This window comes from Mesocricetus auratus, unplaced genomic scaffold, assembly GCF_017639785.1.
Source record: "Mesocricetus auratus isolate SY011 unplaced genomic scaffold, BCM_Maur_2.0 Super-Scaffold_100020, whole genome shotgun sequence".
Classification (NCBI taxonomy): Eukaryota; Metazoa; Chordata; class Mammalia; order Rodentia; family Cricetidae; genus Mesocricetus; species Mesocricetus auratus.
In genome coordinates, this window is record NW_024429201.1 from 7,031,407 (window position 1) to 7,103,495 (window position 72,089).

At 40.9% G+C, this 72,089-nt stretch overlaps 1 protein-coding gene across 1 annotated transcript; it reads right to left on the bottom strand.

Annotated features, from left to right (window-relative positions):
• Positions 1-5,212: 5,212 nt before the first annotated feature.
• Positions 5,213-46,736, bottom strand: Il6st (interleukin 6 cytokine family signal transducer). The gene is made up of 17 exons (XM_040729008.1): positions 46,574-46,736; positions 37,857-37,939; positions 34,779-34,857; positions 29,083-29,388; positions 27,939-28,059; positions 24,921-25,081; positions 24,151-24,296; positions 21,267-21,426; positions 19,758-19,840; positions 18,627-18,837; positions 17,949-18,131; positions 16,089-16,190; positions 15,764-15,910; positions 15,107-15,247; positions 12,145-12,241; positions 11,507-11,588; positions 5,213-10,598 (listed from the first exon to the last, which is right to left on the bottom strand). The coding sequence occupies exons 3-17, from the start codon at positions 34,840-34,842 to the stop codon at positions 9,861-9,863; spliced, it is 2,742 nt and encodes a 913-aa protein (XP_040584942.1). The 5' UTR covers positions 34,843-34,857; positions 37,857-37,939; positions 46,574-46,736; the 3' UTR covers positions 5,213-9,860.
• Between the last annotated feature and the right edge of the window lie 25,353 nt (positions 46,737-72,089).

Here is a 72,089-nt window from a genome sequence, read left to right on the forward strand (position 1 = left end):
GTGGTAACAGACCCACTGCTACATAGCAGTGTGGATGCTTAAGGTTCACAGATGGCACTGTCCCCATAAAAGTGGAACAGTAGGTGAGAGGAGACTTGGTTAGCTTGATGTGTGGGAAGAAAGGCGGGGGGGGCAGAAGATCCTACATATCTATGCATAGTTATGGCGTGCGAGTTGGGTCCAGGCCTCAGAATGGGACGGAGGGGAGGAAGTGAGAGTTGGTAGAGCCCTGAGGACATTTACACACTTTGGTCATTACAATCACAGGCCACACCATCATTAAATTATGGGCTCAGTGACAAAGAATTATCGGACTCATTTTCTGCCTGCAACACTCTATATAATGTAAATAACACAGCCTTCCTCTGCAACCCCCACCTCCGCTCCCATGGCCAACCTCTGTCTCTCCTGTCATCGTGGTGGCTGGACCTCCCGAGGGTGGTCATCAGGCATAGGCTAGCTAAAGGCTGGGAGCAGCTGCCACCTCACACCCAGCTGATGTAGGTGTAAATATGTGGCTATGGAATTGGGGAGGGGGTCAACGAGAGGGGACAGAATTGAGCTGCACTGTGACGTCACACCTTCTCGTATGCCCTGATGACTCCTCTGCTCCACACAACAGTCGCTGTACCCACAGCCAAGTTAATAGCTGATCTCAGAACTGGGGTGGGGCTTTGAGGCGTTGGCTGAGTCCCATGGTGGTTCATGATCTTTACAAGTGTTGGAGGGTCTGGAGTGACCTAGACTAGTACTCAAACATCAAGTTTAGAAAGTACTTTGCAGCAGTTCTCAACCTGTGGGTCATGACCCTTTCACAGGAAAGATATCCTGCATATCTGACATTTATTTACATTATGATTTACAACAGAAGTAAAATTATAGTTCTGTAGTAACAATGAAAATAATTTATGGTTAGGGGTCACCACAACATGAGGACCTGTATTAAAGGGTTACAGCACTAGGGTGGTTGAGAACCACTGTGCTAAATCCACCAAGGGGAAATAAAACAAGATTATGCAGAAGCCTGTCAGGGTCACTCAGGCATATATGACAAGATTTGTGTCAAGCTGGAGTTCCTAGGGCAAAAAAAATGATGAAAGTGTTTTTGAGTTCCTGGAGGTTTTCCAGCTACAACTACACAGTCCATCAAAGGGTGGAAGGGGTTCAGGAGATCTCACTGCACCCACTATTTTGGAGGGAGGGAAACCTCATGGGTTTGGGATGGTTCTAGCAGCTTCCCTCCCTAGGGGATGGCCAAGGCGGCCTACAGGTGAAGCAGGGTGACTGATGACCTCACATTGCATTGTGAACTTGTTGGTCTCTTACAAGGTACAGAGTATTTGGACTTGGTTGGACCTGGGGTCAAGTATGCTTTGGCTCCTGGAAAATCAGTAACAGTGGGCATCTGTGAATGGATGTGAAGATAGATGGTATAAAGGACTAAGTGTGGGCAAGTATGTTCATGTCTCACATAAAAGAGGTAGAGACTGTTCATTCTGCTTGGGGCCCTTGTATCAGCTAGGCCTGTGGAGCCAATGGAGTCAGGCCTGTGGCATCAGCCCAGAATCTTTCTGAAATACCCCCCCCAGTGTAGTGACAAAAGATGATATGCAGACTTATGGAAGGCAATGGCTGAGGTAAAGCATGTTACTCTATCAGTATGCCAGGCAAAATGTGCCCATAGATGTAATTGTGGCTTGACTATTAGGGGTGCAACCAATTACTTTCAGATTAAATTTAAGGCCTGCTCTGCAAGAGGTACCACATGTGATATTGTCAGCCTAGGTAAAACCCTTGTCTGGGGAAATGACAGCCCCAGAGGGCAGGAACAGTTAGAGTATGTCCTCTTGAAATCAGAGCGTGGGGTCGCCCACACGAGACACAACTGCTGGGAAGAGGGGGAAACCATGATATCACTGTGCCTATATGTGAGTCGACTGTTTCTAGATCACTCCTCACTACGCTGTGGTAAATCACAAGCTCATCACACTGGACTTGGGTGGAATTGTTTCTTAGGTCTCTCGTTGCCTTCTCTATTTGGGGTGACTATAAGTAGACTCCCTAGGAAAACTCTTGAAACATGTAGTCATGTCAGAGAGAGTCAACCTCAGACATAGCCTTCCTTGCCTTCCTCACGGCAGCATCAGACTGCCTCACTGTGTGACTGTCGCCTGCTTTAACTTGTTCTTCCTGGGCAGCCAGGGAAGCCAGGGGCCCAGGTTGGAGGTTCGCTCTGTCTCATGTCCTAGGTGACTTTTCTCCTTAGGGACACAGCAGCACAAGAAAGCCACTCTCCAGGATGTGCAGCCCACAGTGTTTACTGTTGGTCTCTTTTGAGTGCTGCAGTCTTCCCAGGTCCGCGCCAACAGCTCTTATAGAACCTACTGGAGAGTGCAGTGAATTCTGACTGGCTGCTGGCTTGTCCATAAGGATTTTGGGTGATTGAGCTATAGCTTGCTGATTAGTGAAAGTGGGTGGATCTGGCTTAGCAAGTTTTAAAGACGGGTCCTCTGAGAGCTGTTCTGTGCCCCAGAGTTCCACCTCCTATCAAAAACACTGAGTTAACTAGGCATGGTGACACCCGCCTTTAATCCTAGGAGGCAGAGGCAGGCGGATCTCTGTGAGTTTGAGGACAGCCTAGTCTACTGAGTGAGTTCCAGGACAATCAGGGTTCTGTAGAGAGAACATGTCTCAAAAAACAAAACAAAACACTTAACTCATTTTATATTAACTATTTATCTTTTGACTATAGCTTTTTAAAAATTTGTCAATGAAAAAATGTATTAGTAAAAAGAGCAAATACATGTGTTATATTTTAAAATCAGGATCATCTCATAAAATTACTGAGATCAATTTTTCATTTTAATTTCATTTCTTTATGAGCTTTGGTTTTTAATGTAAATAAAATTCATAGTGACAATTCAACTATTTAAACTGTTTGTAAGAAATTGTTCCAACTTGTAATATTCTCAGAATAACTCTAGTGTGAGTTTAAAAAGATTAAAAATGTATTATATCTTCCAATGTCATAACAAGGACCATCCAAGTTATAATTGAGAAAGACAGACATTTTAAAGGTTTTAATGTGTTGTTTTTGGAAGTATTGGGTGGGTCGCTAACTAGGAAGGGTTTAAAGTATTTATGACTTCTTAGGAATCACTCACTTGTTAATGCCTTTTTGGAGACAGTCATGCTGCTAAACTCGCCGTGAACTTGGTATCCTCTGCTGTTTGTGCCACACCTCCTGTGACTACAGGTATATAGCACCAAACCAGCTCAGGACCCCTGTCAATTAACAAAACAGCCATCAAGTCTAATCACATTTGCAAATGTTTTACAAATGAATAACATCTTTATAAATTCCAAGAGGATGATGCTGACATTATGTTTTATTACACATTTAATGAGACATTCTTTTATTTCAGTTTTATAATTTTTTTTCTTGGCTTGCTGACAAGAACTCTTTTACTTGGGTTAAGTATATTTTTTGTAGGTCCCTGAAGAAATCAGTAGCCTTGGATCTGGCCTCTCGTGCAGATGTACAGGTGGGTGCTGAGTGTTAAAATGGACATATCCAATGAACATTTAACCTGGAATCACTTTGGTGACCACCATCTCTTAGATATGGTCCATGAAACAAAAGGGGGGATTGCTATTCCCTTGGGAGCAGCTGGCGTCAGGTGGAAGGCATGGGTCAGGGTTCAGCTGTGTGAGGTGTAGAAGCAGGAAGGGAGCTTCTAGGCTCACAGGATCCTGGCCAGTTTTCCAAATGGAGCCAGTGGCCAGCTGGGTGTTAAATGTGACACATAAACAGGCAACCCCAGGAGCCCTGAAATTTGGTGAACTGGGGTCCATTGAGTCTTGTCACTTTGGATGATTCCACAACTAACCATCACCTGATCACTATCACTCCACAGGACTGTCACAAATCAGAATGCTGCTTTTGTACAGAAGTAGGGGCAGGGATGGTATCTTAAGTTCTCCAGAGACAAATGCAAGTTCAGTGACTTAAAGACCCACCCCCAGGTGAAACTGGTAAGGGAGCCAGAGAAGCTGGGTTAGGATGGAGAGACCCCTGAAGAGGGACAGCTCCTGCCTGATCCATGGGAGACCCTAAAGTAAGTGATGTGCTCCTCCAAGCATGCCCACCCTAGGCAATGGGCTGGACGTCCACACTGCTCAGCCATTGCTTGAGCCGGCCCCCATGGGATAGTAAGCCTGACCAGCTTCTCTGCGCTGGCGATGCTGAGCAAGAGCACTGGCAGGCGGGCCAGGCTCACCTGAGTGCATCACAGCGCCTTTTCAGAGATTGTTTTACCATCCTTGTCCCAGATCTGGGTGGGTGCTCCCCTGTGTTAATACAGAACATAGTTGCTTGAGCAAATGTTGAGTTTTCACCCATACTTGAGCCTCAGATTTGCACCTACTCACCTCTGGCTTGATAATTTCCTAACCCCGGGCTTTAATCTCTGAAGTGGTGCAAGAGCAGCACACTCTGTGACTGGGAGATTAAACTAGTGTGACAGTACTGTGCTGGCTTTGGGATGCAGCAGGTGCTCTGGGAACAATGGAGGTGTTTTCTGTTGCCATCTCAAGGAAGAGTGTTTAAGAGGCTGCACCAAGTCTTCCAAAGTGCCGCTCTTTCGAAGCATGGCTTTGCACTGTTTTTAACTTTGGGATGGGTGTTGCAATTTCCCTGAAAGTCCCTTGCCATCAGTGTTGAGTGAAGACACCCTGACCAGGGTGCGCACTGGCTCCACCCTCTTGAGCTCTTATGGACAGCCTGACACCCAGACCTCCCTGGGTACTACCCTTGGGAGGAGGAAGCTGGGTTTACTGGACCCAGAGATTGGGCCTCCCTACTTGATGGTGGGAGAGCGGTTTAGATGTGTTCACAGCCTCAGAAATGGGGCTCACCTCTTTTGGCCCTCCCCAGTTGGTCTGTCACTCGTCTGCCTGATGTCTTTGTGGTTCCACTTGTCTGTTACTCTCGGCCACTTCAGACTTCTCCCAGATCAAAGACACGTTCCCCAAAGGCTCCCAATTTCCGACATTATCATCTTATTCGATCTCCCCCCTCAAATGCTAGAATGCCCTTTTCAGAGTCAATAACTTGGAGAACCTAGAATACCCCCACTCTCCTGTTATGAAAGTCCAACCAAAATGCCTACACCCATACTGAGCCCTCTGTATGAAAGAGCACACATGTAGCTTGTGAAAGGATTTTCATATATTCTTCTAAGAAAAATCAGACCAATAGGAAGGTAAGCAACTCTCAGTAAGATAAGGAAGGATTTCCCTCTAGGGAAACAATGGTCCTTCTGAAAGCAGGAAGAACTTTTTACCCACACACAGTACATCAGAAGGGAGGCTGTTCCTCTAGGACATGTAGTAAATATGGAATTTAAATAAATATTCCAAAGTGAAGGTTTGTATAAATTTCAATATAGATTTGCAGGAGTGAAGTTTACTGCTTGGCTAGTTTGTAGGTTTTGACCCAAGTAGTTGGGACCTTTGCTGACTTAGCTTCACGTGAGAGGGAAATATGGAGACTGCAGCAGCACAGACGAGCCACAAGGTGGCGCAGCATGGCTATATTTGGGCCCTGAGTAAATTCATAGGGTAACATCCACTGGGAGGGACGATGCTGGAATTGCATAATTTATAGAGTAAATCTGAAAACTGTAACTGAATGTAATGTCTTCTGTTACTGAGGCCAATGTGGCGTATCAGTTTATTCTAACTCCCATTCCATTATGCCAAAATAGCATTTAAAAAGTCATAGATCCCTCATAAAACATCTACACCAAGACATGTATTAACTAACACCAGTACTGATAAATACCAAATCATTATGCATGGCAGTCAGACAGTGGTGACCACACACAAAAAAGACAATTTCTTTCTTAAATTTACTTAAAGGATTAGAGCTGATATAGTAAGACATTGATGGTAAAGTCAACATCAAAAGGATAGCTTTGGCTATACTCAGCACATGCAACTCACTACAGAGGTAATACATGCACAAGCTTTCCAAATGGAGCTACATGGGTGGTGGGGGTGTTAAAACAGCGGGCAAACTTGAAAAACACTGTGCGCACATGAGATTCAGCTAAGCGCAAAGACATAAAAAGGAGCCATACCTAATGCCTACTGCCATGCTGGGCCAGCGAAGTGCGCTTGCTTTTGGAGTATATTACACACAAACATCGAGGCTAGTTTTCAAATGCTCACCTCTGTACATCTCCGGTTCTGACACATCACACTTCACTATTCATGAACACCATTTGCAGCCTCTATTCGCCTGATCATGCTGGTTAAAAACAGAACTAACAGTCTCTGTGGAACCAGCCTAGTGCATTTTCATCCAGATCCATCAACAGTATCAACAACTGGTTAATAAGAAACTAACCAGTTGGTGGGGCTTACAAGTGGTAAAAGGCCCCGAAAAAGTACAGAACGAATGAGTAACACTCGAGCGCTCAAACCTGGAGCTGTTTCCTTTTCTTCTCTGATGCAGTGGGCAGATGCTAATCTATGTGTGACAGGAAAATAAAACATGAACCCTAGAGATAGTACATCTGGCTTGAGAAAATTTTGTCTTGACATGGATTGCTCATAAATAACCTGAAAAGAAAATGGTACCTGGGCCCCAGAGTGGGTCTGCTAGTTTAAACCGTTGAGGTCTGCAGTGAGTGCCCCTCTTTATGCTAGCCCTAAACAGTTTGCCATTTAATGGCTGTGTTTTCTAATTTATAGGAAGGCACATTTTTTTTTTTTTTAAAGGAATCTTACCCGGGCAAAATAACCCAACAGTAATACCTGCAATAAAAAGCTAGCCTAAGAGGTTATTTTTAATAACTGATCTTTACATTTTTTGCAGCTTAATTCTACTCATCTCCCTAAAAATCTTTACACTACACAGATGAGTTAAGAACTTGCTTTTAAAAACAAACTCAGTAACATGGAACAGAAGAACGAACATAACAGGACAGTCTCCTGGCTTGTTCCTTCGCTAATATATGTCTGTAGCATACACTGAGGAATCTCATGATTATTAGGTCTAAATTTATGGCATAGTTTTCCTAATTATGTGGGTAGGAAAAAAGACTTAAAAATGGGATTTAACGTCTGAAGGTACTTGAGCTGTCCTGCTTTAAACATGAGCTTTCACAGTATTTCCATAAGCACTTCTGCTTCATTAACCTTTAGCTTGACTGTAAGAACTACGGTCCCTGGATGAGCTGATAAGCACACATCCAGGAACTCTGCAGACACTGAACCAAGGAGACACAAGAACTGGGAGGGGTTCACTCTTCCCTTGTCTCTGCTTGCTTGTGTTCCTGAATACTGACTCAGACTTTTAAGAGGATTAAGCCTTTTTGTTTGAGTGGGTAAGGTTGAAATTCTATAGTTTTGCAATAGTGATTCGGAATTAAACCTTTATGAGACGATGGTAGGATGTGTAACTTATGTTGACTTTGTTTTTCTCTGAATCCTGAGGCAACTACATTAAATGCAGTGAATTAATTTTGACCACAAGAGAGGCCGTTTTCTGATGCGCCTTAAACTACACTTTTATACACAAAAGAATTAAAGAGTGACTACACAACTAGCTTTATTACACTGGTTTTACATAAAGAAGCCAGATTTAGTTTCTTTGCCTACCTAAAACACATGCATCCAGATTATTCTAAAACATGCTGTAGAAAAGTCTATAAGATGAGTTTTATGACTGGCTTTCTCTCTCAGGACAAAACTGATCCATTATATACTCCTTGAATGAGTTTTCATGTGGTATCCATACAACCATCTCTATTGGTAGGGGCACTGGCTCACTGGGACATTGTCTGAATGGGGTTCAACATGCAAACTTGCTTTACTGAGGTTCTTCCATAATCTCTCATGCTCATTCATGAACTCACACTGGATAATTATCCCTACCCCCAGAGTGGATTTCACACTACAAAGTTCACAGCACCACTATTTGATAGGAGGAAGGTTACAGCTAAACATGAACACAGTAACATGACTAGACTACTTCTGTGAGAAAATGAAAAACTTAGTAAGCGTTAATCTCCTGACATACATACATAGAAATTCAGTCCTGAGCGGACTGGCTTTGATGTCCAGCTGAAGGGTGGTGATGCCATTGCATGTAGTGTGACTTCTGGTCTGTGACTGCACCTGACCTCTTCAAGGCTGACTTTCAATTCTGCCATTTTCCCAGTGTCAGGTTGTTTTTGCCAGGTGGGCAACCAAGTATGAGAGGACAAAAATGTTTACTGTCTCACAAGGATTATACATGTGAAAAAACTCAGAAAGTATTAGCTATTATAAAAATATAAATGATAATATGTATCAGCAAGTGTAATATAACCCCATTCTGAGAGTAAAAAGTAAAAACTGCATCCACCCCAATGAGTATCGCTCCTTCTTTGCCGTCTGTTTGGTAACTCTAGGAAGTGTTAAGTGTGCCCAAGCTCTGGGACTGCAGAGCTTTCCCTGTGAGCACACTCAGTGGGTCAGCCACTAACGGAGAGTCACTTCTACCTTTAGCCCCTGCCTCCATGTCACCCTGGGAAGTTAGGCACAGATACGTTAACGGCTTTAGTGCTAAACCCTGCATATCTAGATTGCTCATTAACAGAGCAACCAGGACTAGGTTTAAGATACTCCCAAGTCACATGTAAAACTACCTCAGAAATGGCAGATACTAAAAATACCATCTTTTGTTGGGTGTGACAGCACATACCCAAAGTCCCAGATCCTCATGGAGCTGGGAGAGGAGGATCACTTGAGCCTACACAACAGAATGAGATGCGTGGGTGGGTAGCTCAGCGGTAGAGTGAATGTCTAGCATGTACAAGGCCATGGGCTCAATCCCCACCCAGTAAATTTTACAAAACCCTACGGCTTCTTCAGCTCTGTACAACATGGCCCTCCATCATGTGGCGGTTATTGAGATCAGTGTGTGTTTGGGTGCTGCTTGTGCCTGTGGCGGATGCTGCCCTTCAATAAACACCTCCTTACTATTCTTGAAAATAAAAAGGTGGAATCAATTAAAACAATTTTAAGCTAAAGACATACTGTATTAAAGTGCTTCTACAACCAACCTTTGGGATCACCTGTCCTGGTGTCTGTCTATGTTCAGAAAACACAGCTTACACAGCAATTTTTAAATGCTTGACACCGTTTCATGGGCTGGCCTCGTCAGCGCCCTCTACAGGGTTGGTGAAACTGACTTTGAAAGAGGTTATCAACAATGACCAGAATTTTGTGAGGTTTCGGGTAATATTAAGAAAATGGGAATGTCTACATTGCTCATTTTTCAAGTTCATCCCTTTCTTCAGTAACAACTAGCAACGTTGATAAAAACAGTAGGGAGCAAACCAATATTCTCTAGCTAGTAGAACTAGAAATGAACCTGTCCTCACTATTTCTTTTGCCAGATGACAAAATCTGGACAGTCTGCCCTGTGGCACTTTTAAATGATGCTGTTGGCTGAGGAGGGGCTAGAACTTTGCACTAGATGGCTAGTCTCATTAAAACCAGCACAGCTGTACTACGCCACAGCTCATTTGAATTCCCTTTTCTATGCAGCAAAACAAAAAGCTTTGTATATCTCAGACACACGTTTTCTTCAGTGCAAACATCCAAGCAGCACAGAGGACAATCAGTTCATGTAGTGCTTGAAGGAAGATCCCAGATACTCTGGAACGGAGATGGCCCAGCTGTGACTTTGTCCTTAAGGGCAATGGCTATCTTCAGGGAGTGAAGATGATTTTCCATCTGAAGTCACACACAAGTGTTTTAGCTTTCCTTTACAGGTCCCACGAAAGCTCTGCAGGAGCCAGAATTCACTGCGGCATGTAGCCACCTTGTCTTACAGTCTGTGGCAAGTAACTTTTAGGAATTTCTTCATCCAGTACAGTCCCCATTCCAACGGATTCAAACTGCTCTACTTGTCCATCAGTCCCTGCGCCAAGAGCACCTGTGGCAGGACCTTCCTGAAACAGCCTATGCTGCTCAGATCCACAGGGCTTTGAGATGGGATCTGAAACCTGCTGCTTCAGTCTGACAAAATCCTCCTCACTGCCCGATGACACTTGGTTTGACCTTTCAAAATGTGGAATATCTGGACTGGCTTCAGGTTGCCTACAGTTCTGTTTGAAATACTGTTGCCTGGGCAAAATCTCATCCCTGCTGTCTACAGCATCTGCTAACTGCAGATCCTCTGGCCGCTCCTCGGAGTCTAACAGGGGCTGGGTGGACTCGGATCTCGAGAAGACTTGGACTGAGGGGACCTGGTGCCTGTAGCCACTGTGCACCACAGTGGAGTACTGGACAGTGCTTGCGGTGTTCTGGGCAGACTCATTCTCCTCATTGCTGGAGATGCTGGGCCTGGAAGATGACATGCACGAAGACCCTCCAATGCCACTGCTGTGACCTTCTGTACTTATTTTTTCCTTCTTGAACAGGTCCAGTGATTTCAGGTCATCTGGACAAGGCTTTTTGTTGTTTGCTTCTATTTCCACAACACTCACATCAGTGAAATTGCCATCTGAGTACATTTGATCTTTGGAGTTAAAATTATGCTAGAAAAGAAGAAAATGAATGATTATTTTGTGCATATTCCAACTTTGTTACCCACTGAGCCATCTCTCCGGGCCCTCTATTGTTCTAAGAGTTGGTGCATCTTTGAAACTTTCAGTGACTTTGGGGTGGAACCATCCCTCCCAGCAAGTCTCTCTAACCAGCTGAACACGTCCGAATCAGTCTGTATGTACAGTTTCCAAATTAATATTGTTGTAAGCTATAAATAGGTTATAAATAGTACTGAGTGTTTAATACTTATAGTAGGCCTAGAATTAAATACGACAAAATAAAAGCACTTTGGAAACATTAAAAACTCAAATTTGAATAACTGAGGTTTTGTAAACTATAAAATTTTACAGGTATAGTTTGTTAAAATTAAGTTCAAGGATTACTAGGGGATAACAGGAAGGACTACCCTGTAGGTTGTATGCTAAGTATGAAGTCTAGTACAGTTCCCAGAACTCAGAACATTAGCCAGCACTTAATATCCAGTCCCAGATCCCTGTGTAACAGGTTCTCTGTTTCCATTTTCAACAAAGTATTTGTTGTGCTTACTGAACAGTGTGAGGACTGCTGGCACAAACACTATGCTAAATGCTGTGCTAGGATGAACAGCGATTACTCATGACTTTGACAATTGCTATTTAAGAACTAATTTTTAGCAAGTATGAATATCTTTTAGTTAAACTTTATTTATTTTTTTGGTTTTTACGAGACAGGGTTTCTCTGTATTGTTTTGGAGGCTGTTGGTCCAGCCCGACCTCGAACTCACAGAGATCCGCCTGCCTCTGCCTCTCAAGTGCTGGGATTAAAGGCGTGCGCCACCACCGCCCGGCTTGGTTAAACTCTATAAACATCCTAGTAAATAAGCCTGCATCCTAGAAACAATAAGAAGATAGTCTCTTACCCTTGGGGGAGTGTGAGGTGACCACTGAGCAATATGACTCTTTGAAGGATCTGGAACATTAGGCCAGATGTGTTTTTTAATTCTGAAGAGAAAAGAAGCAAGGCATATGTAAAATCACATGTAACAATGAGAAGCTTTTTTCTGTCAACCAACAAAAATAATCTGTTATCCTAAAGTCAAAAAAGATACTGCTAAAAACACATACAGATTGTCTGCATTCCTAATGGAAAATGGTTATCAAGACTAATTATCAGTATTCAATTAAAAAAACTCTGATCAAATCCTCTAATAAAATCAATTAAGAACTTCAGGTCCTAACAGGAGCATTGAGGAGAAAAACTAACATAACAGCATGAATGAGCTCACAATTAGTTACATGTGAGACTTACAAAAGATTGCAAGCCACCTGATTCCATGCACATAAAATTCCAGCGAAGGCAAAGCTACAACTGGGAACAGATTAGTCTGTGTGGGGCAGTGACTGAGAGGACAGGCTAGGAATGATCGAGGAAGCTCGGTAGGAGTGGGGATGCATGGAGGTGAAGCATCTGTGCACCATCAATTCAACTGTAGACTTCAAACAGTTAAATGCTATTATGTAAATAAACTGCAGCTCAAATGTGAGAAATGGTACTTACAGGTCTCGTTTATTAAAGCAGAACAAGACTCCCAGAAGAGTTGTCAAGAGGAATGCTAAGCACACAGGCACCACTATGGCTTCTATTTCTCCTTGAGCTAAAAACCAAAGAGTAAATAAGAAGTAACTGTTAACACATACAAAAGAGGAAAAAAATATAATGTCCTCACTGGATACTGCTTGATTTTCTGTTTATGGAGACAGTGTCTCACAATGGATCCAGACTGACGCAAGCTCTCCTGTCTGTCTTCCAAGTGCCTGCACTGCAGATTATTGACAAAATATACACTCCTGTACCCTGCCCTGTTGGTTTTCAGGTTTTGAGGTAGCCTTTCTTCCTCTCTGTGTCCGTGGTTAATCCCAGCCATTCGTCCTTACATTGCAAACCTGGTTATATAGTAAGCATAAAATACACACTGGCTGGGAGAATGAGTTCAGTTTACTGGGTGATAATTATCAACATGATAAACATCTGCTATAGGTCCAAGAATTTAAGGACGGATGCTCACGAGGCATGAGGGAGGCACAAGTAGACAATTCTTCTAATGAGCAGCAAAGCTGAGTGGGCATAGTGGTACTTGCCTGTAGTCTTAAGTATGCAGGAGGTGGAGACAGAGAGGATTGGGAGTTTGAGGCCAGACTAGTGACTGGGCTTTTGAGACACTCTCAAAAACAAATATTTAAAGATACAAACAAATCTGAAATTCCTATATACCACACAAGTCTCCATATGCTTTTAAAAGAGGACTTCAACAAATGAGTCATTGATGGTAAAATGTTGGGAGACATTTTAATTGATTTTCCCTTGTGGTAGGTTCCTGGTTAACTCCTCCAGTTATCTCCATCTGCCCTTTATCCTGGTGCTGAGAACTGAACTTGACCTGCTATATGCTATGCTTGTACTCCGTCATAGAGCTAATGCCTTTTCATTACTCTTTTATAGGAAAAAAATAAGGAATACAGTTTACTTAGTTTTATTTTCCTATCACACATATCCCCTTGTAAGTAACTCTACATCCCATGAAGTCTAGTATTTAAAAAAAAAAATCAGACCAACACTGGGAATAAACTATTGGCTTCCTTTTTTGTCTCCATATGCAGCCCAGGATGACCTTAACTGGTGATCCTCCTGTCTCACCCCCTCCCCCAGTACTGTTGAACATACATCATCCATCATAGTCACTCAAATGTGAATGCTTGAGTGCTAAGGATCTCATGTGCAGATTGACTACTGCTAAGCCAAGTTCTGTGTCTCATGTGCCTGTCCTGGGCCCTGTGCATGCTGTTCTCAAGATGCCTGCTTCGTCCTATTTTCCACATCAAATCTACAGCTTTGTCTTCTCCAAAAACCTTCTTTAAAGGTGAAACACCCTCTGCTGATGGCTTTAGACTTGTATTGCTTATGAGTTAAATTGCCCAAATAGCTCTGTTTTAACTACTTTCGGTGGTATCTCTTCAATTAAGCTAAATTCTTTTGGGACAAGACTCCCATGCCATTTGAGGAAGCTGTAATAGAAACTGCAGATAGGTAACCACCACCAGAACAACATCAAATAATAGTTTTAGTATTACTGATCCATTTAAAAATGTAAATGGAGAAGAGACAATTTGAGAATGGAATTTGGGTAAATTCTTATTCCCTTTTATAATATACTATAAAAATTTCCTATAGTGAATATGACTTTTGCAACTAGGGAAATACTTTCAAAGTTTTACTATTTTTTTCAGTGTTTGTTTCAAATATTAAGTGTTATGGATTTATTAACATGTCATCACATGGGATCTCATTCCAGAAATTACATTAGTTTTTCCCTTGTAGAAAAGATCAGGATTTTATGTAGTCACACTCATACATTATCTTTACATTCAACCCATAATGAACATAGACATTACTATAGACCATTCCCCTGGTGGCATCTGGGGAATTACAAATACAGTTTCAATAAAATAAAAGAAAGTCTATAATGATTCAAAAAAGAACATATTGTAAGTCTTCAGGAAGGCTACAGAACAGCCAAACATAAGGGTAAGGATGTAAACAAGGACAGTTCACTTAGATAGGATGGAGGTCAAGACAATAATGAACCTCTAGTCAAAGGGGCGAGCTGATTCCAACAGGAACAAAGCACAAGCAACACAACTTTCTTCGATTATGCGAGGGAAAAATGGTTTTCACAAATAGTTGGGTGGCTGTGTCAGGAAGAAGGTAGTTAAAGCTATGTAGGGGTGTCTAAGAGGGCACATAAGGAAACTGGACCAGTAGCAGAGCTCTGCAGAATATAGAACTTGTAAAAATGCAGTGCAAGCAGGAAAACAAAAGCATGGCTAAAAGAACCAGGGACAGCAGAGAGCTAAAGCATGGAAAGGCCAACGTATTCCAGGCTGAAGACTAGAAAATAAGGTGAAGTTAAAAGTCAGCACTGGATAGGACTTGGGTCCTTGATGGGTGACACAGGCAGCCTCCCCAGGAGTGGTAGGGCTGGAAACTGACTTCAGCAGGACAGTCAATGTGCCAGACTAGTTTCTCAAGCAATCTGTCTGTAAGCAGAAGGACCAAGTATAGAAAAGATGGAGAGTTGACACAAACCACCTTGTGAATAAGAGAACCCACAGAGAAAGGTCAGTAGGCTCCTGAGATTTACAGTACAGGTGGCTCAGCCACCACAGTTAAGCAGGCTCCAAAGCAGGAGGAATCCTATAAAGCATCCACCTAAACCAGATGAATAGCATAAGCGTCCTAATGTCTACACTCCATTCTATGAATCTCACCCCTACACACACACACACACACACACACACACACACACACACACACAGAGCCAGGGCTTTGACGCTGTTAAGCACTCTACCACTGGACTGCGCCTCCATCCTCCAATGGTGCACTTTTAAACAATATTTTAGCATAGTAAATCCACTTCTAGTCTAATTAAACTTAAAATAGATAAAACGTCATGGCTTCTTACCAAACTTTGGTGTTGTAAACGTGAACTCTGGACCATCTTTTCCACCTTCATCTGTGTATGCTGCCATTCGCACCATGTACAACGTATCACTACTCAAAGGGGACAGTGTATATTCTGTGTGGGAAGAATCCACGTTCACAACTGGAAGAAAAAAATGATCTTTTATCCAGTATTTCTGACTTATCTGTCATACATTTGGCATTGTGAAGTATTCAAAAGGAATAAAAAACTTTCCCAGCAAGCATTTGTAACTAAAAACTCTTTAAGGATAAAACAGTATATATGCAAAGTTTAAAATTGCAAAATCAATTATTTACTCTGTATGTGTATGTGTGTGGGGGGGCTGTGTGTGAAGATCAGAGAACAACTTCTGAGAATCAATTCTCAATTTGCTCCCCTCACCCTCCACCAGTGAGGCCTGGGAGTTGAACTGATGTCATTGGGCTTGGTGGCACGTGCCTTTACCTGCTGAGCCATACTATCAGCCCACAATACAGTATTTAAAAGAATAGAATCATAAACACACCTGTAAGAGACATTTGCAAATGTCTGCTAAGGATGCTATATACTATGACACATTATATGAGAAACTAGTATTTAAAAGCTTAAGAAAAAGTTTTAGTAGCATATTCTTAGTAATTGCTACAATTTTATTACCAATTTCATTTCCAACAATGGTTCTATAAGATATAGAGTAGTTTCTAATAAATCCATTCTGGTCATCAACAGGAAGTTGGTCCCATTCTAAGACAGCTTCATTTTTCCCCACTTTCTTTGTCCGAACTGTAGGTCCTCTAGAAGGTGCTGTAAGACAGTAAATGCATCTGGTAACTGAAAAGCATTACAGTTTAGGAAATAACACACGTTAGTAAAGAGTCTATTAATAAAATTATGTGAGCATAATAAGAATTCTTACTTAAAGTGATCAAGTGTTTTTGTCAATGTTAAAAGCATTTTTCAAAGCAAGTAAGGGTAGACTCACCGGCTTGTTTGAGGTAGGCCTTTACCGACTCAGAGCTCCCAGGCCCACTGGTAAACACAGGTGTCACAGTGATCAAATAGCATTTGCTCTCCAGGAGGCTTCCTGCAAGAACAGAGAAAGTAATTCCTCTCCCCAATAAGAGATTTAAATTCCATGGTTTTTACCTTATAATTCATGACTACTTAATTTCCCTTTCTTCTAAAAACTGCAGTTTTATATATAAAATTGTCTTTTGCAAACTTTGTTTAATGCAAACTTACTATAGTAAAATGTGGTCTGTGTAAGCCTAGCATTCAGATGGCTGAGGTGGGAGGAGGATAATGAGCTGGAGCTATTCTGGGCTAAACTGTGAGTTCAAGGCTATGATGAGCTATCTGGGTGATAAACAACAAAACTAAAAGGCTACTTTTATTGTCAATACCATGAACCAAAAAGTGTAAAAAGTACTTATGCTGTTAATACAAGTAGACTGCCTTTATGTTCAGGACGAGTAAAACACTTCAAATTATTCTGTGACAGCTTAGGAGTTCTAGCTGATTTTGAGACCTGTTAAGGTGTCAATAGTAAGACCCTAATACCGTGGGACGAGCACTAATACACAGCTGTGTGTGGCCAGGGATGTCAGGAAAACAACAGTTAAGGATGCTTCTTGAATACAGTACTTTGTTTATTTCTAATCCTTCCATGTGATCACAGTAGTTTTAGCAGGCAACTAAAGTATGGTTTAGCGGGCAACACTTAAAATGGCCTTTTATAAAACATGTCTCAAACATCCCAGAAAATAAGATGGTTATTAGACTTTATACCTTCAACATGAATTTCTGTTTCCCTCATTAACATCCATAAAATTATACAAATCTTTGTCTTCCTAAAAAGAGCAACTTTACCTTTTTTTGATACCCATTACCAAAAAGTGATTTTTGCTGTAATGACACTTCCAGGGTACTGGGCCTTGAATCCTTGTCTCTAGGAGATGACCCTATGCTCTTTTTTGTTTGTTTGTTTTTTGAGACAGAGTTTCTCTGTGTAGCTTTGGAGCCTGTCCTGGAACTAGCTCTTGTAGACCAGGTTGGTCTTGAACTCACAGAGATCTGCCTGCCTCTGTTTCTCAAGAGTTGGGATTAAAGACATGTGCTACCACTGCCTGGCTGACCCTATGTTCTTTAAGCTCCATGGTTTTTACATTGTAAGGCTGACAAAGGATATACCCAAGCTTGTTAACACTGAACAGCAGGGTGGTAAGAGCCAAACATGCCACTTTACAAGTGTAGGTGGTTTACAGCAGCCACCCCTGCTTAGGGTAACTCTAATGGTCACCCTTCTTTATGAGTAAAAGGACACACATGGAGTGATTTTTCCTTAAAGCTATTATATGACTTCACAACCACATAGTAGTAGGTAGCAGCTACAATCACACAGAAAAGTGCTTTTTGAACCCTGCAATATCATTACTACTGTATGGTAGAAATGGGAAGCAAAGGGAAGCCTGTGTTCTGGTACATGATGGCCCTACGAAGTTAAAGTAGGCAACAATTTTATATCTGGAGGATTAGGAGCTAGCTGAGTTGAGCATGGGTAACAACCAACCAATAGGCAGTGAAGGCTGAACTTGATTCTCTACTAGTTTTGTGAGTGTCCAGAAATGCATTAGTCCTTTTCTCTACACAGAGACCCTACAGTTCAGAGGCAAAGTGCTGAGTGTAACTCACCAAGAGTCACACATCTAGTCTCTACTGCAGCTCTAAGTCTTTTCAGTGGCTCACGACACCTACAAACCAAAAGCCAGAACAAAAGCATGCAAAGGCAACCGTCTCCAGCGTTAGACAAAAGCTGTCTACTTAAACAGTGAGGGAGGTATACCTCTTAAGTAGGCTCGCGTCACACTGCCACCTTCTTGCTGCCAATCTGGGACACAGGGTGAGTTATCTGACAGCACACACCACTCGATAATGTATTTCTTCACAGTTTTACGTGGAGCAGTCCATTCTACCCAGAGTTTATTATCTTTTGGGAATGCTTTAAGATCCACTACAGGGTGAGAAGCTTTAAAACAAAGTTTAATGTGGATAAAATCAGTTAATACTCAAAGATCTGATATTTCAATATTTTACTGTCATATCTAAAGCATGTAGCTTATAAACCTCCAAAATAAAAAACACACATAGGTAGTCAATTTATTTTTAAACTCAAATTCTTTCCCCAAATCTCCAAAAGTTTTATGTATTTAAGTTTATAACTGTGTCTTTGTCCTTAACAGCCAGAAGGAAACAATATATTTATGTCATATGCAAAGACAGCTCTGAGAACCTTGAGATGTATTTCAAACATCAAATCATCAGGAAGCATAAGGAACCCACAAAGTTGAAGCAGGCCGCACAGGGTTGGCCCGTACTTCTAAATCCTGATGGACGGAGCCTGTTAATCTCAACCTGTGGCCACTGCCACCGAGCGTAGAGAGCAGCCTCTCTATGATGCTTTCTGGGATCCTGTCCACACTTAACCCTGACACCCACAAATGAGGCTCCCCCTTACACATACCTTTGAAGTGGGAGCTGGGGATGGCGAGGACAGCTGCATCTGATTTGCCAACCATATTTCTTGCTGTTAGAGATGCTATATAGTGATTATTTGTGAGATTTACTATCAATTCTGTACCATTAGTGGTGTAATTTTGTGAAAATGATTTCCACTGTGTAAGAATCACTTCATAATCCAAAATTTTTCCATTGGCTTCAGAAAGAGGTAATTCCTGTAATAAAAATGTTACCAAAAATTATTTTATGAATCCCAAATAATCATTTTTTTCACATCCACAAATTCTGCCAGTATGTCAAACCTGTAAATATTTAGTTGAAAGGAAAAGACAAACTCATTTTTAAAAAAAGATTTATTTATGTTTATGTATATTAATGTTTTACCTTCATGTCTGTACATGCACTGTATGCATGCCTGGTGTCCGTGGAGGCCAGGAAAGTGCTACATCCCCTGACCTGGAGTTATAGACACTTGTGAACCATGTGGGCACTAGGAACCAAACCTGGATCCTCTAGAAGAGCAGTGCTCATAACTGCTGAGCTGTCTCTTCAGCCTGAGCTCACTTTGAATTTAGTACTACTCACTAAGAAAGAATATAAACAAACAAACAAACAAATAGGAAAAAACAAAACTTTAACTGAACCGGGACTGTAGCATGGTTGAGCCCCTGGTTCTGTACTGTTCTGCACAGCTGAGGTGTTGGTCTATGCTATTTATGCTTCAGCATTTTTTCCCTCTACCTTTTAAAGTATGATGTGTTCAATCAGCACATGCATGGCCTTATCAGCCCACATTCTGCTGTTTCCAAGCCTCACTCAGTTTCTTTCAAGGAGGCTCCCCCAGTGAGTTCAGAGAAGTTCAGAACATAGGCCTTGTTCTTACAGAGGTTACCCTTTTTATAAACTGTACTGAACTCCCAAATGAGGGATCAGCTAAGTTCGTAAACTTGGTTGGCTTCTTCATTAGCTGTATAAGGCTTTGTGTTTCTATACAGTAACAATATTAAGATGCATGGAGGAAACTAAGATGCATAGAACAAAAATTTAAGTGTTAAAAAACTTAACATTCAAATGCATTTATAATGGATAAGAGTATAAGTCTTTTTTTTTTGTTGTTGTTGTTTAAGTTTTTTACCTTCCATATGAGCCGTGCAGATCTAGATTCCTGGGTATAGGATGGATTTATCTTAAACCAGAAACTTGGTGGTTTGGAGGGTCCTAAAGAAAACACACACTTCATAAAATAAAATGCTTTTATCTTAACAATACAGTAAAATTCTGAAGTGATTCTTTTTGTTCTTAATGATCTTGTCCTTCAACCACAGTATTTCTCTTTCCAGCAGCAGGTCCGCTGTAGTACAACGTACTTGGGTCTTTCATTAGGCAGGTGACAGCTGGTAATTTAGATCATCACCATCTTTCTATTTCTTTATTTGAGTTGGGGTTTTGCAATGCTGCCCAAGGCTGGTCAGAACTTCTAGGCTCAAATGATTCTCCTACCTCAGCTTCCTGCATAGCTGTGCCATGGTGCTTGGCAGTGGATTACAACGGAATTCTTTTCTAATCTTAATGCTATAGAGATAAAAGTATATCCTAATAAATAGAGAAAGCATCACTATTTGTTTCTTTGTTTGCCTGCTTCCTTCTGCATGGGTGTTTCACTGTATTCAGACACACACCTTCACACTTTGCTTCTTGGTGGCTACACAGGAGATCAATAACGCTAGCAGCTCTGTGAAGATGGAGTTTCTGTCCGACTCTCTATGGTTAGCTGGTGGCAAGTTCCATTCTCTGACCTTCAGACAGCCTTTATTTGTACAAGCAAGATATCACCACAGTCTTATTTCTTCAGATGTATTTGTTTCAATTTCATGAGTGTTTTACCTACATGTATGTCTAGGCATTATAGTATGCAGTGCCCATGGAGACCAGAAGAGAGTGTGGGATCCTTTGTACTGGAGTTACAGATTATGAGCTGCCATATGGGTGTTGGAAATTGAACTCCAGGTCTCTAAAAAAGTGACAAGTGCTCTTACTCACTAAGCCATCTCACCAGATCCAGAGAGACCCTTTTTTAGACTCTTACAACTTTTTGTGCTTTTGTACTCTGTAGAGCATATGTAATTCTAATGTAATCAATGATGAAAAAAGGGAAATTAAAGCAAACCAACCAAACCCCAAATCGGTCCTTTTCTAAGGTCTTATCAAATGCTGGTAGGGAGAATAAAAATGTATAACATATTTTTGACATTTTGTTTTTGAGACAGTATCTCACTGTGTATCTCTGACTAGCTTGGAACTCAAACTCACAGAGATCTTCCACCTTTGCCTCACCAATGCTGTGATTAAAGGCATGTACCACCACACCCAGTTGTGGCAGTGTGATTTTTAATGAGCTAGGAAACAACTCTATAGTCAGGGGTGTCTTGGAGCCACCTTCTTTGAACAAAGTGAATGGTTTTTTAATGATAATTAAAATACCCTTTCATAATAATGTATCCTAATTAGGGATCAAATAGATTTATACTATCAACAATATATATCAAGTTTTATTTTGTGATGTCCTTACAAATGAAAGAATGAAACACCACAGTGTTTATTACTAAAAGGGTTGTATCTAAGCATCAGGAGGTTTTTTACTTACTGTCTTCATATGTTACTCCACTTGCTTCCTCACTCCAGTCACTCCAGTAGCCTTTGCCATCCTCCTTGATGGTGCGGATCCTGAACACATACTCTGTAAAAGGTTTAAGGTCCTGGATAGTGAAGGATGTGCGGGAAGATGCTGTATCTTCAAGAGGGACCTGAAAAGGAAGCACACTGAGTAACAATATCATCAATATCCCAATGTATAAGGTTTCCTACGCTGAATACATTTGAGAAATCAATAAATTCAACCTCTGGAGAGAAAGAAATGAAGGTAAAAATATGACAATCTACAGCTTACATACATCTGTTCTTTCTTTTCTCTATGAGACCTGTATGTAATACGGATACCTGCTTGTAATATCAAGCAGTAGGATTGCACTAGTGAAGATAGGATTTAAGTGAGATCCTGTCCCAAAGAACCAAACCAGCAAGCAAAGGAACCAAATAAACAAGCTTATGTAAAAAACAAAAAAACAAACAAATGAACAAACAAGAACAAAACAATTCAAGAAGGCACAAGATTATATATATTGGAGGAGACATAGTTCATCCTGGTGGGGAAGGCTGTGTCTCCTCCAAATGTCAGCAGAAATAAACCTTCTTTCTTTAAAATACTTTTGTTAGGTATTTTGTCAAAGGAATGAGAATATTTCATATAATTCAAATGGCAACTAGTGTTTGAATGCCACTGCTTCTCAAAGTAAAATGAATTTCCATATCCTTTGCAATGTAGCAAACGCTTGAAGCAAAATAATAGTAATTTAAGTGACCTTAATGCTATAAGACAGCTTAAATTTTGTTAGAAAAGTCTATTTCCTTGAATTTTATTTAATCTGTTAACCCACATAGTTCCCATGTTCTAGTGTATTGCATGCTTGATTACTTTTTCAATTTTCATTTTATTATTATTATTATTTTTTTTTTTTTTGGTTTTTACGAGACAGGGTTTCTCTGTATTGTTCTGGAGGCTATCGGTCCAGCCCAGCCTCGAACTCACAGAGATCCGCCTGCCTCTGCCTCCCGAGTGCTGGGATTAAAGGCGTGCGCCACCACCGCCCGGCTATTATTTTTATATATGATTTGTGTTTACATTCTTGAGCTCGATTGAATCAAGTATTGTTTTTGTTAATATTAAAATACTTTAGAGTTTGTATGTATTAAAACCATGTAAAATGAATCTCCTTTTCAGCATATATATATATATATATATATATACACACACACACATAGATACAGACACACACACACACACACACACACACACACACACACGAATCTGAGTGGCTAATATACTAGGAATTGTACTGTTACCAACTAACTCTATGTCCAAAGAAAGGGTCAAAGAGCCTGAATGAGGCGTCAGAGAGGGCAGCACTGATAGGCACAGCCTTAGAGAGACAGCTTACTCCACAGAAGGAAGAAAAGAACATGTTGTTCTCAGTTCTCTCTTCTTTCCCATCAAGCCCCTTCCATGCATTAACCCATGGGAAGGGAGATGGTAAGGGAACCTACAGTGACCTCGTCCAGGCCAGCATACCATGACAAGACCCGTGTGGACAGGAAAGGCTATGCCTTTGTCAGGGGAAAGGAGGCTATCCAACCCCATCAAGGAAATAAAGCTAGGGCTGGTGAGATGGCTCATGTGGCTGCTCCTAGCATGACAATGTGAGTTCTGGGGTCCACACAAAGAAAAGAGAAAATGCCTTCTGTAAGTTGTTATGACTTCCACAAATATGTTGTGATGTGTATGCATGTGTGCACACACATATACACAAAAATAGAGAGATGATAGACAGATAGATAGATAGATAGATAGATAGATAGATAGATAGACAGACAGACAGACAGTCAGACAGATAGATGTTGAAAAAAAGAAAACCACAAGCTAGCGTAATAAATAAACTTGCCTTTTATTTGGGCATGGGCAGATAAAATATACAAAATTACTATTTCTTCCACTTGTGAGATTTCAGTACTGGATACAAAACAAGATGTTCTGTTTGGTAGGATTTTTTGTTGTACTGCTGAATTAAGATTCTATGATATTACAATATATATTGAAGAACTTTAGGCACACGTCCTCTCTATGCAGTATAAGTCATGAACCCAATTCTCTTTTGCTGATTGTGACTGTACTCTGAGCCCATAAGAATTGGAGCAGCAGACAGTAGTACCAAGGTTTTGGGCTCAATATCCTTAAAGGTTCATAATGCAACCAGGGTAGTAAAATAAATAAATGGACCAATCAATCAATTAAAATAAAAGTGGGCTATAAATGGTAAGTGGAATTGCAGCAAAAAGTAGCACAGGCATTCAATGAAGTGCTGGCCTTGAGACAGGTGCAAGTACTTCCTTTGCTGAGAGTATCAGTTTTGGGCACGTCACCCCTTCTCTTCCAATCCTGAAATTCCCATTAATTCTGTATTAGGAGTTGGCAAACCTTCTATCAAAGGCTACAGAGTAAGGATTGTGGGCTGTGGGCCAGAAAAATCTGTTACAACTATACAATTCTTCCACTCTAACCCCCAAAAGTAAAGACAACAAACATGTCCCAGTAAAATTTACAAAAGCTGGTGGCAGGTTTTAGCCCACTGCAGCAAAGATGGTCTGAACTATTTATGCAAGCCACACTCTATTTCATGCTTAAAATTTCTGTGTCAACCTGCATGACTTTCATTTCCATCCAAAATGCTCTTCCTAAGATCCTGCAGTACTTCTTTAAATGTCACTGTGTGTTTCTATTGGCATGTCTGTCTGTCAAATGAAATGTTTCACATAATCAGAAACTTAAGACATTGAGAAAAGAGGTAAAACTTTATATTCGCGTTAAAAAAAACAACTAAGACACTATTAGAATAAACAAGCAACTTTCAATTTACCTGGATCCAAGTTGAGGCATCTCTGGTCCTATATTGAATGTCAGATTTCAGTCTTAAAGAACCTGAATTGTTCCATGTTAGCTTTAAAATACTAGACAATTCCTCTGAGTTGCTCACTGATAAATTATATGGTGGGATGTGTTTCACTGAAGAATAAAACAAGTACTAATGTTGGTCATGCTTTACTTTTATAATTTCATATACAAAGTCAACAAACCATGATCTTCCTTAAAAGATTATTCTTATCACATGAAATTTCTCTAGAAATGATACTCAACTATATAATGGAAAAAGATGCTTGAGAATCTTTTCCTTGGCTATTCAGTGTATTTGCTAATTTTCAGGTGCTGGTATAAAATGCTAAAAATATTTTTAACAAATGCTATTTTGAAAAGAAAATAAAAAAAGAACAAGAAAGTCACTGTGATTGCCAGTGGTATGAGATGTTGGAAAATTCAATGGATACCAAAAGGTAACATTTGGAGGGTCAGCCTCAGATACAGTCAGTTTAAAACCAGCCTGGGCTACTTGACACCTAGACTCAAAAACAAAACAACACAAAACAAATAGCAATGGCAAAACATTCCAAAAGCACACTGAAAATGGCTATGAGTGTGACTGGACAGCTGCTTTTCTGTTTCCAAATTACATTTAATAATATTATAAAAATTACTATACTAATAAGCATTTCTACATTAGCTGAAGTGTGAAAAGTAATTTACAAACCATCTAGTAGCCTGATACACTCTCAAATTCAGGCTTATAGGTACCTTTATCCACAGGATCGAAATTGATGGCCTCTGATGAGACCTTCCCAAGGGCATTTTCTGCTTCCACCCAGACTTCAATGTTTACAAAATAGATGGGAGAAAAGCTAACCATGCAGGAGGTGCCATGTTTTGAGTGGCAATCAGGAAACTTCTCTGTTGGCCTAAAAATAAAATTGGAAGAAGCAGCCATTAAAAATAAACTTGAAAATATAAAGGTGAAAAAAGTTACTAGAAAAGAGTGTTGCAGCAAAGTTTGCAATAAATGTTGGTCACTAAGGACATCACCTATTTTTAAAATTGTACTTGATTCATATCTATGGTCTTATTTCTTCATTTTTAATCTAAGAGAACTTCAGTTTAGAATTTTATGCTACGTCCTTATTGACCCTTCACCAAAAATTATCTATTTCTTGTGTGATTTCAGAATAGCAGGCCCAACCTCATTCATAAAGACATGTTTCAGGATCCCCTACAGATGCCTGAAATGTTGAGTAATAACCAAATCCTAGATATACTGTGGTTTTTCCTACATAAGCTTCACTATGATGGTAATTAATCTCTAAATTAAACATGGTAGATGAACAACTCTAACATAACAGTTAAGTGAATGCAGTCTCTCCCTAAATCCTTTATTATACTCACGTTTTCTTGTCACACTGTAATACACTGCATAAAAGATGATTTAAATTGAGGTGAATGATATCAGTCCTGAGACACAATGTTGGTGTTGGGACCCTATTGACCTGATAATAATTCCAAAAGAGGACGTAGGTGTTCCAGTAAGAATGGCCCCCAGAGGCTCATATATTTGAACATTTTAGTCATTAGGGAGTGGCTTGAGAATAATAGGGTCTGTGGCCTTGTTGGAGGAAATGTGTCACTGGGGATGGCCTTCTCGTCTTTTTGTGTGTATCAAAAAAATGATTTTTAATTTGCCTAAGGCTGGCAATACTAGAAATCAATGTTCAGTATGTGTGTATGTGTGCACAATCCCACCGCACTGTACTTATTAAGACAGTGTCACATTGTGGCTGAAGCTCAGTGACTCAGGCTGGCTGGCCAGTAAGCTCCAGTCTGTCTCTACTTATCTATCACCCCAGAGCTGAAATGACAGCACTAGACCACTGCACTTGGCCTGATGTGTGGGTGCTAGGCATCTGAGCTCAGAGCCTCAGGCCTGTGCAGTAGGTACTTTTCCAACTCAGGGATCGCCAGCCCTCAACTTAATGCTAAGAAAACCATGCAGTAAAGAACACACCATCCCTGTAAGTGAAATTTTGGGGGATAGAAACCCAACCCAAATTTGGCCAAATATATAGACCCAACAACAGTCTTTAGGAAATAAAATGACAAGAGAATGTTACACAATATCCAACAAGTCTCAATTATATGGAAAGATAACAGAAGTAGGCAGAACCTACCATTTAAGAAGATTTTATCAACTTAAAAAGTAGGGAGGTTTTTTGGTTGTCTGTTTTTTTTTAGTGTAGTAATTGTATCTACTTTTATTTATTTATTTTTTTAGTTTTGAATCTTTTTTTATCATTTTTTATTTTAATTTTAAATAGCTTGTTTTACATGTCAATCCCAGTTCCCTCTCCCTCCCCTCCTCCCGCACTCCCCTTCCCCCCTCCCTCCCACCCTATTGCCAAATCCTTCCACATAGGGGATATCTAGAGTCTGTCATTTTACTCTGGGTAGGGTCCAGGCACTCCCCTAAGAGTCCAGGCTGAGAGAGCATCCCTCTTTGTGCTATAGGCACACGAAGACTGTTTGTATACCAGGGATAGACACTGATCCACAGCTCAGGGCCCCATAGGTTACCCAGGCCTTCTCGCTGACACTCACATTTGGGGGGTCCAGATCAGTCCCATGCTGGCCTCCCCAATGTCGGTCTGGGGTCCAAGAGCTCTCCCCTGTTCAGATCAGCTGTCTCTGCTGGTTTTGCCAGCCCATTCTTTGCCAATTTGCTCATCACTCCTCTCTCTCTGTCACTGGGTTCCTTGGGTTCAGTTCAGTGATTAATTGTGTGTTTGCCTCTGCTTCCATCAGTCACAGGATGAAGGCTCCCGGATGGTATTAGACATCAAGTTCATTATCAGGAATGGGCATTTGAGGTGGTCTCTCCCCTATTGCTTTGCTTGCCAATTGGTGTTATCCCTTTAGGTCATTCGAGGTCACTCTGGTGCCTGATCTGTATTCGATCCTATGATTCCCTCTTCCCCCTATTCTACCCCCACCCCCTCAACTTACAATCTCAGTTCAAAGAGTACTTTTATAAGAAAACATTTTATGAGAGAAATGAGGAAATACTAGTTGAAAGTTTGATATTAAAATATTTCAACTTGTTGGGCAGAACAATAGTTTGGTGGTTTGAATAGGAATGGCCCCCACAGACTCATATATTTGAAGGGTCGACACTAGGGAGTGACACTGTTAGGAGGTGTGTCTTGTTGGGGTAAATGTGGCTTTGCTGAGGAAGTGTGTGACTAGGGGTAGACTTTGGGGTTTCAAATGCTCAAGCCATACCCAGTGTCTCTCCTCTTCCTGCTGCCTGCTGATCTAGATGTAGAACTCAGCTACCTCTCCAGCATCATATCGCGTCTGTCTGCTTGATACTATGCTTCCCACCATTCTGATAGTGGACTAAAATCTGAATGTCAGCCAGCCCCAATGAACTGTTTTCCTTTGTAAGAGTTGCCATGGTCATGGTGTCTCTTCACAGCAATAGAACACTGACGAAGACTTTAAGCAGCATTTGAATGTGTTTGGAAGTCATCACTCAGAGCTATGCACTGTGACATCTACGGACAGACCATGGCTAGGCTTCTCTAGAAGGCAGCATGGGACAGAGTACATGCACTGCTCAATGCTGACACTGGTGACAGAAGCACAGGGAGAGCACACTGATTCTACTGTCAGCGGATGTGAGATGTCCTCAAATATTCACCAGAAACCACTACTGACAAAATGAGAGTCCCAGCAACAGTGGTTGAGCGCATACCTGGAGACACTTACCACTCTGATTTCAAAGTGTAGTTTGTTTCCAGGTATGTCTCCCTTCCAGGGTCCCAATGACACAGCATATTCTTCCCTTCATTCACAATGCAACTCAAATTTGTAGGTATATCTGGGGGAACTAAAAGGAAATTTGCATTTATTTATTATCAAAAAGAATCCTTATATTCACAAATATTATCCAACTTATATAACACCTAAGACCCACCTCAATTAGATAAACAAACCCAAGATAAAGATATGGGCAAACAAGAAACAGATGTTAATATTTTTTTTCAAACTCTTACTTTTTAGGTCATCATATATATTTTCAAGTGTAACTGCCAATTAATTTATCAATTTCACATTAGTTTTCTATATAAAAATAAAATTTTATTTATAACCATATGAATTATCAATAATGTCTCCAATCAAGTGTTTTAAAACTAATCATACATAATAATAAAAGGCAGTTATTGGAGCAAAAATGATTCACATATATTTTGTATTGTGGGACAGGATCCTACTATGTAGCCCAGGCTGGCCTCAAACTCTCAATCCTCTTGTTCCACACCCCAGGTGCTGGAATTTCTGACATGCACCACCATACCTGGCTGCTGAACTTTTGTTCTTATTGCTTTCTGACATTTGAGTGGAAGCAATGTAAACGCCGAAACTGTAACTCCTAGCTCATCCCTATCTGCCTGTATCACCAGTTCCACTCTTTTTAAAAAAAATAATTACATTATTTCCCCTTCCCTCTCCTCCCTCTAAGCCTCCCATATAGCCCCCGTGCTCTCTTCAAATCCACAGTCTCTGTTTTTCAGTGTTTCTCCATTTTCTTCACTCAGGGACCTGTTAACTTGAGCCTTTTTCAGTAATGAGGAGACAGAAGGCTGGTATCAACAGAAGCTCTGCAAATCAGTAATACTCTGACCAAAGCATTTCTCAAGAATCTGACAAATGTTTGTCTTTTAGCAAAGAAATGGCAGCCATGCTACTCTTTTGAATTTATGTGTAACAGTGAAAACTTCTAAATATTTTTATAAAATAAGTATATCCAAAAGCTACAAAACCAAGTGACTGTCCTTGGGAAGGCTAACAGAAACCATTAAAAATGTAGTTCAAGAATCTGGCAAAGTTACAAAGAAGACACAGATCTTACAGCCTGAAAGTACGGTGGTTCCATACACATTCTGCTCGATCTGCCCAAATGACAGGACATTGCAGGTGAGCTGGACTGTCTGGAGGACCATGTCTGTGAAGGTGACACTAGACGTGGTTCTGTTGATGACAGTGACCTGCTCCTTGGGGACAGCAACATGGTTTGTCTTCCACACGATGAAACTTGCATTCGCGTAGTACTGCTGAAGACACTCTTCCTTTAGCACACAAATGGCAGTGAAGTTAGAGCCACGCTGTACAACTGGAAATTCGGGGTAGATATAACCACATGGTTCCAAAAGTTGACCTGAAAAAGAACAATGGACTCTGCTAAGTGTCCTGAGCTTGCCTAGCACATGTAATGTCTTGGTTCAATGCCTGGCACTGTGACAGAAACAAGGCAAAAAAACAAAGACTGAATATTTCCAGTACAAAATGGTATCTGGATAGCAGCACTCAATGTAGACTCCACAGATTCATTGTATAAATCCTCTGAGGAAAAACTAAATATAGACTGAAAAATTGTGGTCTGAATGTAATATCTAAATTTGTTAAGAAATACACAAATTACAATGTACAAGGTACAAAAATTACTGAGCCCATAGTCCAATATTCTGATTTTCCTTAGAAAACGCTGCTTTAGCACACCCCTTGACTGAGATAGTTTAAGCTAAACTCCAGAAAAAGGTGGGCTGTCTTCCCCTCCAGCCCTGAATGCCGGTAGAGGCGAGGCTACAGGGAGAGACGGACAAACTGTCCATAAATCAAAATTCAGACTGCAGCAAGACAGCAACCCAAACCAGAAAGACTAGAAAATATGGGCAAATGTGTTATGTTTTAACAAAGTACAGAGGATATGATTTTCTGATAAAACACTGGACTAGTTTTAGCAATAACTGTGTTTTATCCATCAATGCATGGAATAAAATTTTCTATTTAATAGGAGGAAAAGAAAAGAATCAGATAGGATAAAAAATAAAGCCCAGTTATACAGTTGAACTGTCACAAGTGAGGTCATGTGGTATTTGTCTTTCACTGTCTGGCTTATTTAACTTAGCATGTTTTCAGTTCTACTTATGTTGTCCCAAATGAAAGATTTCACCATTTTTTAAGATGGAATAGTATTCCATTATGAACACACACAGTCATTTCCATTATCCACTTATATATTTCTTGGCTATTGTAAGTAGTACTGCAATAAAAACAAAATGCAGGTCTCGTTTTGACATAATGGTTTAATTTCTTTTCTATTATTTACCCAATAGTGAGAATGTATTTGACAGGATTCAGACTTGCCTAGGAGATAAACTTCTAGGTATATTCTTAAGGGGGTTTTTAGATTGGGTTAACTGAGGCAGGAAGACACACTCTAAATGCATGGGCTGGGGTCCTGGAGTGAATGAAATGATAAGGCAAGCTACACACTAACATTCATCTGTTTCCTAAGTGCATGCACAATGTGACCCTGTTGTACCAAACTTCTGTTGCCACGCCTTCCCCAGCCCGACAGGACTATCCACTTGAGTCTGACCTTCCTCAAGTTGCTTGTCAAGAATTTTGTCATAGCAATGAGAAAAGTAACTATTACAATCTGCTAGTTGAACTGACTTTTATGAGTCTCTGTATTATTTTTGATAATAGCTGTATTTATATAAAAATCCCATCAATACCGTGTTTGGTTTCCTTTTCTGTACATTCCTGCCAGCATATACCTTAGGTTTTTGTGCTAACAGTCTCTCTAGCAGGTCATTCCTTACTATGACTTCCCTGATGATTAGTGCTGAGTATGTTTCCATGGAATTATTAGCTATTTGCATGTCTTTTTTGGAGAGATGTCCAACTAAGTCTACTATACCTTTAAAAATTATTTACTTTTTCTACTAATTTGTTTGAATTCCTTGCATGATCAATATTAATCCCTAATCAGGTATATGATGGGAATATTCCCCTATTTGATGAGTGTCTTTTTACTTGGTAGATTTTCCTTGCCACACAGAAGCTTAAGTGTAATGCACTCTAATTTGTCTACTCTTGTTTTACTCCTATGCTTTGGGATCCTAGTGAGAAACTCCTCACCTGTTCCAGTATCCTAAAGCATTTCCCCTACTTTTTCTTCTAGTGATTTCATAGTTTTAGGTCTTGTATTAAAAGTCTTCAATCCAGGTGGTTGTGGTGTGCACACCCTCCCAGTCCTAGCACTTGGGAGGCAGACGCAGACAGATCTCTGCAAATTCAAGGTCAACCTAGTCTACATAGTGAGTTCCAGGGTGGCCAGAGTTATACAAGGAGACCATGTCTCAAAAGAAAACAAAGTAAGCCTCTAATCTGTTTTGAGTTCATTTTTCGAGCTGTTGACAAATTGAGAAAAACTGGATATCCAATTATCCCACATCTTGGTCTGAAGAAACTGTACTTTAATATCTTAGCACTTATCAAAGCTTTGGTAGCTATACATAATGAATTTACTTCTATGTTCTCTAGTCTTTTCTACTGTTCTGTTTTTATGCCCACACAATGCTGTTTTATTTTTTTTTTATTTTTTTATTTTTTGGTTTTTCGAGACAGGGTTTCTCTGTATTGTTTTGGAGGCTGTCGGTCCAGCCTGGCCTTGAACTCACAGAGATCTGCCTGCCTCTGCCTCCCGAGTGCTGGGATTAAAGGCGTGCGCCACCACTGCCCGGCAACAATGCTGTTTTAATTACTGTAGATTTATAAAATATTTTGAAATCAGGTAGTATGGAGATTTTTATTTTGCTCAAGAATATTTTGGGTATTTGGGTGTTTTGTGGTTCCATGTGAATTTTAGGAATATTTTTTTCTAATTCTGTAGATTGCTTTGAAAAGTGCTGAAATTTTAGCAATATTCATTCTTTTAATTCATGCACATGGATTGTCTTTCCATGTTTTGTGCCCTTTTCAAAAATTCTTTCATTGGTGATATATTATTTATGATTTACTAAAGCTTGCTTGAAGATCAGAGAAACAAAGCAGCCAAGCCAGTAGATCTTACCTCTACCCAGTTGAAATGGCAATGCTGACTCTACGAACCCTCAGACACAAATAGTTTTCGGTTCCTGTCTCCTCCTGCCTTTTATTTCTTTTTCTGCCCAGTCATATCACTCCTGTCTCCACCTCCCTAGTGCTAAGATTAAAGGAGTGTGACCCCAGGTGCTGAGATCACCTTTGTGCGAGCTGTTTCTTTTAGTACTGGATTAATTTCATGTAGTCAGTGTGGCCTTGAACTAAGAGAGATCCATCTACCTCTTAACCCTGATTAGGATTAAAGGTATGCATCACCACTGCCTGACCTCTATAGCTTGAGGCTGACTTTGCTTTCTAAATCCTCAGGCTTTAATAAATTATTAATAATATACCACCACAATTAGGTTTTATAATTTATATTTGAGAGACACTTTAACTGACTAAATTTACTTGTACTTATTTTTGGAGCTACTGTAAATAAGATTGCTTTATCAGATACTTTACCATTAGCATGTGGAAATGCTATTGACCAATGTATATTAACTCTTTACCCAGCAACTTTTCTGAATTCATTGATTAGTTCTTTTTTTTTTTTTTTTTGTAGATTCTTTAGGGTTTCCACTATACAAGACCATGTCATCTACATGAGACAATCTGACATCTTCTTTTCCAACCAGGATGTCTTTTATATTTCTTTCTTTTGCCTAATTAATTGCTCTGGTTAAGTCTTTGTCTTAGTTATGGAATCTATTGCTGCAATGACATGCATGACCAAAATGCAAATTGGGGAGGAAAGAGTTTATTTGGATTATACTTCAGCATTGCTGTTCATCACTGAAGGAGTCAGTACAGGAACGTAGCAGGATGCCGGAAGCAGGAACTGATGCAGAGGTCATGGAAGGGTGCTGCTTACTGGCCTGCTTCCCATGGCTTGCTAAGCCTACCTTCTTAGAGAACCCAGAATACAGTCCAGGGAAGGCACCACCCACCATGGACTGAGTCCTCCACCACTGATTACTAAGTGGAGAAAATGTTTCCCCAGCTAAGGCTCCTTCCTCTCTGATGACTCTAGCTTGTGTCAAATTGGCACACAAAACCAGCCGGTACAGTCTTCAAATATCCTATTTAGTAGGAGTGGTTAGAAATAAAGGTAGTGAAAATAGCCTCTATATTAGAGAAAAAGCTTTCAGTTTCCATTCAGCACATTAGTTGTGAACTTGAGGGTGTGTGTGTGTGTGTATAAAATTTTTGTTATGCTGAAATGTTCTTCCTATACCTAATTTATTGTTGTAAGTTATGAAATGTTTTATATGAAATTTATCAAATGCATCTAAGGCGACTCTACAGTTTTTGTCCTTCCATATGTCAATCTCATTTACTCATTTATATATGGTAGTCTTGTACCTCTGCAATGAGCGTATTTTATCAGAGTAAATAATGTGCTGTTGAATCCTGTTCTTAGTATTTTACCAAGATTTTCTGCATCTATGTTCATCAGGATATTGGTGTATAGCTTCTAGATTTGTGTGTTGTCTGGTTTTGGTATAAGACAATGCTGGCTTGGTGTTTTCAAAGTGATGATACAGGGTCTTGCTATATATATAGCCCAGACTGGCCTTGCACTTAAAATCCTCCTGCCTCAGTTCTCTGAGTACTAAGATTACAGTACATGTTAGCGTGCTTGGCTCAAGCTTACTATTACTTCTGCTTATTTCTCTACCTCCCTCAACTTATCCAGGCCAGATGCCTTGGAGCAGCCTTCCACATCTCTCTGTAGGTTCAGCGTCCAAGAGTTTAAAGCTGCTTTCCTGCCAATGCTTGCTAGTGGTTCTGAGTTGTTACTCATTTGGACTTCAGTTTAACATACAATTTTCTGTTACTGGAAACTGTTCAAAGTGAAGCCAAACTCCTCCATGTGAAGACAGCTGACCCAAAGTGGCGCTTTTCAAACTGTGACAGAGGTCAGGTGTCTTCTTGCAAACTGAATAGATCTGTGTTTTTGTTTGCAGACCCCACTGACAATATGCTTGGTTGTCATAGCTATGTCAAACTGTTTCTAGGAGCTAGAGAGATGGCTCAGTGATTAAGAACACTGGCTGATCTTGTAGAGGGTGGAGTTTGATTCCCAGTACTCACAATCTATAACTGTAGTCCTAGGGGATTTGACATGCTCATTTGGCCTTCCCAGGCACAAGGAATTTATGTGGTGCATGAAACAACATCTATACAGGCAAAATACCCATGCAGGGAAACTGTTTAAAAGTTTTCTACATATAGATTATTAAGTCTTCATTCATCTCACTTTAGACTACCAGATCACTGGTGCTCATCAGGTTAGTATCAACAATATAGCTTCTACCACCCCTTCCTTCCGGTATGCAACCAAACAGCTTAATGACTTTTGGGTAACTGAAGAGAAAAAAAATGCTAAGAATTAACAGGTTTTTCTCCTAGTAATTTATTTAAAAACATTTTTGTATACCAATAATCAATATTACTGAACTATAACTAATATGCATTCAGTATTTATGAAACTCAAATAAATGATATAAAACAAATTATCAGGTATATTTGTACTAATGATATTTCTCCCAATAATGACTCTAGAAAGAATATATGAGCACAATTATATAACTATTAAACATGAACCTAATTATATAGTATATAAAATATATAAGCCAAATTTGTGGAGTTGGGACATTTCATGAACCTTACCTATAGATTCAGTGATGAGGAAAATAAACAAAGCTTGTGTTAGCCAAATCCTCAGTGTTGACATCTTGCACGGATGTTCCTGTAAAAGATATAATGTGAAATTTAAAAACCTGTTCTTTACACACAAGCTCAAACACAGGTTTATTTCTACTGTGCAGCTATTTTTCTGAAAGGTGGTATCATACGCACGTGAATGCAGAAAGGGAATTTTTTTCTCTGTTCACTAAAGTTATGGCTGTACAAAACTGCTGGATGACATCAATAGTTAAGGACCAATCCCACTTTTTTATGATGTAAAATCATACATACAAGTAATTGAGAGATGGAAGACTTCAGAAATGTCTGAATGGCAAAGTTCCCTTTAAAGAACCTTAGAAGGGACTAGACAAAAGGAAATTTAGCTCAGTGTAACCAAAAATAGTTCCTGATAGGAGGAGGATGCCTACAAAGTACTAAAAGATTTAATACATCATAGAAAAACAAGTGGAGTTTATAGAAAAAAATACACATAACTAAATATTCAAGATGACAATTTTAAACTACTTACATGAGATGCAAATTAAAAAGACAGGAATGAAAAAACTGTGCAAACACTCTGGAAAATGATGGGGCAGGGGAGACTTTAGCAAGTTAAAAAGCATGGTGTAAGACCTGGCATTACACACCTAACATCGTATCTAAGGAAAATCAGAACCATATGTGTCCACACAAAAACATACTCAGATGTTTATTCAGAAAAATCTGAAACTGGAAACAACCCAAATATCTATCAAGTGGTAAACTGATAAAGAAAATCAGCTGAGGGCATATTTACAAAACAGAATAGTAATAAGTGGGAACAAACCAATGATACATCAAGCACAAGAAAAAATCCCCCACAGAAGTGTGTAATGGCAGGTGCCAGCCACTACAGGTTGCATGAGCAAACTAAGGTGACACATAGCAGGTCAGGGATCCCTAAGCAGAGGCAGAGGGGAAAGAGCAATAGGGTCTTTTGGGGTGATAAAATATTCAACAACTTGATTTTGGTGGTGACTTTATAAAGATTATAGGTATTTGCAAAGATTCACTGAATTGTGCCAACATTACAAAGGCTCCGATCTGAGGCTACCCTACTGGGAAGCTGATAATTAGCTTGCTACAGTTTCATGAATACCAGCAAATATTGTAAGACAGGAGTTAAAACAAAAGACATGATTCTTAGCAGCAGCAACAAAGTATCAATAGCTTCTTTTGCTAACTACCAGCTCATCTGCAGGGTTTGGTGAAATTAGTTGACACCTGCAGACAAGTTATCTTACAGGACATAAAGATTTGGCTTATAGATACTAGGGGGAGGGCCTAGGCCCTGCCCCAAATGATGTGTCAGACTTTGGTGATCCCCAAGGGAGGCCTCACCCTCCCTGGGGCGCGGATGGGGGGGTTGGTGGGGAGCATAGGAGGACTGGAGGGAGTAAAATAAGATTGTTTTTAATAAAACAAAAAACAAAGATCTAGCCTAAGAACCCACGCTTTAAAGTGAGCAGGACGCATTCTGGCCTTTTACTCTAGAGGGAGCCATTACAGCTATCTTTTAAAACTGCAAGCAAGCCTTCCTAAGTCAAACAGTATTTCAACATCCTTGAGATGATAGCAGGGTGGGACAGTCAGGGCTTTTGCAACTAAGACATGTAGCATACAAAAAACATGACCTACTTTTTTTTTAGTGTTTATACATTAAATCTTAATTATAACCAATTAACACTATACAGACAAGGTGTACATACACCAAAGGAAACAGGTGCTAATGTCTTCCAAAAGGTATACTCATAGGAATGTCTCACAGATGCCCAAGGTAGGTGCAGCTCCACAGCTCAGGTTCTCAGTATACACAGGGCATAAGTTCAACCCCCAACAACAAGAAAAACCAAAATATAGCCAAAAGCTGATGAGAAGCAACCAGACAAACTGGCAGAGTCATAGCAATTAGCAAGAAGAATGTACAAATAAGCACAGCATGATAACACTCACATGCAATACAGAACCAGAGCAGGGTAGGCTTGTGACTGGGCAGTGCCATGAGGAAATGGAAAAGCCTTTCCCTATAATGACTTGAAGTATTACTTCCTAATTTTTAAAACTGTCACTGAGATGTGAGGAAGGAGTATCTATTAAAGTGCCTGACATCAAAGTACAAATGTGTTCTGTGTTGTATCCTGTACAACTAACTTCACTTGTGGCTTAGCTTGTTTTAAAATGGATAGCATTCTGCTAATTTTTTCTTTTGATTCTGCTGAGAGCAAACATTCAAATTAAAGGTATATTAAATGTTCCTCTTCACAGCTCTTGCAGAATATGCACATATTGCAAAAATGTTGCATACAATGACTTCCTCCAATTTTTAAAAGCTTTCTAGGAAGCTTTTACAAAACAAAAAAGATATGACTAGTAACTGTATGTGCAAGACAGGTTTATTTCAGAATGGAGTGGTTCTTCTGTATTGGTAATTCCTAGATTCTGGCCAGCCAACAGTGGTGTGCTGAAAGATATGTCACAAGTGACTTCTTCAAGTAATGCTTGTCACACAGAATATGAATGAATGGCTTGCTTGAAAACTCAGAATGCAGTAACTGTGTTGCTACCTGTTCTTTCATTTCATGGCTTTTTCTCAAGTGGGGAAAAAAAACAATGTAATTATAACTGATCAATATTTAATAACTGTGCCACTTTAAATATTTTTATTGCTTACACTGAGATTTTTTTATTTATTTCCACTTTTAAAAATCTAACCCAGGTACAAAACAAAAAATGAATAAGGACTGCATTCACTGGTAAAGATATCAGTATAAACTGTTACTATGGCAAGGTAACTGTTATAATTGAAGAGCCTTGAATGAAGCCCAGATGTCAGAAATAAAGCAAACTGTGTTCACTGGTGAGCTGTGTAGCGATCGGGGTGATTTTTAACTACATAAAGTTGAGCTAAATTACTTTGCAATTATCGACCCTTTACTCCTTTCTAGTTCATGCTAACTGAAACTGAACTGTTGTCAGAATGGGCACAGAAGAAAAACAAAAATTCAGACACAAATCACTTACCTCACAAAATTAGCAAATACAAAGGCATAAATCTGAAGCAAGTCCGTGGCCTCCAAATGTCATGTTCCTTCTATCGGGTCTCCCTGTGAAGATAGAGAGCCTTGTTCTGAATGATGACTTGGTAAGTGTTGTACATTTGCTTCTTTACTAGAATCTATGAAAACTTCATACACACATACATTATATTTTTTTCAGATTCACACCTACTGCTTCTCTAGATCCTGGATCCACCTGTACATATGGGTTCTTTAAACCCTTCACTGGTGTTACGATTTTGGGTTTGCACCAAGTAGCACATATTATGGAACTTCAGAATAAAATAATCCCACAAATACTTGGGTGAGGGTATTTAATAATCCAGTGGTTATTACTATGTCTTTACTTCCCCTTTGGGACAAGGTTTTGCTATGTTGTCCTGGTTGGCCATTAACTACTGAGTTAAAGTAATCTTCTTGCCTCAAGCCTTTGGACCTAGGACCATTAGGACCTAGAGTTATGTTTAATAGTGGTTCTCAACCTGAGGGTTGCAACTCCTTGGGGTCAAATGACTCTTTCACAAGGAGTCTCCTAAGACCATCACAAAAGATAGATATTTATATTATGGATCATAATAATAACAAAATTACAGTTATGAAATAGCAATAAAAATATTTTTATGGTTGGGAGTCACCACAACATGAAGTACTGTATTAAAGGTTTACAGTGTTAGGCAGGTTGAGAACCGCTGATTTAATACATAGTCGCAACTATTAAAGTTGCCAACACCTAATTCAACCCCCTTGATGTCTATGTAATGTCACAAGGGCATCTTGTTCATATTGACAATAGCAGGTCCTTAGGAGAAGATTGATGATACCTTTTGTTCTCGACTGGCACTTAGTTAAACCAGCTGACACCTCAACTGTCCAACTACACTCAGTACTAGATTAAATTGAGAAGTGGTAGCAACTGTTTCATATAACTAAAAACTTAGGCAAAGAATTGAGTCCTGTTCTACATGTCTTTGACATGACACAAAAACAAGGAATTAAATTTGTAACATTTTTAAAATTTCAAAAGAAAAAGGGGGGTGCAGTGCAGGCAAGTAAAGTTTCTATAATTTCACCAAGAAAAATAGCTAGTGAAAATGTTGCTGGACAGTCTTGCAAAATTCTACGCCTAAACTTTATATTGTGTAAGTAAGTACATATTTCTTACTTTAGAAAGTCAGGTTCACACATGTGATGAGAGTTGTACACTACAGACTGGAACTCTATAAGCACTACACAGGTTAAGTTTTTGCAGCCTTTGCGCTCCCTTCTTCCCACTGAGGTCTTTCTTGGCTTCTCTGAACTGCTTCTACAACCCAGCTCTCCTGGTTTCTGTTTTCTCCTTTGTAACATCTGAGACATCTGTAACAGACTGGCAAATATTTTATGTAATGAGCCAGATAAATGTTTAGACTTTCTTTACAAAACGACTGCAAGCCAGATTTGGTCTTCAGGCCATTGTTTTTGTCAAGCCCAATTCTAAAATGCGACATAATTTTCTTATTTTGCTTACTGTTTGTTCAAGGTTGAACTGTGTCCCCTACAAAAGATGCACTCAAATCCCAACTCCTAGAACCTCAAAATACGATCCTCTTGGAAACAGGACCACTGCTGATGTAATCAGCAAAGAAACCCTAGTGGACTTGGGTAAGACATTAGAACAATGTGACTTCTATAAGAGAGACACAGAAAATGCCCTATGACAGAAGGCAGAGACTGGAGTGACATAGCTATAAGCTAAAAAAAAGTCAGCACATGGCTACTACTGTAGGCTAGGGAGAGCCAATAGATTCTTTCCAGTTTCAGAAGGACTTCTGGAGAAAATAACAGTTCTATAATTTTATTTTATTTGTTTGTTTGTTTTTTTTTTTTCAGAAGGGTTTTCTGTGTGTAGTCCTGGCTGTCCTGGAACTCAGTCTGTAAAGCAGGCTGGCCTTGAACTCAGAAATCCAGCTGCCTCTGCCTCCCCAGTGCTAGGACTAAGTTGTGTACCACCACTGACCGGCATTTTAAACCAGCTGATTTATGATGCTTTGTTGCATTAGTTCTAAGAAATGAACACAGTGTGTATATTACCCAAACAGATTGTAAGCAAGGGAGGCAATTTTGTGTTATTGACATATCTCTAGAATTCAAAACCATACTTTGCATATGATATGATTATTAGATAAACAATATTAAAATGTGTATATGACATACAACACTGAAACTTTTTTTTCCAAGACAGGGTTTCTCTGAATAGCCCTGGCTGTCTGGGAACTTCCTCTATAGACCAGACTGGCCTCAAACTCACAGAGATCCACTGAGTGCTGGGATTAAAGGCATGTGCTACCATCAGCTGGGTTATAATACTTCAATTTAACTAGTGGCTTGGGCCATGTACGTGTTATTTTTAGCTATAGAGCTTCCTGGATAATATAACCATTTCAATTATTCTGCTAATTTTTAATTAGACTTGTTTCATTATCATTAGGTTTGACAGTTTTGTGCATATATTCGGGTGGATATAAGACCCTTGTTATAAATTTGATTTCTACATAATTGTTCTGCAGTCTGTGGCCTATAGCTTTATTTTATTTTTAAGGCCTTTTTAAAGTATGCGCATGTATTATATTCTTATAACACTTTATAAAACAAACAAACAAAAAAAAACACTAAGAGGTGGGTTATAATTTACCAGTTCCCATCTATTTGCTTATTTTTATGCAACTTTTTCACTGTTGTGGTTTTGAAATACGTAGCTGCTACGATGTTAAAAATGAAATGCTAAACTAGTAGGACTCCTAGACATTTAATGTACTGTTTGAATAAATGATTATTTAAAAAATGGCACTCCTGCATATCAGTAATAGCCAATTAAAAATATAATAGAAAAAAATAACTACTCATAATAGCACCAAAAGCAACACTAGAATAGGAGAAATCTAGTCAGAACTATGTAAGAATTTCACAGTATAAAAATGGAACACGACTTTAACCCAAATAGCAAAGTAGTTTATTATAGAACTTTATACATCAATTAAAACTTCACATTAAAAACTAGAAACTAAGGGCCAATTTTCAAACAAGAAAAAGAGGATTTGATATAACATCAGTCAGACACACTATAGAGATTAAGATATGCATGGGCTCAGAAGAATAGACAAGTTAACAGCATGATATAAAAGAAACTCAAATGTATGTAACTGCTTTTAGGACTCAGATGGAGGTCAGGGGTACATAGCATGCCTTCATGTGTATGACTTTGTTTTGCCCCCTGGCATCACAAAACAAAACAAAAACCCAGATAAATAATAAAGAATCCACAAGCCAGGCACGCACACACCTGGTAAGTCTCAGCTGGGGGGCTGAAGATGGAAAACCAATTAAGTCTAAGACTTGGTAACTAGCCTGGGAAATATAGGGAGAGCATACAAAACAAAATCTGATTAAAAATAAATATATATGGCATCTCATATCATTATTCAGGGATATACTTTGCGACAACTGGTCCTATGAAGAAAAACACAAAAAGATATTTTTATTATACAAACATATTCCTGAGTTAATAAAGAAATAAGTGCAAAAGTCAGATTATATACATACTGAGAAATAAAACATGTATGACCTTTGAGGACAAAAATCTTTTATAAATTATTTTGCTTATTTTAGTCAAATGAGAGTTTCATGAGTACTCTGACAAAGATCCATGTTCTCACCATCACTTAAGACATAAAACATTACAAATACAATTGATGCCAAACAGTTCTTGACTACAGGAAACTAAAAGCTAACAGCTAAGTGTGTGCAAAGTGCTTTGGGAACAGAGTACCCTATTCAGGGCTCAGGAACACTCAGCTATAAAGTCAGTTAAGGATGAGAAAACAGTGTATGTATGGTGGAAGACCACCAATGGGAAGACCACAATCAGCTATCTGAAACACAGCTCTCATGAGCTTCACTTGCACTAGGGGATGCAGTTGCAGGGGATGTATGTAAGACAGGACTTCCAAACAAGAAAGTACTGTGCAGAAGACAGCAGCATGTAACCCACTATTTATAAGTAATAATTAACCCACTCTTCCTTAAAGCAAAGGATAGAGTGACTACTAAAGAGAATCTGAAATTTTGATGGCAGGACAACATTCAACTTTCAACAGGGCAACACATCGTGCTCTGGGTATGAGTACAGGCAGCTTTAATGCATTAACAGCTCTGATTTGGGGTCGGAGAAACTCTCAAAATCGCTCTAAAATATACCAGCTAGCCACAGAATGAAAGTTCTGGTAGCCCTGTGCCACCACAAGTGTTTCTGAAGTCTCCATTTACCATGCCTGCTTTTAACCTTCCTCATGGCTAGCTCCTGGTCTCAAGTGCAACCATCTGGTGCAGTTGGTTCTTAACCTTCCTCATGGCTAGCTCCTGGTTTCAAATGCAACCATCTGGTGCAGTTGGTTCTTAACCTTCCTCATGGCTAGCTCCTGGTTTCAAATGCAACCATCTGGTGCAGTTGGTTCTTAACCTTCCTCATGGCTAGCTCCTGGTTTCAAATGCAACCATCTGGTGCAGTTGGTTCTTAACCTTCCTCATGGCTAGCTCCTGGTTTCAAATGCAACCATCTGGTGCAGTTGGTTCTTAACCTTCCTCATGGCTAGCTCCTGGTCTCAAGTGCAACCATCTGGTGCAGTTGGTTCTTAACCTTCCTCATGGCTAGCTCCTGGTTTCAAGTGCAACCATCTGGTGCAGTTGGTTCTTAACCTTCCTCATGGCTAGCTCCTGGTCTCAAGTGCAACCATCTGGTGCAGTTGGTTCTTAACCTTCCTCATGGCTAGCTCCTGGTTTCAAGTGCAACCATCTGGTGCAGTTGGTTCTTAACCTTCCTCATGGCTAGCTCCTGGTCTCAAGTGCAACCATCTGGTGCAGTTGGTTCCTTCCTTTATTCACTTTTTTGGAATTCTCTGCTAGCTTTTATCTCCTGGCCATGAAGGTACCCAAAGAAAAAGTACTCAGCATCTACTTTTCTTTTAAAATATTTACTTTGAAGACATGTAACTTCAACTATTACCTTACCTTCAAACCAAATTTCAAGAATTTTGGCTTGAATCTTCAATTCTAGTTATGTAACATCTTAAATATTCTACATCTGATACAAATCGATTTAATAATCTCCCCTCAAAAGTACCTACAAATGCATATGCCTATGTACACATACATAATGTACCAACACTTAGCAGGTTTATTTTTTTTTTTACATCACAGAAACTTATCTCCCCCCCCCCCACACACACACCTATATCATTTTCAGTTGCCTAGGTCAGTAAGGCCTGTTATTCTCTGATCTACTCTTATAATATGAGTACACATCTTATCCAGACCTCTTCGTGACCTTCTTACCTGCCTCTCTTTATTGATGACTGGACCTGGACTTGATCAAAGCACTTACAATGGTCCCAGCCACTCCTCTACCACAACTTCCTCCTACTCTGATCACAGCACTTACAATATTCCATCTAAGCAGGGCGGTGGTGGCGCTCGCCTTTAATCCCAGCACTCGGGAGGCAGAGGCAGGTGGATCTCTGTGAGTTCCAGGACAGCCTGGTCTACAGAGTGAGTTCCAGGACAGCCTCCAAAGCAATACAGAGAAACCCTGTCTAGAAAAAAAAAAAAACAATATTGTCTATCAGAGAAGATACGAACCAGTTTCATCTACCTGCACTCTCAGTTGACCCCCAGTTTCAGTTGTATTTTAAAATAACAGTCATAGAAGAGGTTGGGTACAGTCCAATGTGGAAAGGCCCTGGTTCAACACCCAGCCTGTTATATACATAAAACCGTTTTCTCAGATGGCTTTCTTTCAAACTACTGTGTTACAATCCTGGAGAGAATTGGAAGCAATCTGGCTTTTTACTCCAATTATGGTGAAATTATTCTTTTAGTTTTCCAACTGCAAAGCAAATATTTAAGCTCCTCGTTTCTTCATGGCCTCAGCAAATTGATCTCAACTTTCAACATTTCCATGTCAGCCACACCTAGATGGTAAGCTCAAGTTACAACAAACTTCTAGACTTTCTCTAAACACCTTCTTGACTGTGTGCTTGGACATGCACTAGAGTTTGATTCTACAATGCCAGTACCCTGCTGACTCTGCCTTGTTCTATTGTTTATAACTCAAATGAACATCTCTTCTGTGGAATTTCCCCCACATTCACAAACATCTGTGTTCCCAATGCACTTTCAGAGTCCCCTAAAAGGATTAAAAATGTAGCATAGTAATTACACAACTTCATATGCTGAGAACCTTGAAGCGTTTAGTGAACAGCTAAAAGAATGGTTAGTTTATGTATGTATGTGGTACTGATGGAGAATGCATGCATGCAGTGCTGAGGATTGAATCCAGGGCTGGCACATGCTAAGCAAACACTACTGGCTACATTCCCAGCCTAATAATGAGTTTTAAAAGACCTGGTATAACCATTTTACTCTGTCACTCGTGTAGACAATATGAAAAAGTAATAAGTATTACAGTTACAAGTTCAGCCTGAACTCAGGATATCCAAGTATAAATATAGAATCTGACGATAATGTCTGTGTTTGGGGGTTTGCCTTCATGTAGAAGAGACTAATAAGACCTACTTCAGTAAGGCTATGTTCAAATAGAGGCTGACATGCAATAATGCATAAGTTACTGGTTATTAAACTGAATATACTGTATTAACAGCACATGGCAGTCCTTCACAAAGTTCTAGTCTCCATTCTGCCCTTCGCTCTATATTAGGAGATGGATCTCTCTAGTTTCCCCTTTATCCAAACCTTATCCAGGTCTCAAGACTGACCTCTAGGAAACACACTGACTATTCCAATCCTTAAAGACCCACAGTACTTTCTACAACACTCATTATTTACTTGAAATTGCTCTGTACCTGGGTAATTTTTCATTGTCAACACCACATGGTGAACTTTCAAGCACCTAGATGCTATCTCAGGCATCTTTATTATACACAGCAGGCTGAGTGCTTAGTAAAATAATCTCAACAGACTCTTCCCCTGTGATCAAACCACTTTTGCAATTAAAGACATGGAGAAAGCTTCCATGTTTTTTCAGCAAACAAGCTGCAAATATATCAGGGCCAGGTGATCTGTGGCAAAATGAAGTCTGAAACCACATCTAGGGAAAACCCCTTCCTGCCACTGCAGTGCTGTGAGCAACCCTCAACTTCCCAGATCAAATTATACTAATGAATTTTCTATAAGAAATCTGCCAATAGGATAGTGTGTGAGCACAGGATTTGGAGTCATATATTTTGACTGTTTCCATTTCTAAAAAGCAGATACTGTAACGCCTTCTTCATGGGTATATAAAAAACAGCATCCATTCTAGTATTTAACGGAACTGTCACATTCTCTTAAATATTTCTAAATGAAAACACAAAGTCATAAAATAGAACAAAATGTCCAGTTACAGAAGAATGCTGCATTAAATTATCAGGTAGCAGTATTTATAATATTCTAAATCACCTATGTCAACAACACAGATGAGAAGAGTGAAAAAAATTCTACTCTAAAGTTTATCCTTCTCTGACATTTCCCCCTTGCAATTTTTTTCTTTCACTTATCAGTAGAAGCAAACGGGCACAATTATTCCCCAAAAGAAATCTGTGGAAAACACAACTTAATCTAGTCAGATTGGTCCTAAAAATATAGTATTCCAGCTTAGAGTTCAAAAATATGAACATAAACTTAGGAAATTAAGACGATGGCGATCATCTCTTCTGATAATGAGTCAGTAACTTCAAATTAAGAGTTGTTCCAACTGGAAGCTGGCAGCCACACATGGTCTAAAACGGTTTGTTTACAGCACTGACCAGACCAAACAGTTTAATCTTTCGTAGGATTCACCCGACATTCCACGATCAACTGACTACTCTGAAGCAGTACAGCTGCTGGATGTTCAATAACTACATAAATTAAGCCCAAGTGAGTTTCCTTTTAATGGAAAAAGAACAACAACAAAAAGCAGTGGGCCAAGCCTTTGGTATTAGTTTTGTTTGGAGCTCTTAATTAAAACGTCGCTCATCCAGGAAAGAAGAAAAACCCCTGCTACTTGGGGTTAAAAATTTACGCTTAGGAAAGGAGGCGAAAATTCACAAAGACAGATGGGATTGCTCTCGGGATGTACAGGCAGGCGGGATTTAGTAGGAAGGGTGCGTAGAAAGAAAAGGGAATGTTAATGTTTGTAATCACCGAACTTTTATCAACGCCAAAGCGTTGCGATTTCTGGGTGAAAAAGTTCTCTGAGTAGGAGAAATCAAGAGCAGGGAGTGAAGAGTCAAGTCTGGGGCGGGAGGCATTTCAGGGGATACCCAAGACCACACTTTTTGGAGCCATGTCCATAGTTGGTTCAGGGGACAAGAGGCACGGGGACTGGGAGAACGCGGGACGCGGTCACCCAGGGCGAGCGATCCCGAGGGAACTTTGGGGTGGGGGCTCCGGAACTGTGGGTCAGGAACGCGGCTAGGGAAGACGAGTGACAACGCCAGGGAAGTAAGTGGGAGCCGGGAGCGGGGACGCCAGGAATGCGGGGATTCCCGAGCCGGCCTGACGGGCTCCGGGCGTGCGCGCTCCAGCCCGGCCCCTCTGGGCCCCGGGTGCCAGGTGGCGGCCGCGCCAGGCAACCCGCACCCTCCCGCCCCGGGGCCCTGCCCTCCTCACCTCAGGACGCGAGCCTCGCCGCTTCTGTGCGTCCCTCAGCCTCGCGGACCCGGGACCACTCCGCCGGCCCCTCCGCTGAGCCGTAGCCCGGCTGACTCGAAACTCTGGCCTCCCGACGGCACACGCCGCCCTCCGCCAGACGCCGCCGCCGCCGCCGCCGACCAAGGCTCTCCTGGTCCCGCCCCCTTGCGGCCCCACCCCCAATGACGGAGCCCTGGAGCTGATTGGCTCTGGTCAGTCCCGGAGCGTATGGCCATTGGTCCGGGGTCGCAGGAGACGAAGGGGCGGGACTGCGTGCCTCTGCGATTCCCGTAACGCGGCTCCCGGCATCCCGGATTCTGGTGGCTGATCCCGGTCTCCTCTCCCAGACGAGATCCAAGGCTTCCCTGCTGCTCCTCCGCGGGTGGCCGGGGCGGAAGGTTCCTTTTTCCCCAGGGAAATGGGGTCGCGGACCGCAGCCCGGATGTCGCCCACGATCCCTCTCGCCCGGCCTCGGCTGCCTCCCTGGGCGGTCTTCCCCGAGGGCCCGCGAGCCTCCGGAGATGGCCTGGAGGCCCTTGGGACTCTGGAGGCCGGGAGCTCCCTGGGGACAGGGCAGGGCTTTAGTGGCGGTGACTGCACACCCCAGTGGTGACTGATTCAATCCTAGGCTTAAGTAAACGAACCTTGCTGCTGTTCTATTTTTTGTTGTTAGTAAATGAGTTTGGGTGTGATTGATTGATCAGTGAGTCCCAGAACTGGTGACCTGCCAAGAAACTCGTGTTTTTGTGGTTTGCCTCTCCTGATTTGTGATTAGAAATACCGCGGAAAAACCAATTTCAGTAAATTTACCACCCTCCTAGGCTGGAAAATGAACCTAAAGGTGTTTTTGTGTGTGTGAGAGAGGGGGGGGGGAGGGAGAGAGGGAAAGAGACAGAGACAGAGATAGAGAGACAGAGAGAGATGAGAAGCTTAAAAGAAGATAAGGGATATGAATCTCGGAAGAAACACTCAGTTTTTGTTGGTCAGCTGAGCACGGAGCCTGCCTGGAGTGTGGTTGGTATGATCAGTGTAACTCCAGTGAAGAAAACGGCTTCTGTCATTCCCAACACCTACCTTTTTCTAATTGTTTTTCTTCTAGTCTAAAGGAGAGAACACAATTGGATGGATGGACGGGTGTATGGGAAGAGTTGGGGGACAGCGAATAATATGGTAAAACTATACCGTATAAAATTTGCAATAAAATGTTTTTTAAAAGATTAAATGTGAAGAAATGATTTAAAAAGATGGACTGCAGGCAAGGGACTTTTGGAAGAATGGTAGCCCATGATAACGATTTAAGGAGCAAATCATACCCATAATTAGTAATTTTAAAGTCCTTTGTTATGTTGAAGCTTCAGCTGGAATAAAATGGATCAAAATGCAATATCTCTCTCCCTGGCCCCTTTTCCTCCTCTCCTGCATATCTCTATACCCCCAGCTCTAAATTATAACCCCTTAGCCGTTGGTGAGATACTTTGAAGACACACTTTAAAGGAGTCCCAGACACACTTGAGGTTAATGCTTCAAACTAAAGATGTGTTTGGCTCTTTCTGGCTGCTGCCTGCTAACCTTCAGGGTGTGACAAGACAGATGGGGTGAAAAGAGTTCTGAGAGACGCTGTTCTGTTGAAACTCTTACAAGGGTGTGGCTAACATGGCTTTGGGGCCATGCATAGCAGTTCTGGGGTGCTTCTGCTTCCAGACCATCTACGCGCAGGTCCTAGCACTGCTTCCATCGCTGTGACCCTGGAAAAGTCCTGAGTTTCTTTGTCTGCAAAATGAGGATAAAGCTTGTGACCTGCTAAGTTGCAAGAATGCAGTTATTTAAAATTATTTAAAACACAGAAAGGGCTTGACACCTGGTAGGCGTTCAGTAAATGTCAGTTACCCTTGATTGTCTCTTATGTCACTGCTTCTCAGATCTTTCTGCATTGCAGCATTTATTTAAAATTCTGTTTCTCTGGGGTGATCACTGGTAGAAGGAGGTCAGTATTGTATAACACATTCACCTGCCTTGACCCATTGGTGGAGCACACAAAGGTCTATGCAGCCCCTCACACATATGTACTTATCACTTTATTTGTGGTTGTCAGTATTGGCTCACCTCAGGCCTTGACACTAAGAAACTCACATTTTGTGAGAGTAATTAAAATCCTAAGCAAAGGGGCCTGAGAGATCCCTCAGCAGTTAAAACACTTGATGCTCTTGCAAAGGACCCAGGTTCGATTCCCAGCACCCGTATCAGGTGGCTCACAGATGCTGTAAGTTCAGTTCAAGGGGATCCAATATCCTCTTCTGACCTCCAAGGATGCCTGCATACACATGGTGAACATAAACTCAAAAGGACACACACATTGCAAGAAAATAAAACAACCTTGATAAACCATCCTAAACAGAAAAGATTAATCAGTGTTGGACAAAGAACTCCAGAGCTGCAAGTCACTAGGAAACACCCACTCTGTGGAGGTTGCTTGATGTTCCAGACCCCTATGTAGAACTCTTGATCCTGAAGTGACCACTTTCTGGTTAAGAATTTGTCATTAGACAGCCCTGTCAAACCTTGCAACGTGCACTTTTTTTTTTTCAGTTGTAACATCTTGTTTCTAAATGTGATTGATAACAAGTACTGGTTTGTGGAAGGATGGATGGGAAGAAGACTGGGCGGAGGAGTGTCACATGACCCACCCACCAAGTGGGTGAACAGAGCTAATGACACATGCTATAGGATGGATGACGGTGACAAATGTTGAAGACAAACTTTACCTGCTTCTGTTTACTAAGTCTGGACCTGACCAGGATATAAGTATAATTCCTGTCCGTGCCCTGTAATGTTTCTGAAAGTCTGTGGCAGTCCTGCAGCCAATCACACACCCTGTTACCTAATGATTTCAGTTGATGATTCAGTGACTGCTCCCAGCTCACAAACTCTCATCCTTTTCCAGTGATCATTGCCTTCGTTTTATATGCAAGCAGCACACAGGTAAAGCTTCATCTTCATCTTAGTCATTTAATGAAATTACTCCAGCTCCCAAACTTGGGGCTGTGTTTCATTCTCAGTATCCTTAGCTACCTACATGTATACCTCCCTTTTGGGCTCCCTCCCACGGAATCTGCAATTTGTCCTCAGTGTGACCTCCAGACTTTGTTCTCAGAGCTCATCAGTTATTTCCTACCTGTTCTTACCTTCCTAAGCAATGAGAAACTTTTTAACTGGCCATTTTAAACATCCTCCCACTTGTACCTTCAGTTCTCTTGCTCTTCAGCCGTATTTGCCTTATCAACTTAGTTGCTAACAATTTCCCCTCACCTTAGATTGTACCCAGTGCTTATCTTAGTACAGAAATGCATCTCGGGAAAGAGCAGGTCTACCACTTGTGAACATCTTTGACTTACTTCTTCAATTTAGGATGCAACTACTGAAGACGTGTATCCATTTCCTCTTTATCTTTCTGTCTCCCCAAAAGGAAGGTCCTTCACAAAAGTGTCCATAAGGAATATTATTTTATATTCAGTCAAACTTTGCTTAAGATCTTCATCTGGAGAATGGAATTATATCAAGCAGTGGGTTATATTTGGGGGTCCGAAAGTCCAGGAATTAAGAGGGTACTAATTGGTCCATAAGCATGTGAGTGAGGCCCATCTTGGAACTTTAAGATCAGCCTGGCCATGAGATGAATAAGTGACCCCAACCAATGACACCGAGGCAGAATTGTCTAGATCAACCCTGCCCCAATCTCCAGCTCAGAAATTATAGTACTTGCTAAAATGTAACAGCAAATTACTGTTTTTTAAGAGCAGTAAATAAAATAAAATCCCTCAAACTAATCATGCAAAAAACTGAAAATCTGGCAGTGGTCATCCACAACCAGGCCTCTTCTCCTCAGCCTTATCTCCTAATGTGACCTCCAGCTGTAGGTGCTTTGGGGGCTCATATTACCAATTTGTTAATGGTTCCTGGGCCAAGATCCAATACCCTGTTTCCTGCTTCCATGCCAAGAAGAAGACAGCTTATGTTGTTCTCATGGCCTGTTATGGCCTAACTTGCTTGCCAGTTTTCAATATTAATCTAAGGACTTGTTTCCTTCCAGAAGTTGACTTTCGACCATGAGAAACTCACAGCAAAAAAATTCAAATAATTTCAAATGAATGACCTTTCATCTTAGAAAAGGAATTGAGGAGGTTGGAGACTTTTGACCACAGGGGAAAAGAGGGAGTTGGAGTAAAAGAGAAGAGTGTGTGATTTGGGTGTGATAATGATTGTGTGTGACTCCCCGAAGGTTTGGTTGTCAGTGTGGCGATGTTGAGAGGAGACGGCACCTTGAAAAGTTGGTGCCTAGTGGAAGGTGGTCATGTTGCAGAGGCAGTGCCTCAGAGTGAATCACTGTTGATCTCATTAGAGAAGGATGCTGTGGAGCCAGCCCCAAGTGCATGGCCTCATCGACACATGGCTTTTCCTCCTACTGCCATGCCATCTTGTGATGCAGCCAGTCAGGATACCTTTACCAGAAGCCAGACAGATGTACTCACTCCATCTTGGACTTTCAGCCTTCAAGAATGAGCTTTTCTTTATAAAACAAAAACAAAACAACCAACATCTGGTATTGTGTTATAGCCACACAAATGAATACACCTTATTACATGGCAAACTAGAAAATTTATGAATCACCTGTGTGTGTGTGTGTGTGTGTGTGTGTGTGTGTGTGTGTGTGTGTGTGTGTTTGGATGCATGTGGTTGTGTCTGTGTGCATATGGAGGTCAGAGGCCAGAAGTCTACAGAGGATATGTTTCTCTATTGCTCCTCACCTTGATTTTGAGAAAGGGACTCTCACTAGACCTGAAGTCAACTGATTAGTCTGGCTAGCCAGCAAGCAGTCAGAATCTGCCTCCCAATCCCCCTAGTGCTGGAGTTAGAGACAGGTGCCTGTACACTTGGCTTTCATGTGGATTATGGAGACCCAAACTCAGGCCTTCACACTTGGGTAGCAACAACTTTATCCTTGAGTCATCTCCCAGTCCCTGAAGCAAGTTCTTGAAAGATGAACTCAGCAGTTGAGAACTTGGAGGGAGGTAGTTCCAAGAAGAGGGATCAGCAAGACAAAAAAAAAATAAGACCATGAAAAGACAAAGTATCAAGTAATGAGAGCAGAGCGGTCTAGGGGTGAGGAAAAAAGGGTACAAGAAAGAGACGGCATGCCTGGCTCTCTACACATAAAAACACTGTTAGGAAAAACGAAAACAACAACAAAAAAACCAACCTAACTGACATGGCAATACCCCAACCATAAGATGTATGTATCATATATATCATAAACAGATTATATAAATGCACACAACAAAACACGCACATGAACACACAATCAAAACAAATAAAAATTTTAAAGGAAATGAGAATGGCGCTAATAGTGTTCATTTCTGTGCTTTGTATCAGGATAGTTAACTCTTCCAACAATGAAATAGCTAGCATTTCACTGCTGGTATAATGCACAGACAAAGTTTTAAGTGACTGTCCGAGTAGGAAGGCAGCGTCTATAGACACTGGGATTTGACTCTCGTGCTCTTAAACACTGTGGAAATCATATTCACAAACTACAGAGTAGACAGTACTTTTACAATTTAGAATTCATCTTTGCAAAGAACTATGTAACAGTGAGAGCTCCTTAACATTTCTGAGAAGTCCAGAGGCCTCAGGTAAGCTTCGACCCGTATTGCCGAAGAGAACCAGACAGAGCTCTCGACAATCTCCATCTGTCCATTCAGCCTTGACAGTATGGCTGGAGCCTCGGTTTCTACTCCGTGGTTGCCTGAGTCATTTTCGGGTTTTCGCACCGTGGTAACTAAATGACTACAACAGTTTCAAGCCTCCGGCTGCCACACCATTCCATCAGAAGCTTGAACTCTTGTCTTTCCTCGAAGCTCTAGAGAACTCCCAGCGTCTCATTAGAGCACTTGTCCATACACAACGGACATAGGATGATTACCTTCAGCTCATTGGATCCCCTTTTTGTAACTCATCCCCGCTCCACCTCTAGGAGTGAAACGGGGGGGGTGTTTCCCAAAAGCAAGTGCAGGCCTCTTGGAGGAAAAGCACACTGGCAGGAAGAGGCAGCAGTCTCCTGTGCTTTTCTGACTTCAGGGTATTACCGTGTTCATGCATTTATTAGCTTTTTTCTAACTGCTTTTCATGGATTTACTTTGTTTCTTTTGTTGCCCCTGTGGCCAAAAATGATCCCCAATGTTGTTTGTAAACTCATTTTACTGACTACACTCATGACATTTTTATTAGCCCTGTGAAATTTCCCAATAAAGCCTGCACACATATCAGCAGTAGCCCAGCCGGCAGCTGTGTTATCTTCAGATTTCCTGAGTTCAGGTCCTGGAAGGAATTGCTGCTATGCTGTTCCCCTATTAGGCTTGCCTCTGCCACAGTAAGCCTTGCGAGTCCCTTCTCTGTGTGGCTTCTGAGGCTTGGCTGGAGCGGGGAGTTGGGGGAGGGGGGTGTGGAAGATGGAGAGGTTGATTCAAATATCAGGTCCACAATGCGGCCCCTTTGCCTGTCACCACCATTTTCTAATAACTAGATACCAATTCACACTTCCTCATAGCTTAAGACACTTTCCATCTTATGTGAAAACACCCCAAAGTGGGAGAAATCATCGCTAGGGTTCTGGAGATCCTAGGTGGAAGGAGCTAGCATCGAATGACCCTGAAAACCATTAGCACTCCCTGGCACTGGCCTCTTAAGAAACACTGGAACACCTCTGTGAAATGTGGTTTTTTTATTTGGGTTGGACTTTTCATGGGTAAGAAGGCCAATTTCTTTAGGTTTTTCCCAGAATGTTTCAGATCCTAAATTTGTGAGCCCAAACTTATGTGTTCGTATTCTAAGCAAAATAGTCAAGTTGGGCTTGGGAATTAATAGTTGGCAGTGTGCCAACCAAAATATTTATCTTCTTTGATACAACTAGTGAGTTCCAGTATTTTTCATGAGCCTTTCTTATAAAAGGAAACAGGGCACTTCATTACAACTGCCTGGAGGAAATTATATGATAGCCTTTGTAAAAATAACATTCTAGAAAGGGGGGATGGGACAATTCTGATAATGGGAGAATGATGGGCTGCATTTTGTGACTTCTACAGGCTTGATGCTGTGTGTGTTGCAAAAGCTCATGGTAAAGTAACCATATTGTAAGCAAAGGGGGGAGGTTCTGGTAAGGGGTGAGAGGCAGCTGGCTCTGTTTGCCACTCTGCTGGACCTTGGTGGCAGCAACCTTTGAGCAGAGAAAGCCAGGCACCATATCTTGCATCTTACAGGAGTACAACAGATCTTGCAGAAGTAGTAATCTTTGCTATTTCTGATGATGACTCCAGGAGGAATGTCTAGATGCAGAGATAGAAGACTAGAATGTTTTGTCATGGAGACATGGAAGCTTGGTTTCCTTATCTGTGAAATGGGAATAAGGTCTCTTCCACCAAAGGATTGCAAAATTGAAAGAATGTTATCTATATAAAAATTATTTATTTTTCCATAATTTTCAGGTATATTATTGTTGTTGTTTTTACCTTAATGCTTGCTTGTGAAGACTTACAATTTGACTGGTAGACTATGATAGCAAAAGTTGGAATTTGTGGTTTTATGATCTTAAAGTAACAATGAAAACACAAGTGGCAGATCCTTAACACACACAGATATTCTCTCTCTCTCTCTCTCTCTCTCTCTCTCTCTCTCTCTCTCTCTCTCTCTCTCTTTCAATGTAACTAGGGCTCATCTTGAACTTACAATCCTCCTGTCACAGCTCACTTAGTACTGGAATTGCAGCCCTGTGACACCATGCCTGGCTGCAGAATCTTTTGTCTGTAGATGTTTGAAATTCTCTTGAGCAATGGTGGAGGCTGAAGAAATAAACTTTGGGTTTTGGCTGTTTTCTTATGTTACTTAATTGTGTTATCTGTGAGGGTGTAGCTTAGCGAGCATTGCTTACCCTTGGCTTAGGATAAGAAATAATACCCACCCTATGTCAATCAAGCCTATGCACCAGGTATTCTACTCACATAACAAGCTAAGCAGACAGCTTAGACATTTCACCTTTATGAGTGTTAGTATTACTCTCCCCTATTACAGATCAAATCAAAGATCTGGGAGGCCAAGCGCTCTAGGTTTTGTTGCTGTTATTTGTTTGTTTTGTTTTGTTTTTGACAACCTGACATAGGTAAAAAGTTATCGGAGAAGAGGGAACCATAATTGAGAAAATTGCCTTCATAAGTTTGGCCTGTGGGGCACTTTCTTACTGAGTGATTATTAATGTGGGAGGTCCCTGCCTACTGTGGCAGAGCCACACCCAGGCAGGTGGCTCTGGGGTGTCTGAGAAAGCAGGCTGAGCAAGCCACAGACAACAGACCAGTAAGCAATGGTTCTCCATGGCTCCAGCCTTGAGTTCCTACCCCGGCTTCCTTTGACGGTGGGCTGTGATGTGTAAGTGTAAAAGGAAGAACACCCTTTCCTCCCCATGCTGCTTCTGTCATGGTGTCTTATCACAGCAACAGAAACCCTGACTAGGACACCAAGGAACTTGCTGAAGGTCACAGAGCTGTTGGATGTCAGAGCCAGGGTACTAAGTTGGGTCTTAAGATCCTGGCTTTTTTCCACCACATACACTGAGTGTGTATGGATGACTCAGAGACTAGGACCAATTATTTAAGAGTGGCCACATTGGAAAATGAGACTTCTGAGCACAGATTGGCAGTGGCCACACAGCGCTGCCTGCCTGGCACTTTCTGACTGTTAAGATTCCACTGCCAACAAGGGCTGACCGTCTTTTGCCTCACCGTCCTTTGCCTGATGCTGACTCCCATACCTTTCCCTTTCTTTGTGGTCTTCAGTTTCCATAAACACCCGAGAGTCCTTCCTTGACTGTAAAGGGAGGAAAATAACAATGATATACATTAAACAACTGTACACATTGACTGAATAAACACAAAAGGTAAGGATAAGGACAAAGACTCCGGTTAAAAGGAGTGTGCTTGCAATTTAGGATAAGATAGGAGAGTGAATGTACTTTTGTTTGTTTGCTCAAGACAAGGTCTCTCTATGAGCCCAGGCTGACTTCAAACTTGCAATGACTCTCCTGCCTCAACTTCCTGAGTTCTGAGATTGCAAGCATGCATCGCCATGCTTGGATGACAGTAAAGATAGCTAATTAGTTGAAAGGTCTATCTCTCTTTACATTGAGCACCGCATACAGTGGGTCCCAAGGACCCATTCTTCACAGCTCTATTACATGGCTAAAAGGATCTTGTACATAGAAATCACATGTTATGTATTTCACTGGAAAATCCCATTGCGTGTACAGGCACAAGGCCATGAGGGGGTGGGAATGACTAAGTCTGGCCCAGAGCATTTGGGACTGAGCCCTGACTGTGACTTCCTGACCCACCAGTCTTTGGCAGATTGGGCAGTCACTAGGCTTTGCATTTATAATAGATAAAAGGAGTATTAGCATAGATTGTCTGTAGCTGTTCACAAGGCTGGTGTGAGGGCCACAGGAAAGAGGAGACAGGAACGGGCTGAGAACACTAGAGAGTGCTGAGTGAATGCAAGGGGGCGTGCCTACCACAGAACATTCTAGTTCTGGTGGGTGAGAGAGGTGGTGGGGGTTAGGGCATGTTATGAGGAGGAGGACATTGTGATGTCTTCACATCCAGGTGTTAAAGCAGAGCAGCAGAGCAGGCAGGATGCTAGAGTGAGCTGCACTTGAGGGAGGTCCTGGCTCCTCCTTCTCATTGTCCCTTAGTGTCCCTGACTATGAACAGCTGCTGTAGTTTGACTCTTGAATGTCCCCTGAAGGCCCGTGTAATGAAAGGTTTGCCTCCGTTAACTATTGGTGGTGGGGCCTTTAGGAGACAGACAGTGGGAGATAGGTAGTCAAGGCATCGGGGCGTGCTCCTGAAGGGGGTGTAGGTACCTGGACCCTTTCTGGTTTCCTCTTTGCTTCTTAGATGCTTTGCAGTGTGCAAACCTCCTCTACAACACACTCCTGCCACTGTGTGCTTTGTCACTTCAAGCCCACAGCAACAGAGGCAAGCGGCCATGAATTGAAACAAAACTTTCATTCATTAAGTTGGCCTTGGATCTTTTATTACAGGGGCAGAAGGCAGACTAACACAATAGGAGGTGTATAATGCCTTCACCTCCCATAATCACAGACGAATGGGAAGCCAGCACTGAGCCACAGAGAGCTTGGGTCCCTAACGATGACTACTATTTATTGAGCACTCTCTGTGTGCCAGACAGGATGCTAAGTGGTTTATGAACGTGACCTTTTAAAAAAATTTCTCATGTCCTAAAAAGAGGTCAACATAACTAGAATTCCCATTTTACAGACAAGAAGACAGAGGGTCAGAGAAGTCAACTAACTTGCTTGAGATTATAATTAGACAACAGTCTCCTCTGAGAGAGTTCCATTCAGGCTATCTGGTTCTAAAACCCACATCCTCAAACATTAAGCTGCATTGTAACCCTCAGTTCTTGTACAATCCTCACACTCTATGCTTCCTGCCACAAAACACAGACCTGCTGGTGCTGTCTCGCTTCCGAAGACTGCAGACACAGAAAGAGGGGTGGGTGCTGATGTGGGGCCGGCACCTCCATGTCTTCCTCACTGAACAGGTGTCCCTCCTTATCTGACTCCAGACAGATCACAGGAGAGTGAGAGTTGCAAGTATAGGGGGATTTGGTGTGGTAATCACAGCTGAAGAGCATCCATGACTTACTGATGGGGGCAGCATCTGGTACCCCAGCATTTCCTTCTCAAAGACCAGTGCAAGTCATCACTCATATGTCTTCTTAACAACTGTGGAATGTCACGTTCAGTGTCGGGTGCCAGTGCACAGTAAGGAGCTTCCACAGGAGAGAAAGCGGAAGGCCATATGTAATGGAAACATACTGGGTCTTTAGAACGTAAGTGGAATTGAAGCCTGAGGAGGGAGGCGGTTTGGAGGGAGCAATCCAGGCATCTTGATTGATCTATGAAGGGCTTGGAAGAGTGGATGGGATTTGACTCAATGAAAAGTGCATACCAATAACTTCAGTGCTCTTCAGAGTAGGCATAGAGGAAATAAGGAGAGAAAATACAAGAAAAGAAAGAACTGACTTAAAAACTCATTTTTTTTTCACAGAGGTAGGGTGGAGGTAGAGGTAGGGTGGATTTCTGGAAGGATTGAATCAATAGCCACAGAGTACCATTAAAGAGCCAGGACTTGGTTACAGTATCATAGCAATCAGGCAATATGTGCCTTCTTGCACATCCGACAGGAGAGACTCATTATCTTTCCTAGATATCATAAGATGGCCTTTCTTTACATTTCAGTGGTTCAATGTAGCTTTACCACTGTCAGTTCCTATATAAAACAGCACTAAAGGGAATAGATTATGACTGACTTCTGTTAGTAGATCACAAGGATCAGCCTGCAATAAAAACAGCACTGTGCTCCAGGGTTCCTGATGCAGTAAGTCTGAGGTTATTTTGCATCCAAAATGAGCCATCATGTTATAATTGCACTGCTGTTTTGGGGTCATACTTTGAAGACCAGCATAAAATATGCAAGGGTAACAAATTATGATGCATCAACCACCGTGCCCCTTAAAGACAGAGGAGCCCAGTGTCCTGCTTTGCCTTCTTCTTTATGCTGAGTTGCTGGGGTTACAGAGTTCTCCACTCTCAAAAGGGCTCAGTCATTTTCACATAGACATTTGACATCCAAACGATTGAGGTTTAATAAAGTCTGTGTTTTGGGTTTTGAGAGTATAAAACATTTATTAGAGATTAATATGTTGAAAGGGAAAGCAGAGCGGTGTTGGATAGGAGAATTTGAACTCTAATATGGGCCCAACAAATTCTCAACCAACTGAATAGAGAATGGAGCAAGTATTAATTGACAATTTAGTTATTGGATACCTTGACATTCTTTTCTAGCCCATAAAAGAGAAAGTGGATCATCAGAAATATAGAAGTCTTGGAAAGCATATGGCATAGGGATTGGGACACCAATGGTTCTAGCACTATTTTATTTCTTTTTCTATATCTGAAGTGATTTGATGTTAAAATGAGTGCAAATTTCAAATAAATGGCAGATAATAAATTTAAGTTGTTCTTCTACTAGAAAGAAATCATTACCTATTGATCCCTCCATTACTGGGTAATCAGTAAGAGATTTTCAAATTGGTGATAGGCCTTGGAAATGTCAGCTTCAGGAAGAGCCTAAAATGATAGCAACTCACAGGCCAGCCTGGTCTACAGAGCAAGTTCCAGGATAGCCAGGGTTACACAGAAAAACTCTGTCTTGAAAAAACAGAAAGCAACTTATTCGGTTACCCCATCTCAAGAACATCTCAGAAGTGAAGATCGCCTTTACGTGCTTGAATCCAAGTAGCTACAGGATGTCTGTGGGAGTGGAGCTCATAGTTGGCTGGTACGGGTTGAACGGCCCAGGCTCACTGTAATTATACAAACAAATCAATGGCCCCAAGAATGGGCGATGAGAAAAAGCAGGATAAATTAGCTGCCGTGAGGAGAGGTTAGAAAATTGCTCAGAGACAGGAGAGAGCCCAATGAGAGAAAATCTGATGAAGTTAGTGAGAGAATGATGAGAAATATTATGAAATAAGTGTGTTCCTCCTTGACACGCTCTTAACCCTTCTTGGACATTCTCTCACTTACGAGAACTGAGTAGGCTCCCAGGCAGTACATACTACAAAGCAGCAGAGATGACCACACTTGTTAGAATTAGTTGCTCTTTCTGCCTGTTGTTATTTTTCTTTTGTTTTTCTTGGTTACAAGAGAGATAACAGGATGGAATCTAGAGGTGTAGTGCCTACTCTGCTGTACTAAGAGTGAGTCCACCAAGTTCTACACAGGACAAACGTGACTCAGCGTCACTTTCCTTACTCTTCAGCTGTGCATATGGAATAAATCCACTGATGATTGAAAGGGTCTGTACCCACTGTCGAGAGAGTATAAACCGGTGAGGCCAGTATGGAAATTAGGGTGGAAGTTCCTCAAAAACTCAAAGACCCAGCTCTACCACATCTGGATGTACATCCAAAGGACATTCATAGAATATTATTATAGAGACACTCTCTCTTCCCCATTGGTTGCTGTGCTCCTCACAGTAGTTAGGAACTGGAACCACTCTACATGTTGGTCAGCTAACAGTGGATTATAAAATGTGGTACTTTCATATTCCTCGTGTGTAGCATTACCACATATATACTCATGAGTGTAACTTAGGGGAACCCTCACAGCTCTGGAGGGTACCAGATGGCTTGGTTGCTTCTCCAGAAGCACCGGGTGAAGAGTCTTCCTCCCTATCCTCCCTCCCCTGCCCCCCCATCACCTGATTCATTCTGATGGTCACTGGCAGTCTTTGGGAGTGCCCTGAGTTGTAGAATCATCACTTTAATCACTCCCCCTATCTTCACACAGCCATCTCCTTTGCCTCTCTCTTCTCAGACTCTTGTAGTCTAAGCACATCATTCATATTGGATCAAGAGGCCCGGCCCACCTTTGTTAAGAGACCGCTCTAAGAAGTTATTGAAAAATTCAAACCTGACAAGGAGAATGAAAATGAAGACATTGTGAATCTTTTCTGCTGTCTGGTAAACTCCCTCTAAGTTGGAGATACTTTAATGGGAGTTGGTGACCCTTCTGTGGCATCATACTTAGGGAACAGAGCTATTGTTCGTTAGTTAAGGGTGCTCAGTTGAACATGAGCAACAAAAAGGAAAAGGAAAGAAAGAACAGAGTGTCTTTTCTTTTTTCCCATGATATTTAACAGTAATCAGATAATATACAGTGATGATTTTTTCTTAACTTCTTTACAAAAACTGGTATCATTAACAAGAAGTTTTAGCAACCAGATAATCTCATGTATTTTCTTCCATAGATAAAAACAAACTTTGCTTCTCTTTTAAATTGTTACCAGGTGTGTGTGTGTGTTGTATGTACACATGTAGTATGTGTATGTGTGTGCAGGTGTGTGTATGGGAAGGTGGAGGCACAGGATGATATCTTAGACCTTCCTTCATTGCACTATTTTATTGAAACAGGACCTGCCTAGACTACAGAGTGAGTTCACGGTCAGTGTGTGTACGTGCATCTCTTGATACCTATTTTGCTTAACATTCTTAATAACATGATTCATTTTACCAAATAGTGGGACATCAACTGCAACTAACTGGTTTTATTGTCTTATGTTCAATGACTTTTACTAACACTGTGTATTAAGCTAAAAATAGCATGTGCATACAAATCAGCCATGGCTCAGTTCACAGTAAAACAGAGCTCAGAATTAATAAATAGGGTTGGTTGCCAAGTATTTATGCATGAGCCATAATTCCATGGTTGGTCTGGTGGACTTACTTCATCTGTAGACTTACTGGGAGATCATTGAGTTTGTGGAAGAAAAACAGTGAAAGAATATTCTTGTTTTCTTCCCTAATCTAGTTTTTTTTTCTGGGTTTTTCCCACCTAATAGCTACCAAGTGCTGCGTTTGAAATAAGCTTACCTATTAGACACTTCTAATCTCGCTCATGGAATCAGACTTCACCTCTTTGAAGGTTTTTCTTAAGAAACTGATAAGAAGTGTTGAGGATGCCATTCAAGAGTTGATTTAAACCACACCCCAAGTCTGCACAAAATTACAAACCCATGCACAATCCAGATTAGAATCAGACCTTAGAGCTCACAGCAAAGCCAAGAATTGTGAAATCTTAGTTCGTCACATGTCTGAATGTCATTTTAAGCCTTCTATTAGATTTTTCTCTGTATGATGAAATAATCATATACAGAGCCAATTTTTCAGAACAAGAGCAATTCACAGTGTGTGTGATAAAGCAGCAATGTCAAAAAATTCAGACGTTGCAGAAGTTTTGAGCTAGAGAGATCCCAAGTGTTTTCTGTCCCACACTTCATTCATCGTAGGAATGTATTTCTCATCATTCTGGAGGGACATAAAGCCACAGCTTCAGAGAGTGGGCAACTGGTTTCACTGTTGAGTGGCTTCAGCTACAGTGCTTTCATAGAATGAGTAACATTGGGTGACAGAACATATTTACTTCAGGGGACTATGACAGAAGTATGCACGGCATTGCGTCCTCCTAAAGTCTGTCTGTTGGAACTCTAGCCTACAGTGTAACTGTTTTCAGAGATAGAGCTTTGGGAAGGTCCTGAAAACAACTAAAGTCAAAGAGGTGGGAGTCAAATGATTGGTGGCTCTGCAAGAGGAGGGGAAAGAGAGGGGAATCTCTCCAAGGAAAGCCCGTGTCAGAGCACACCAAGCGAGTGTGGCTATCTGCAAAGCACAGAGATCCCGTCAGAAACCAAACTACCATCACCTTGATGCTCGACTTCACAGCCTCCAGGACTGGCAGGAATCAATTTCTTTTCTTTTTAAGTTGCCTAGACTACAGTATTTTGTTATGACAGCCTGAACTGAACGAGACACTGTGTATGTGCATCCTTTTCTATGCCTATTCCTGTCTTTAAAGTTATCAAGACTCATTATTCTCCTTCTCGTCCTCGTCCTCTTCCTCATTATTATTATTACTATCATTATTATTTGTGTGTGTGTGTGTGTGTATGTGAGAGAGAGAGAGAGAGAGGGAGGGAGGGAGGGAGGGAGGGAGGGAGGGAGGGAGGGAGGGAGTACATTTGCCACAAACTGTACATAGAGGTCAGAGGATAGCTTCTGGGACTCAGTTCTTTTCCTCCGCCATATTCTAGGGACCTGCTTTTACAGGCACTTTTACCTGTTTGGTCATCTCACCATATACAGTTTCCATCCATTCTTTAAAATTAAAGTTTGCAGTGAATTCCTTTACTTATACTATGGCCAGGTTGCTGTACAAATTGAATGCCTATTTTGAAGTCATGCTGCTGTGTTGGCCTCATCAAAATCATCCTGTTAGAACTCTATGTGGTAGTCTAAGTGCATTGAGATTTCATGTCTTCTTGTGGACCATACATAAAACCATGCTGATTTACTATTTCAAAAAAATGCATTAAGTGTAGCTCAGGGGAAGAACACTTGACTAGCATGTGTGAAGCTCTGAGTTCTATCTTCAATATTATAAAAATCGAAAACCTACCACAACCATCAACACTACCAAAACCAGAGAGCAAGCATAAATCTGACCCCATCCCTCTACCTAAAACAAAAAAAACCCCACCATGAAATGCATTATACACAGGTTAAAGTTGTGGTTGCCTGCATCCTTGTAGCTTTTAGTTAAGCTTCTTGGACCTTGCAAGTAATCTCTTGAATCAACAAGTATGAAATCATCATTTTAAAATGTGAAGATTTTAAAGAATGTTATTTCAACATCCAAATGTGAACTCCAAGAGCTGACTGGTTCTGTGGCAAAACAATTTCTATACTCAAAATCTACCTAGTGCAAAAGATTTCCTATTTAAAAGTTGATGCTATGCTGGGTGTGGTAGCATACACTTTTAAACCTAGCACTCAGGAGGCAGAGGCAAGTGGATCTCTGTGAGTCTGAGGCCAGCCTGGTCTACGAAGTGAGTTCCAGGACAGTCAGGGCTGTTACTCAAGGAAATCCTGTCTTGAAAAACAAAATAAAAAGTTGATGCTGTGTAGACCGAGGCTTGGGTATGTAGGTCTGTGGTAGACAGTATGTATGTTTAGCATGTGATAGGTCCTGAATTCAATTTGAGTACCAAAATCCAAAATCAAACCAAGACAAAAAGATTCCAAGCAACACCAAAGCCAAAATCAGATTTGGACTCAGGATTAGAAGAGCTAAATTCAACTGTCACTTTCCAAGTAATAAGCTAAGGAGCACTGATAGTTTCTATTCATGAGTTTCCTTACCTTGAACCAAATAAATGTCTCTTTAAAAATAATAGCTGTTATTGTATTGTATGGATGTTTTGCTCAAATACATGTTTGTGTACTGTGTGCATGCTTGGTGTCCATGGAGGATGAAAGAGATGTTAGATCCTCTGGAACTGGAGTTCCAGACAATTGTGATCTACCATGCAGGTGCTGGGAAGTAAACCCTAGTTCTCTGGAAGATCAGCCAGACCTATCTTTCCAGTCCAAATAGTGTTTCCCAGTTCATACAAAAACAACTACTAAAGGCAAGGGTCATGCATTAAGGTCTCTCTCTCTCTCTCTCTCTCTCTCTCTCTCTCTCTCTGTCTCTCTGTCTCTCTGTCTCTGTCTCTCTCTCTCTCTCACACACACACACACACACACACCCTAATCCAGCTGCTACCACTACTATTTTACAAAATAGATGAACAACCTAAGACTAGTAACATACAGTGACAGCCAACAAACTTAACACACTTTCACCCTAAGGACTAATTAAAAAGTGTCACATACTGACTGAACTTTAGGAACGATTGATCTTAAATAATTTCTAAGGGATTGTTCATACCCCAAGGTAGGCATGAGACATATGAGCATTGGACAGTGGTGGTATGGTACATCAGGAAGTATAAACTATTAATTAATAAACTTGCTTATGAATTTAACAAGTATTTATTGAGTAATTACTATGAGTTAAATGTTCAAGAGCTGGTATAGGTCAATGAAAATCTCTAGCTTTGCAATACTTATATACTAGAGTGAAGGGGATGAAAATAAATAACAAACATAATATAGAAGTCAGTTACATATTATTTTGGAAGATGCTAGCTGCTATGGAAGAAAACAGCAGGCTAGGAGTTTGAGGCATACATTCTTTCTCCTCATGGCATAATCCCACTAATGTGATTATTGCCCTTTCTGCTTCTACTTATTGCCTCCAAACCAACCTTGAGTAAAGTGATTAATTTAGAAATTTATTACTTATTTCACATATGCCTAATGCAAGGTTGTTGTTGAGTATGGTTATTAATTCAGCTTGGAAAATGGTCACTGAGTTATTTATTTAGTCTAACAGCTTGTGATTTTATTTGGTAGCAGTATATTTGATTTTTAAAATGCCTTCATTCAATCAATTGATGAGTCATCCATCATTTAGTTGACATCATTTATGAACTGCTTATTAGAAGACTGGTTATGCATATATATATGCACTGCTGCCACAGAATTATACCCTAGAATTCTAGAATTATTGGATTTTGTTAGTACATAGTTAGGTATCTAACATAGGAAATTTAAAATGACAATGTATTCCAAACCAGTGGTATGAGCATTTGATTATTTTATTTTATTTATGTAAGAACACACTATTGGTTTCCCAGTGCTCTCTGGTTAATATGTTAACATGGTTCCCTCATCTCATATGTAGGTAAATGTGAGGTTTCAGGAAGCTAAATCTCTTTCCTGTAGTCACTTAGAAAGTGTTGACACTGCAATGAAGACCTCAGGTTTCAGTGTCACGCACCTTTTACTTCGTATATATTTGGGATCTGAGGGCCCGTTAATGTATTCCCCATCTATACTTGTCCTCCAGAATACTTACCTATTTCTGGGTTTTGTGTTGACATTTTATGCCAAAAGGCCTCTGCAATTAAAAGTTACGGAGCATTCCAGGCTCAGCCAGTGGGATTCAGGATTCTCTGTGACCCAGGTATTGGTAAATGTAGAAGAAGACTAGAAAGGTTAAAAGGTAGGGTAGGAGAAAAGGTTTAAAGTTGGAAACTGTCATATTCGTTTCATCTTCTTTATCTTATTGCTGTTTCCAACTTGATACTCACTCTTCTCCTCTTAGATATGGATCTTTGTAGATGAAGTGGTATCTTTACTGGTCATCTTGTATGTCCTCATCTTTCCAACTTTCAACCAAAGAAATATTTTCCCTAAACAAGTAGTTTTGTTTTGAAGAAAAGAATCCTTCCCAGAAAACCATACTACATGGATAGCTATCTTTCCCTGTAAGCTAAAGCTCTTTTTGAATTGACTCTGAGTTTATATTTTAACCTACTCACTCAAGGGAGGCTTGTACCTATAATCAAAGAATATTTCCAAACAGTGTAAATATCATAAAACAAGTCTAGACAAAAAGCTAGAAAACACCTTAAGCAATGATGAACCAAGATGTCCCATGGGGATGTATCAATAACTCTACCATATAATCTTACTGCTAGTGTCATGGTAGACTGTTCATGGGTACCAAAAGAGGGACAGAGGTGAAGCTTTTCAATGTGTTTTGTTCCTCCATGACTCTCTGAAGAAACTTTTGGATATGAATCTTTGTATGCAGCTAGTGTATTTTCTATTGTTGTCTCCCCAACTTTCAACTGTATGCATGAGGATTGGTGCAACATCTTAATTGCAGAAGATCTGTGCTATCACAGGAAAAGCTTCCCACTTAACCACTTTCAGACATCTTTCACGACTGAATATTATCTGAGACTTGAGATCATGTTGGATTAGAAGGACACAGAGCCAAGCATTAGGTGGTTTTAGAGCTTACCAGTTTCAAGTAGCTCATAAATTGTTGAGAAATCAGTCGCCATTGCTGGGGCAGAAGACATGCTTCATCTCAGAGTGCATTGGTAATGATTCACTCTGGGATTTCATTTCAAGCCGCAGGAACTAAAAATGCAAGTACATTCCCCAGTGTGAAACATAGCCAGCAATCTTCCATTTAACTTCCTCAAATTGCCATGTTACTTAAAACAGTCAACCTCTTCACTGAGCATAGATGAGTTTCCATGGTAGCCCTTGTCAACATCTTCCACACAGAGATGTCCAGGTCTTCCCCACCACCTGTGTCCTCCTTTAAGGAAAGAAAACCTGTGATGAAGCCAAATGTTCTACTTAACAGTGTGTGTTATGTTCTGTTTGGGATGTAGAATGCTTGCCTCATACTTACAAAGGCATCATTTGGATCTCTAGCCCTTCATAAAATGAACCTAATGGCATATTTCTATAATTCCAGCACTTGGAACGTAGAGGCAGAAGGATCAGGAGTCTGAGATCATCCTTATCCACATAGCAAGTTATAGGCGAGTTTGAGTTACATGATACCTTAACTAAAACAAACAAAAACCAAACCAAACAACAACAACAAAACCCATGTGCTTTGGGATTAGATGACTTGAGTTCAAACCACCAACCTGGCTTGCTAGGAGAAGACTTCTGGGTAGATTTCTGAAACTTCCTAAAATACAGTTTTATGTCTTTAAAAAGGATAATAGTAGTGACACCATAGTGTCAGCAAAGTATACCTCAAGTACTCTGTAAATATTGACTTATTTTCCGGGATATAGCACTGTAATGGTTGAGAGCAGGATTTTAGAGGCACACTGTCTTATTAAAATCTCAATGCTATTCATATTAGCCTAGTGACACTGGGTGAACTAGCTAGTCTGTTACTATTCCCTCATGTCTTTGTGTGTAATATTATAATAACTTCACAGGTCAACATAAGGATCAAATAAATTAATAAGTGAAAAGTGGTTAGAACCAATAATGAGTATACATCAAGCTCTGGTGTAGCTCAGTGAGAAAGCACTTGTCTAGCATGTGAAAGGTCCTGCCTGGGCTTCATTCCCAGAAACCCACACACAACACCACCATCAGCACCTTCACCACCACCATCACCACCAGCACCATTCACCACCACCAGTAACAACAGCAGCAGCAAGAAACTTGAATGCTGCACTCATCTCTTCTCACTTATCTGTCTCTGCTTCAAAAATAAACCATTAGGTATCACAAATGTACTAAAGGTTCCCACTGAGAGTCAGTGGGAACATTAGGAGGTGGGACTTGGTGTGTGGGCCTCAGGTCTTCAGGGCATGCCCCTGGAGAAGATTTTGAGACTCCAGGCCCTTCTCCCTTGTCTTTGGATTCTATGGATAAAGGGAGTGGGTGTGCTCTACCATGCACAGGATATTCTGCTGTGTTTAGGCCCCAAACCAAGGCTCTGTCAGGACACAGGCTGAGACCTCCAGAATTGTCAGCCAAGCAATCTTTTTTACTTCACAAACCACTTCAGGTTATTTGTTTTGGTAACACTGCCACAGGGAATGTCTGGCCCATGTTTAATTTATCTCCCCATGAGAGAGTCCTTCAAAATTACATTCTCTTAAGTGCATTGTCAGTTTGCTGATTATAAAAGAAATTTTGTGGATATCTTTTTGGAAAATTTAGAATGTGCAGAGATTATAATGAAGAAATAATGTCTATCCCTTCATGTAATCTCTTATTCCCTTTGATATGTTTGAGGACCCTTTCCATTGCTTAAAAAAAATCCAGGTCCAAAGCTTGTAGTGTCTGCAGGTTCTGTGTCAGCCTGTTGACTAGATGTGGCTGTGGGCACGCCCCAACACTTCAGCCACCCTCAGGGTTCTCTATCATGCTGTTTCACTTAGGAATATAGATTAATACATCTCCCTACACCATGAAATTCTTCTTTAAAACTTGTTTATTTATTTAATGGATTACTACAGATTATTTAAATGCTTTCCTATTGTTGGACATTAGGTTTGGGGGCCTATGCTTTATATGGCACTTATTTATTTGGGATTTTTTTAGATAGGGTCTCACAATACACTCCTGGCTGGTTTGTAACTTGTTACATGACACCAACTAGGACTGGTGTCGAAGTCACTGCATTCTTCCTGCCTCAGCCTTTGGTGAGCTGGGATTACAGGTGTGTGCCATTATGTGGCTTTGCATTCAAGTTTTCTTTTTTAAAAATAATTCTGTAGTCAGTCATCTTGACATGATTCTTTATTTCTCTGTCTGTCTTAGTTGGGGCTTCCATTGCAGCAACCACAAAGCAAGTTGGGGGGGGGGATGTTTATCAGGCTTATGCTTCCAGATCATAGTCCATCACTGAAGGGAAGTCAGTACAGGGACACAACAGGGGAGGACCATGGAGGCAGGCGCTGATGCAGAGGCCATGGAGGAGTGTTGCTTACTGGCTTGTTTCCCAAGACTTTCTCAGCCTGCTTTCTTACAGAGCCCAGGACCACCAGCCCAGGGATGGCACCACCCACCATGGGCTGGGCCCTCCCTCATTAATCATTAATTAAGAAAATGCCTTCCAGCTGGATCTCATAGAGGTTTTTCCTCAACTGAGGCTCCTTACTCTCTGATGACTCTACCTTGTGTCAAGTTAACACACAAAACCAGCCAGTTTGCTATCTAATATCTTCATAATCCAATCTTAGAACTTGAATTGTTGGTTCAATTATTGGAACAGTAGTTTGTACCATATATTTTACCATCCATGAGTTGAACTGTCACATCTTCTGTAGTCTGTTTTGTAGTTTTCTAAGAGATTCAGTTTTTTTTTTTTTGCCTCAAACCAATGCTCTTTTAATTATCTTAGGTTTGGGTTGCCAGTTTTTCTCTTTCAATATGTATTTGCTATCCTTGAATGCTTAATTTTTCATTTATTTTAACATCATTATTACAAGTTCATAAAACAATCTTTTAAATTAGATTTGGATCAAACTTATTTGTGTTTTAGGAACATAGACTATTTCTTCAATTATTATAATTATGTTCTTAGTATTTGGGAGCTTTTTTCAGTTTTACAAATTTGCTGTTGTTTGTTTGCCTATTTTCTTGAAGACCCACAAATTTCTTGCTTAGGTCATCTCTATGGTTTTTAATATTTTTGAATTGCAAATGGGTGTTTCTCCTATATCATATAACATTAAGATAACTTAGAGGTTGCTGGGTACTTTATATTCCAGGACTTTCTTTGGATTACTAAAAGCTTTATAATGGTAGCAGCTGAATTTTTTAAGTGTATGACTGGATTACCTGGCAGTGATATTAATCTCTTCCAAATAATTCCATTTCTTATTCTGTTTCAGGGATGTCGGGGATTACTGAAAATGCATGAGAAATGCAACATCTAAAGCAAGCTTTCTTTCCCATTCACTCCTACAACAAAAAGAGAGAACCACCCAAAGACGAGGCTGGGGTAAGGGAGAGTGGAGTGGAGGGGAGTTGATGCCTATCTGGGAAAGGCGGAAGGAAGATGCCTGGGCTGTAGGCACCACTGTTTCTGCAGTCCAGGGTACTGGCCAGGGGCTTGCCCAAGACAGCTGTGGGCTGAACTGATTTTCGTGGTCAGTGATGTGCCACCTTTGTCCACCCAGTTTCCCTTCCCTCTGCCTAAGCCCTGGGCCTTTCTCTTCCTTCTCACTTACTGCGGAAGGGCCATGCCCACAGCTTCTACACTGAGGAAAGCAGTTGCAGACATGCATCTCAACCCAGTGTTAGCTTTTTCATGTCTTTCTCTCAGAGACCAGACCACATCTTAGTGGCCTAGGCCCCATTGTGCACCTGTCTCCGTCCTCCCTTTTATCACCAGCAAGTCTACTATTACTCTTCTAATAGCTTCCTAAATTGCCTCTTCTTCCTCTATTATTTTTGCAAATTAATATTTAAGAGCTGTAAACCAGGATGCATTTCCTTACTGAGGACTTTCCCTAGCACTTAGAATAAAATACAGACTCAGCCTGGCCTCCGAGTCATTTGTCCCTTCCTCTTCCTCTTCTACTTGTTCTCTGCATTCCTTTCACTCTGACGCTTTTCTTTGCCTACACCAGAGCAGCAAGAGCATTTCAGCCCAATGCCTCTGGATCTGTTATGTCCTCTTTGCCTCTCTCTTGGCATGTGTTTGCATCTGGTTCCATCCAGGCTTCCTGTTGGCTCGCTGTATCTTGGTCCTGTCTGCTCTCAGAGCATCCTGTTTCTGTTCTTCATGGCATTTACAATAATCTATAATGACCTTGGCTCTCTGCTCACTTAGTAAGCAGATTTGCCCTCTGGAATGTAGGCTCCACAGTGACAGGAAATGCTGTGTTGCTTCCTTCTGAATCCCTGGACTCTAGGACCACAGCACATGAAGTTACACAAAAAGGACTGTTTTAGGTTGGTGCTTGGTTTCCTTTCTGTTGCTACCGTACAACATTGTGTTCCAAAGCAAGTCAGGGGAGGAAAGGAGCCATTTCAGCATACAGGTTGCAGCCTGTTATTGAGGGTAGTCATGGAGAGAGTGCAAGTAGAAACTTGAAGCAGAAACCATGGAGAAACACTGCTTGCTGGTTTGGTCTTTCAGGTTCATGTGTAGCCTGGTTTCCTGTACAGTCTATGACTACCTGCCTATGAAATATGGTGGGCTGGGCCCTCCTAGCAATGAACAATCTGTCAGTTATCTTCGTGAATGCAATGGTTGGACAGGCTGGCCTGGAGAACCCAAGATGACTTGACTTGCAACTCTGACGTTGGTTACAAGTTTGGGCTCAGCCAAGGCCATCACACCAGTCATCTTGTGTCATCTCTAGCATGACGGTGTTAGGGGAGTCATATTTCTTATCTGGTAGTTCAGGGCTTTTAGAGAGAAAGTCCAAAGAAACACAGCTATTTGGGAGAAACATTAATTTATTTTTATTTCAACTGAGAACTACCTGGAAGACCAAGTTTGAACAAATGTTTGAAGCGTAAGAAAGATAATGTATGACTGCCGTGGTCTGGCCTGCATCAGTCCACAGGGACTATCTATTCTAGACCTATGTCTTTGAGGCTGTGATTGGAACCAGCCAAACAGCCGCAGGTCCAACCCTGAGTGGGGGAGTGTGGATGAGGGAAAACCTAACTACCCAAAAGACCCTGAGTGGGGGTGTGTGGATGAGGGAAAACCTAACTACCCAATGTCGTAAAGAATGAGACAGAGACATCTGGTCATCTCAGGAGGGCTCTCAGTCAGTACTGGAGACCATGGTTTATTCCAGTATAATCTTAAATAACTTTCCAAAAGCAGGGGTACTGGCAGAAGACATCTATTACCATGTATAGAGCTGATATCAAATAAATCCTTAATCCTAGAGACACTCCTAAGCCCATGTACTCATTAGCCTTCAGGGTGGGCATAGGATTACTCAGGCCTAGGTGTTTTGTTATACAAACTAGGAGGCATTCCCTGCCAAGGTGAGGCACCTGGAGGTAATCAGCCGGCATCTGAAAGATAATAAGAGTTCTGAGCTCCTAGAATTCTTGGCTGGGTCAAGTGTATTTCTGAGAAATTACATTTGGGCCCCGACATATGACAGTTGGTAAGTAACCAGGTTTGGCGCTAAACAAATTGAGACCCAAGTCCTAGCTCAGCTCCGACCAACTGTGTGTGTATGCGAGAGTGTGTGTGTGTGTGTGTGTGTGTGTGTGTGTGTGTGTGTGTGTGTGCTGTTGCTTACTTATGAAAGAAGATGTTATAGTTTGTTCATGCCAAGTCTTTATCCCTTAATGTGCCAGTGTCAGGAGGCAGGATATTTTCTAGGTGATGAGGGATATCATTCTTACAAGCAAGTTACTGTCTTTCTCAAGAGTTGGAATTATGCCTCTCTAGGCTAAATTGTTTCTTGACATTAAGACGCATCTCCAACAATTTCTGAATTGTCTCTAAATTAGTGTCTGCCATCTGTGCTACATATTTATACAGTGCAGTGTTCTTCTTAGTGTTGAAACTTACAAAATCAAAATACTGATCAACTCTAAAAAA

Bases quoted from the DNA above. Each gene is read 5' to 3' on its own strand.
- Il6st (XM_040729008.1), bottom strand. From the start codon at position 34,842: ATGTCAACACTGAGGATTTGGCTAACACAAGCTTTGTTTATTTTCCTC. The intron at 25,082-27,938 runs GTAAGTGTCTCC...TTTTATTTTTAG, and splicing joins TACACTTTGAAATCAGAGTG to GCCAACAGAGAAGTTTCCTG. The intron at 15,248-15,763 runs GTAATAAAATTG...TTTTTCTTCCAG, and splicing joins CATTGTTGGAAATGAAATTG to TTGTGAACGTGGATTCTTCC.